This window comes from Saccopteryx bilineata, chromosome 11, assembly GCF_036850765.1.
Source record: "Saccopteryx bilineata isolate mSacBil1 chromosome 11, mSacBil1_pri_phased_curated, whole genome shotgun sequence".
Lineage (NCBI taxonomy): Eukaryota > Metazoa > Chordata > Mammalia > Chiroptera > Emballonuridae > Saccopteryx > Saccopteryx bilineata.
In genome coordinates this window covers 65,022,470-65,094,256 of record NC_089500.1, presented here as the reverse complement: position 1 = coordinate 65,094,256, position 71,787 = coordinate 65,022,470, and the positions used below count along the sequence as shown (strand labels likewise).

The following is a 71,787-nucleotide window of genomic DNA, read 5'->3' as shown; positions in this document are numbered from 1 at the left end:
CTCTGTATTATAAACTGAATATTTGTGTTTCCACCACCCCTCTCAGTTCATATGTAAAAATTTAGTCTCCAGTATGATGGTCTTTGGAGATGGGGCCTTTGGGAGGTGATTAGGTCATGAGGGATGATCTCTCATGAAGGGGATTACTGCTCTTAAAAAAAGAGGCCAGAGAGCTAGCTCTTTCTCTTTCTATGCATCATGTGAGGATGAGTGTGAAAACAGCAGGGTACAAGTCAAGAAATGTGCTGTCTCCCAAACCCAACCATGCTGACACAGTTGGACTCACAGCCTCCAGAACTGTGAAAAATAAACTTCCAGTGTTCATAATTCATCAGGTTTATGGTATTTTGCTAAATCAGCAGGAGTGATTAAGACAGAGATGAGAGAGGACTGAGAGGGCATTCACACTAAAGCAGGGGTCCCCAAACTTTTACACAGGGGGCCAGTTCACTGTCCCTCAGACCGTTGGAGGGCTGGACTATAAAAAAAATTATGAACAAATCTCTATGCACATTGCACATATCTTATTTTAAAGTAAAAAAACAAAACAGGAACGAATACAATATTTAAAATAAAGAACAAGTGAATTTAAATCAACAAACTGACCAATATTTCAATGGGAACTATGCTCCTCTCACTGACCACCAATGAAAGAGGTGCCCCTTCCGGAAGTGCGGCGGAGGCCAGATAAATGGCCTCAGGGGGCCGCATGTGGCCCGCGGGCCATAGTTTGGGGACCCCTGCACTAAAAAAAGGCCCCTACTGCCATCAGTGGGCATGAGAAACCCGTTCAGCCTTCTTCCTCCATGGTTTCTTCATAGGCTTGTGTTCCTGTACCTCAACCCTACACTACCCTCTCCTGTACCCCAGCCCTACACCACTCTCTCCTGTGCCCCAGCCCTACACCACTCTCTCCTGTGCCCCAGCCCTACACCACTCTCTCCTGTGCCCCAGCCCTACACACTCTCTCCTGTACCCCAGCCCTACACACTCTCTCCTGTACCCCAGCCCTACACACTCTCTCCTGTACCCCAGCCCTACACCACTCTCTCCTGCACACTCTCTTCTGTACCCCAGCCCTACACCACTCCCTCCTGTGCCCCAGCCCTACACCACTCCCTCCTGTGCCCCAGCCCTACACCACTCTCTCCTGTACCCCAGCCCTACACCACTCTCTCCTGCACACTCTCTCCTGTACCCCAGCCCTACACCACTCCCTCCTGTGCCCCAGCCCTACACCACTCTCTCCTGTACCCCAGCCCTACACCACTCTCTCCTGTGCCCCAGCCCTACACCACTCTCTCCTGTGCCCCAGCCCTACACCACTCTCTCCTGTACCCCAGCCCTACACCACTCTCTCCTGTGCCCCAGCCCTGCACCACTCTCTCCTGTGCCCCAGCCCTACACCACTCTCTCCTGCACACTCTCTCCTGTGCCCCAGCCCTACACCACTCTCTCCTGCACACTCTCTCCTGTGCCCCAGCCCTACACCACTCTCTCCTGTACCCAGCCCTACACCACTCCCTCCTGTGCACCAGCCCTACACCACTCTCTCCTGTGCCCCAGCCCTACACCACTCTCTCCTGTGCCCCAGCCCTACACCACTCTCTCCTGTGCCCCAGCCCTACACCACTCTCTCCTGTACCCCAGCCCTACACCACTCTCTCCTGCACACTCTCTCCTGTACCCCAGCCCTACACCACTCTCTCCTGCACACTCTCTCCTGTACCCCAGCCCTACACCACTCCCTCCTGTGCCCCAGCCCTACACCACTCTCTCCTGTGCCCCAGCCCTACACCACTCTCTCCTGTGCCCCAGCCCTACACCACTCTCTCCTGTACCCCAGCCCTACACCACTCTCTCCTGCACACTCTCTCCTGTGCCCCAGCCCTACACCACTCTCTCCTGCACACTCTCTCCTGTACCCCAGCCCTACACCACTCTCTCCTGCACACTCTCTCCTGTGCCCCAGCCCTACACCACTCTCTCCTGTACCCCAGCCCTACACCACTCTCTCCTGCACACTCTCTCCTGTACCCCAGCCCTACACCACTCCCTCCTGTGCCCCAGCCCTACACCACTCTCTCCTGCACAGTCTCTCCTGTACCCCAGCCCTACACCACTCTCTCCTGTGCCCCAGCCCTGCACACTCTCTCCTGTGCCCCAGCCCTGCACACTCTCTCCTGTGCCCCAGCCCTGCACACTCTCTCCTGTGCCCCAGCCCTGCACACTCTCTCCTGCCTACACCACTCTCTCCTGTGCCCCAGCCCTACACACTCTCTCCTGTGCCCCAGCCCTACACACTCTCTCCTGTGCCCCAGCCCTACACCACCCTCTCCTGTACCCCAGCCCTACACACTCTCTCCTGTGCCCCAGCCCTGCACACTCTCTCCTGTGCCCCAGCCCTACACCACTCTCTCCTGTGCCCCAGCCCTACACCACTCTCTCCTGTACCCCAGCCCTACACCACCCTCTCCTGTGCCCCAGCCCTACACCACTCTCTCCTGTGCCCCAGCCCTGCACACTCTCTCCTGTGCCCCAGCCCTACACCACTCTCTCCTGTGCCCCAGCCCTACACCACTCTCTCCTGTATCCCAGCCCTGCACACTCTCTCCTGTACCCCAGCCCTACACCACTCTCACTTGTAGCGAGTATATGGCCTGGCTACAGAAACAAAAGTCTAATGAGAAATGGTGGAAGAAGGAGGCTGAGGGGCTGTCTACAGTCTGTCATGGTCACTGATGGCAGTGGGTGAGGCCCTTTCTTCCTCTCGCCTGTTATCTCTTCCTCGTGTGTTAAAGCTATCATATCTTCCCGCCTTGCTTCATGCACAGTGATTTCTCTGCCACCTCTCTAAATTTACTTAAATTCTTTTAGCACCATATCATCTCTCTCCTCAAACCTCAAGCTGCTCTTAACAACATATTTTCCAATGAATACTTTTCCTCCTTAAATGTAATTCTTGTGATTTTCCACTTTTGTTATAAATGAAAAAGAGACAGTCCCCTGATCAGTGCCAAACCCAGAGCCTTGTCTGGTGTCATCGGCCTTGAAGCCCCTGCCAGACTCTCAGCTGAGGGTTTGTCCCACACTCTCCCTCTCACCAGGAACATGTCAGCCCGTGCTTCCCAGAGTACAGGCTTCTCCTACCCGATCCCCACCAGGGCACTCTCAGCCCGTCCCAGCCTCCGTGCGTGGCATCTGCCTGTGGATCAGCCTCCACGGGGCCCTCAGAGAGTCCCTCTAGGAGGCTGACTGGGGGCCAGTGAAGAAGCTGGACATTGGGAGGTGACACAATCTGTCAAACTGGACATGTGGCTGCCAACTTAAAGAAGGGAGAGATATGAGCATGGTGATGGTTGTAGGAAAGCTTCCAGAGATAGTTAAGGAGCTATCCCAGGACCCAGCCGGCCACCGTACATCCTTCTCATCGCCTCATTGCCGAGCAGGGCCATCAGGGGCAGAGCAGCCAGAAGACTCAGCTGCATACAAATATCGATCAACTTACGACCTATGCAACTTACGACCATTCGACTTTACGACCACAATCGCTAGCCACGACTGCTCTGCGTCTGGCAGCGCAAGCATTGCCCAGCTGGGCATATGACAGAGCGGACCAGCTTCCGGCAGCACTACCATCTCCGCCTGCACCATTTCAACTGTTATCCCAGACTCAGTACAGCAATTTGTGTTCTGTGTCCTGAATATTTTTCATCATAGCCCTCCTAAGATGTCTACCAAGAGAAAATTGTCTTTGCAAATATTAAACCAGTTGTACTGGTAATGCAGTGTTTTACTTAAACCTGATGAATGTAAAAATAAGAAACAAAATGGTGTAGAGATGATACAAATGGCATAAAATGAACAAAGAAAATTATGATATATAACAATAATGAAAGAAAATTATGATAAAATATGACTTAAAGATTTTTATAACATCATTTCATAGTACTGTACATACAGCCTACTCAACTTACGACCAAATCGTGTTACAACCGGTCTGTCGGAACCAATCATGGTCATAAGTCGAGCACTAGCTGTATGTTTATTTGTTTGAGGGAAATGGAACCAGCACTTAAAATCAAGAAGGTTCTGCATAAAAGTCAAGATCTTTAGCTTGTCTTTACCAATCAGAAGTTCTGGCAACATGGCAGCTATCCCTGGGGCTGAGAAGGACCTGCCCCTGTAGCTGGGTTCTCTCTCCATCTAGCCAGTGCCCCCACTATGAGTATTTTTCATCCATCAGCTTTACTACTCACTTACTTCCCCATCTGGGGCCACCTGAGCATCAGATGCCCATGGCAACCCCAACAGTGGGCTTGACAAGGTTCCCTCGTTTGCCTCCCACCCTGACAGGCCATGGCTCCCAAGCCTCAGAGGTTCTGTTCCTGCTCTGTGGCTCCACTCTGAGCCCAAGCTGGTCAGCTAAAAGTAGGAGAGCTTGACCAGGCGGTGGCGCAGTGGATAGAGCGTCAGACTGGGATGCAGAGGACCCAGGTTCGAGACCCCGAGGTCACCAGCTTGAGCGCGGGCTCATCTGGTTTGAGCAAAAGCTCACCAGCTTGGACCCAAGGTCGCTGGCTCCAGCAAGGGGCTACTTGGTCTGCTGAAGGCTCGTGGTCAAGGCACATATGAGAAAGCAATCAATGAACAACTAAGGTGTTTCAATGCGCAATGAAAAACTAATGATTGATGCTTCTCATCTCTCTTCGTTCCTGTCTGTCTGTCCCTGTCTATCCCTCTCTCTGACTCACTCTCTGTCTCTGTAAAAAATAAAAAAATAAAAGTGGGAGAAAACCAGCCTAGCAACCCCCATGTTGAGGTCCCCAGCAGGAGGTGAGAAAGAGCCTGGCCACTTCCTGGCTGGCTTTCTGCCTTAAGGCATAACATCACCTCCCACCAGCAGACTTTGAGATGGAAGCCGGGTGCAGGACAAGCTGCCCTGGAGACCACCACCCACGGGAAGCAGGAAGCAGGCAAACCGTGTTAGCTCATGCTGTGGTAACACAACAACACAGCCCTGTGCCACTGTGTGTCATGGCTGTCGTGGCCTCACGCCATCTGGCCTGGCCCCGTCGTTAGGAACTTGCTTTGCATGTTCAGAGTTGCTCCAGAATCTCACCTACTCCGAAGACGAAACCTGCCCCAGAGTCCGGAAGCTTGAGCCCGGGCCAACTGGCCTTGGGGGAGAGAAGATTTGGCATGCTCCCTCCTCCTTGCCCTCTTCCCAAGCCAAGGGTCTTCCTCCAGGAAGCTCCACTGCACACAAGCTGGTACAAGTTAGACCGTGGGAAAGGACTGAAGGCACTTCAGCTGGGCTCCTGGGCTTCATCAGCCCAAGGTTCCCAAGAGTGCCTCCTACCTTGTAAAAGCATGGCCATGCCTTCTGAGCTCTCTGTCCTCTCCCGTCAGCGCACCAGGGGAGGGAGGAAGGATGGGGAAGAACCTGTCCCTGAGCTGGAACAGCACAGCTCCAGCCCTTGTCACACTTGTCCAGGCCATCACATGTCTGGGCCACCACATGTCTGGGCCACCACATGTCCGGGCCATCACATGTCCGGGCCATCACATGTCCGGGCCGTCACATGTCCGGGCTATCACATGTCCAGGCCATCACATGTCCGGGCCACCACATGTCCGGGCCATCACATGTCCGGGCCGTCACATGTCCGGGCCACCACATGTCCAGGCCGTCACATGTCCGGGCCATCACATGTCCAGGACGTCACATGTCCGGGCCGTCACATGTCCGGGCCACCACATGTCCGGGCCATCACATGTCCAGGCCATCACAGGTATTCTTTCTACTCCTCATCTGGAATCACACTGCAGGGTCCTCTCATAGGGCGAGGAGCCCCTCCCTCTGATATTTTTCTTCCCCAGGTGTTGATTTCTCCTGACCTTTACTAACTTCTGGGAAGGTCAGCCAAGTCCAAGGGCAGTAGACAAGGAAGGCATGTACAGGTAAGTGCAGCACCCCACTCCTCCCAGCCCAGGCTGTAACCTGTTCAGAGTGTGTTGTGCCCCCTTTCTGTTTACTAAGGGGTCCGCAATAAGCCAGAAGGCGGCCCAGCCCCCAGTCCCTTGCTTATCAGCTGGTTCGGAGGTGGGGGCTGCAGCTGGTCCAACCAAGTCTCTCTTAGCAGCACTCTGTTAGTAGTTTGGTTGACAGCCCTCCCCTGGTTGGGTCCATGCTCTATCCGTGTGTGGTGGTCCAGCCCTCCCTGAAGAACGGGAGGTGTCTCTCCAGTCAGGCCCCATGGTAATCCCCAGCTCTGCAGCTCTTCCCAGCCCTCTCCTCGGAGTATCTGGTGTCAGAATCAGGCGTGTTACCGAGGCCGGCACCTGCCAGAGCTCCTGTCAGCAGCTGAGTGAGTCTTTGGCACTGCCATGAGCTGATTTCACTGGAGGGTCCCTCCCGCTTTGTACGTGTGCTCTGGGGCCCTCAGCAGGCACACTGTTCACATCTTGTCAAAGCTGATTTCACGCAGTTGGATGCAAACTGCATACGGCCCACAAAGCTGAAGATACTGCTGTCTTGCTCGTTATAGATAGGCTTGCTGACCCCCGGCATCAAGCAGCGTCACTCCCATGCTTGGTGGTGGTGCTGTTAGAATCCCTCAAGGATTCTCATCCTCAGGAAGGCCTGCCCAGGCTTCCTCACAAGGTGGTCTTGGGTTCCCAACAAGGTGGGAACAGAAGCTTCTTAAAGCCCAGGCTCAGAAATCAGATGTCAGTCCCACCACAGCCTGATTCAAGGGATGGGGAAAAAGAATTTCTTTTGACGCGAGGAGCAGTGGCCGCATCCCCAAGAGCCAGGTACCAAGGGTTGGGAAAACTGTCACCATCAGTAAAAATACCACACAGCACCTTCAACTGAAGCTCCCTGCACCCTTAGTTCAGCCCAGGGTGCCTGACAGGGCTCCACCAACCGCGTGGGAGAGTGGAGTTCAATCCAGGTGACCCCCACTTTGGGCCTCAGGCTCGGAACTCCCCCATTCAGCAGCGACCTCCTGCCTCCTTCCTCCTCGGAGCCCCAGGTCCTGTTCTGGGCCTCCTGAGAGCTGAAGTGCCCATTTTCCAAAGTCACTCAAGGGGTATCCAGAGCCATTTATTTCCCATCTGGCTGCATCACAGCCCACCTCAGCGACAAGTAGTGACTTCCGTCCGGGCCAGAGTCAGAGACGAAACCCGAGGACGTGGCCTAGGGACAAGCTGGGCTCCCCACCACTCTCCTTGGTCCCGGTAGCCCACCGTCTGACTCCGAATCATTTCGTGAGAGGAGCTCTGACATTCTTTTGCCCACACTACCCTGGGATGTGTCACTTCTGAATAAAAAGCCATGACTTTATGAGGTGGAGAAAATGTCATCATCTCAGAAAGGGAAATACTCTTATCTGGAAAAAAGGGGTGGCAACACAGACGCTCCCGATGGCAAACTATCAGTTGATTTCAGATTTTAGGTAAGTGGGGAAGACGCTCTAAGTAAGAGAAGGAAAGGTTCTTTAAATTCTAGACGGGGGGTTGGCAAACGAGACTCCAGGGCTGAGCTGGCCAGGGCTTCTTTGTGTGCGGGCTCAGATGGTTTCGTGTTTCTACATGATGTGAAAGAAGAGTTTTAATGGAGACCGTTCATGTGCATGGAGCCCATAAAGTCTAACATGTTTGCTGTCTGGCCCTTTAAAGGGAAAGTCAGACTCCAGCACAATCTAAAAAGTGGTACATGGGGAGCAACGGGTGGTTTGGGTGGGAGGCTGCCTGGATGCTCTCCCCGCCCCAGCATCCTACCTAGAGATTCGAAGTCAGGAACACCTCGTGGTAAGAAGGGACTGAGCCCTGGCCGGTTGGCTCAGTGGTAGAGCATTGCCCGGCATGTGGATGTCCCAGGTTCCATTCCCGGTCAGGGCACACGGGAGAAGCACCCATCTGCTTCTCCATCCCTCCCCCTCTCCTTCCTCTCTGTCTCTCTCTTCCCCTCCCGCAGCCAAGGCTCCATTGGAGCAAAGTTGGCCCGGGCGCTGAGGATGGCTCCATGGCCTCTGCCTCAGGCGCTAGAATGGCTCCGGTTGCAACAAAGCGATGCCCTAGATGGGCAGAGCATCGCCCCCTAGTGGGCATGCCCGGTGGATCCCTGTCGGGTGCACGCGGGAGTCTGTCTGACTGCCTCCCTGCTTCTCACTTCAGAAAAATACAAAAAAAAGAGAAGGGACTGAGCAGGACTAGAGGATCCATCACAGAAGGTGGTGGCCTAAGACATTCACAATGACGCAAGTCAGTTCACCTTGAACTACAGGGATACGGGATATATTTGCTTCCTAGGGCTCTGCCCCAAACTGCGTGGCTTACAACACAGAAAGGCTTTCTCTCACATCCTGAAATCAGAAGTTCAAGAGGGTGGAGGGCTCTTGCCACCTCCTCCAGCCTGCTGTGGCTCCAGGTGTTCCTCCGGGCTTAGCACCCCAGTCTGTGGCCATCTTCCCTGTCTACTTCTCCTCTTCTGTCTCCAAAAGGCCACTTGTCATTGGGTTTAAAGACCACCTGAATAATTCAGGCTGATCTCACCTCAAGATCCTTAATTTAATTACATCTTCCAGGTAAAGTCGCATTCCCAGTTCAGGGGGTTAGGACATGGGCATTGTGTGTGTGTGTGTGTGTGGGGGGACATTATTTAACGTGCTCCACAAGGTTTCCCTGGCGGCACATGTGTGAACAGTCACACACTTCCCACACATCACACAGGCTGTGCTCCGCTGCCCACAGGGTTTTCACGGTGACTCTTCCTTCGGGTTCAGTGAAGCCATGAGCGAAATGCTCTGTGCGTGGGCCCTGGAGCTGGGCTGCATGGCTGGAATCTTGATGCTGTCCCTTACTGTGTGACTGTGGCCATTCGCCTCCAGAGGTGACTCTCAATAAACTATGTTCTTGAGTCTGGGCTGCCCGGTGACTTTCACCCACAGAAGGGTGGGAGTGGCCGAGCCACAGCCTGCAGAGCGCCTGGCGGCTGCCACTCACACTTGGGATGTAGCCAGAGTGTCAGGGGCTAAAGAGAGACAGCAGGATGCCCAGCCAGCCAGCCCTGTCAACACTCAGACTCATGAGAGGTGATTAAAGGATTGTTGTTTCATGCCACCAAGTTTTAGGATGCTTTGTTATGCAACAATAAATGACTGAAATAGTAACCTTGGGCAGTCAGTTAAGCTCCCAGTTTCCTCGTCTATAAACTGGAGACAATCATAGTCATCCTTACCTCATAAGACTGTTGTGAGGACTAAAGGAGTTAGTACAGCACATAGACATCGTGAGTGTCCAACAAGAGTTTAGCAGGAATGCTTGTTTTACCCCTTTCCTGAAGTTAACCCTTGGATAATAAGCAAGCACTATCATGCACGATCCAGGGGTCACCTGCAGCAGCCCTACCTGCTAATGATTCTCTGTGTCTCTCTGCCTGTGGACTTTCAGAGGCCACAGCAGCACATGTCGTCTGGCAGGCGGGGCAGGCAGATGAGCCACAGGATGAAAGCCCACAGAGTGACCCTCACCAACGGAAGAGGAGAGCTAGTGTCTGCAGCCATTTGCAGGATGAGTCTGAGGTCATACCCATGACCTCTCTCCGAAGACCACAGCAGGTTGGAGGCCATTCGCCCTGCAATAGCTAACCCTATCACTTACTACATCCCTACCAATGTTCTTTGGTATCAGCTCCCAAAGAAATGACTTGTACCCAAATCCTTATCTCAAAGGCCCGCTTTTGGGGGAAACCGGGGCTAAAGCATTTGTAAGGGGCATTTCAAATAGGCGAAACAGAAGAAAATCACAAATGTGTAAACTGCCCTGTCCACGAGGCCGTGAGGGAAGAGGAGCAGGCCAGTCGGCAGAGCCCCGGGTGTGTACTGTTGAGTGGTGAGGGCACGCCGGGAGGAGCCTCGTCACGCAGCCCTCTCAGTGTTCCTCAGCAGGTCGTCTAGAAATGCTCTCTGTCTGTTAGTCTCTGTCTCTATGTCTCTAACTCCTCACTTTGGATTTCTCCTCCTGCTGTCACCCAAAAGTATGGGAGATTTCTCTGGGCTCAGAGCTGGGGAAACACTGAGGTCAGGAGACCAGTGGGAGGGATTCAAGGTTTGGGGAACTTGGCAGAGGCACAGAGAGCCAAGGCTTTCTAAGAATGGGGTATGCGGCTATCGAGGGGAACCTGGGGGTCAGTGGGGTGAACAGTTAAAACGGAACAGTCCCCCTATCCAGCTTTCCAGGGGCTGTTTCATGTGCTGACACCCAGCACCTAGGAAGGGGTGGAACACACAGGAGTTCAGACAACCAAACAGATTAAAGGGCTATTTGACAGAGACTGTACTGATCAGGGTTCCTTTTCACAAGCAATAAATTAACTCTTAAGCAGAAACAGAACTTAATGGGAAGATCCAGGGTAGTTCCCTGGATCTATCAGAGAACCAGGCTCAGACCCATGGGCAAGAATCATGCGCAGGGTTTCAACTAAACCACACCATGGGGAGAAACTTACTGGTCTCTGGTGCCACTGCTGCGGAACCCTAGACACTAACACAAACACTGCTGTGAGCTCTTCCCTTGGCATCACGAATCATGTCATTAAAGACACCAGAATAGCCTGCCCAGGCGGTAGCGCAGTGGATAGAGCGTCGGACTGGGATGCAGAGGACCCAGGTTTGAGACCCCGAGGTCGCCAGCTTGAGCACGGTCGCTGGCTTGAGCAAGGGGTTACTCAGTCTGCTGAAGGCCCACGGTCAAGGCACATATGAGAAAGCAATCAACGAACAACTAAGGTGTCGCAACGAAAAACTGATGATTGATGCTTCTCATCTCTCTCCGTTCCTGTCTGTCTGTCCCTGTCTATCCCTGTCTCTGACTATCTCTCTGTCCCTGTAAAAAAAAAAAAAAAAAAAAAAAAAAAAACTAGAATAAATGATAAGCCACCCTCCCTTCTTTTTATTACTTGCTCCATATCCACAGCTCGGGGCAGGAGCATCTGCTTGGCAAACATGGTCTACACAACCATAACATGCCACGGGTCAAGGTGAGCAAGCAGCACCCAAAATCAGATTCCCCAGCCTGGGTGAAGGAGGGTGCTGGGCAGCCAGAGACAGAATGCCCACAGCAGCCCGCCCCCTTTGATAGCCCGACACACTCGGTTGGTCTCCTCAGTGATTCCAGCCAGCTCCAAGCCCAAACTCTTGGTTGATGGCCATTTCTCCTGTGGTTGTTAATGGTTCCACCTCAGCGTATTGAACCTCTGGCTACATTGCCAGGTTTACACCAGAAAGCAACCACACACATCAATGAGGAAAAGCAATAATAGAGATAAGGACCGTCAGTTAAACTGTACAAATATAGTCATGACCTCACCAAGGAAAGAAATGCAAATATGGGCTTATCCTCATACCAACTACTTACCAGGACTCCACAGCTGCTCCCAGGAATCTCTGCCTTTCCTTCCCCAGCCTACTCCCTTTACTTCCCGTCAGTATTGCAAGGATGTCTTAATTGCATACTTCAGGGATCTGAGGCCACTGGGGTCTTCCACTAAATTTTACACATGTGGAAACACTAGGAGATCCTCCAGGTTTTATTCATTCTCCTTCCCACGTTTTCTGTGTGGCAACAAACCCATCAAGTCAAACACCAAAAGCAGCACCATAAGTGCCAAATATAAAGGCAGGTAAAGTTAATGTCACCTCGGGCACCCCGATGCTATGAGATCTAATCAACTTTGATCCGCATCCTTAGTTCTATTGTCTTATAGACATTTAAATCACTTCCAAAGATGTCTACACAATTCCCAGGAAAAAGCATCTTTCTGGTCACCTTGTGCTCTGAGCCGCTGATTCCAGGCTAGCTGGCTCTGTTCTAGACAGCACTGACTCAGACATACGAAGAAACAGCTTCTCTTCCCAAACTCCACCATCTTATTTACCTTTCTCCTCTCGCCCTACCCTCTCCATCCTTCCAACCGGTCTTTCCCCAAGTGCATCTCATTTTCTCATGCTAAGCAACCTCACTGTAACCTCATTCTGATACTCACCTCCTGCTTGCCTTTAACTTACAGGAACTTCAATAAACAATGTGGGAGAAAATATATATTTATTTAGATTGTAAGGGACAACCCCTGCCCTCATTTCATTTCACATTTTGGATGTGCTTTTCCCACGCTTGACCCCCCGGTTCTCACAGCAGGAGTTTGCAGCCTCATTGATGATGATCCTAGTCTTTACATGTGTTTATCATACAAAATTAGTTGCCTCTAAAACGCAGGTGTGGTCCGACTTGACGTGAAGGGAAATGTGTCTATGCTGAGCACGCAGAGAGTGGGGATTTCAGCATCCAACATGTGCTTTATGGATGGTTTAAGAAAACTTTCAAAAGTAATTTTGATTAATTGGTATTTTACCTTCTGAAATGGTTTTAAAATTTAACTGCTTCCTAAGACATGACTCAACTTATTTTTGTATTATTGTTTTTTTAATTAATAAACTTTCCTTTTAGAGTGATTTTAGGTTCACAGCAAATTTGAGCAGAACGTACAGCTACTCCTCCCAACTCCCTGCTCCTCTTGCACACACACCTCCCCTACTATCAACATCTCCCCCCAGAGTAGTACATTGTTACAAATAATGAACCTATATTGACACAGCATTATCAGAGTCCATAGTTTACACTAGAGTTGGCTCTTTGTGTTGTACACTCTGTGGGTTTTGACAAATGTATGACAGGTATCCACCATTAAAGTATCATACACAATAGTTTGTCCCCAAAATTCTCCGTGCTCCATATCTCCCTCTGCCCCCACCCTGGCAACCACTGATCTGGTGACTGTCTCTATAGTTTTTCCTTTTCCAGAATGTCATGTAACTGGGATCATATAGTATGTAGCCTTTTCAGACTGATTTCTTTTACTTAGTAGTATGCATTTAAGGTCCCTCTATGTCAGCGGTTCTCAACCTGTGGGTCGCGACAGGTAAAGCCATCGGAAAATACATAATGCATATCAGGTATTTACATTCCAAAATTTTGTAGCAAAATTACAGTTTTGAAGTAGCCACCAAAATTATTTTTTGGTTTGGGGTCACCGCAACATGAGGAACTGTATTGTGGGGTCACGGCATTAGAAAGGTTGAGAACCACTGCTCTATGTCTTTTTGTACCCAGGTGTGTTTTTTGTTTGTTTGTTTGTTTTAGTGCTGGCTATTCTTCCATTGTCTGGATGAACTAGTTTGTTTATCCATTCACCTACTGAGGACATTTTCGTTGCTTTCAAGTTTTGGCAATTATGAATAAAACTACTATCAACATCAATGTACAGGTTCTTGAGTAAACAGAAGTTTTTAACTCATTTGGGGAAATACCAAAGAATGCTATTTTTAGATCGTATGGTAAGACTATGTTTAGTTTATAAGAAACTACCAACTGTTTTCCAAAGTGACTACACCATTTTTCATCCCACCAGCAGTGTTTCTTTTGAAGACTCTAGGAGAGAACCTCTTACCTTTTCCAGCTTCTAGAGGCTGCTTGCAGTCCTTGGTTTGTGGCCCTTCCTCTATCTTCAAAGCCATCACCATAACATCTTCCACTCTCTCTCTCTCTGGCCTCTGCCTCCATTGTCACACCTCCTTCTGACCCTCTTAGAAAGACCCTTGTGGTGATATTGGGCCCTCCAGATAATCTAGGATTGTCTTTCCTAGTCCAGATTCTTAACTTAAGGACTTCTGGTCAAGATGTCAGAGTAGGTAAATGCTACAATTGTTTCCTCCCATGACCACATCAAAATCACAACTAAATTATAGAGCAGCCATCCTTGAGGACCACGTGAAAACTAGCTGATCAGAACTCCTATAACTAAGGCTACCAAGAAGAAGCCATATGGGAACTAGTAGGAGTGGCAGGGATGCAAAACAAGCTGGACCCAAAACCATGTGTAGCAGTTAAGAATTGTGAGCATAGGCCCTGGCCGGTTGGCTCAGCAGTAGAGCGTCGGCCTGGCGTGCGGGGGACCCGGGTTCGATTCCTGGCCAGGGCACATAGGAGAAGCGCCCATTTGCTTCTCCACTCCCACCCCCTCCTTCCTCTCTGTCTCTCTCTTCCCCTCCCGCAGCCAAGGCTCCATTGGAGCAAAGATGGCCTGGGCGCTGGGGATGGCTCCTTGGCCTCTGCCCCAGGCGCTAGAGTGGCTCTGGTCTCGGCAGAGCGACGCCCCGGAGGGGCAGAGCATCGCCCCCTGGTGGGCAGAGCGTCGCCCCTGGTGGGCGTGCCGGGTGGATCCTGGTCGAGCGCATGTGGGAGTCTGTCTGACTGTCTCTTCCCGTTTCCAGCTTCAGAAAGAAAAAAAAAAAAAAAAAAAAGAATTGTGAGCATATCTCAGCTGCAGAGTCCCTGTTGAGTAGCAAGGATCCTGGCCCCACAGCAGGCTTCCAAGCCTAAAGCACCAATGCCAGAGTCCCTGCAACATCTGACTGTAGAAATCAGTGTGGCTCTATCCAGATGAGATGGAGAGCTGCATTTCTTAAACAGCAGGCATCTTCTTAAAGGACCCAAGCACAGACTCACCTGCTCACAAACACTCACCCCCTAAGCTCCATTGAAGCGGAGACCAGCTTTTTAAAAAAGTGCCAGGGACATACCGTGAGGAACTGAATTGTCTGGCTTCAGAGCTCACTGAAGGCTGACGGGGCAGCTCCCTCCGGGACAGAAGTGCTGGCAGGCACCATAATTCTTTAGATAAGCCATCCTCCCACCCAGCCTGACGGTGTAGGCAGGCACAAAATCAGAGTCTCCATCAACCTGGCTAACATCACTCTCGCCCCACCCTTGTGATTCCCTGATAATCCACCCCACTTAACTCAAGTACCAACCTGCATCTCTTTTTGCTGTTCCTCACAAGCAGCCAGCATTGGCCTGTACTCCAGACTTCCTTAAAATCTCTAAAATTCTCACAAATTCCAAACAAGCATCCACTCGCCTTGGTGTGCCTTGTATCTCTTCCTAAGCAACCCCAAGCCCAGCACTAGTGGCAGCCAGCCTCGGTTTATATAGAATAACCTTTCCCACATGCTTCCAAGCCCACCACAGGCAGCTACCAACTTCAGATCACTCTGTAGCTCCTACTAGGTGGCCCTGGGCCAGACACAAGCAGTGGCTGACATTGGCCTGAACCAGAGCCCCTCCAGAGGCCCAAGAACCAAAACACTCAGTGGATGCTTCAGACCTCATCAGAGCACCGTCCAATCAGCACCACCACAACCCATGCAAAGGGCAGACTCAGCAAGCACTAGAGACCCACTAAAGCAAATTCCACTCTGTGGGGTCGGCTCTCAAACAACAGCTTGTCTGCTATGGTCACGCCAGTTCTCACAGCCAATCGGCCTGAGAGTCAGTCCCACCCACTGACATGCAACATCAATCAAGGCTTATCTACATCAAGAAGATACAGGCAAACCACACAAGAGACAAACTTGGAACACCTGAGTCAGGTGACCAGCGAGACTGTATTACCAGGCCCCAAAGGATACCTACTACATAAAGCCACTCTGCCAAGAATGGGAGATGTAGCAGATCTACCTAATACATAAAAAAAAAAAGAAAAAAGAAACAAAAAACCACACAGGGAGGCAGCCAAAATGAAGAGACAAAGAAACATGTCCCAAATAAAAGAACAGAACAAAACTCCAGAAAAAGAACTAAACAAAGTAGAGACAACAATTCAAAACACTGGTTATAGAGAGGCTCAAGATGCTCAATAAACCTGGGGAGAAAATAGATCAACTCAGTGAGAACTTCCACAAAGAGCTAGACAACATAAAAAGGGACATAAAAACCATAAAAAAGAACCAATAAAAAATAAAGAATATATAACTGAAATGAAGAACACATTAGAGGAATTAACAACAAATGAGATGAAGCAGAGGATCCAATTCGTAATTTAAAAGACAAGGTGGTGAAAAAAAAAACACCCAATAAAGAAAGAAGAATTTTTTAAAAAGACAGTTTAAGAAACCTCTTGGACAATATCAAGCATACAAACATTCAGACCATATGTATACCAGGAGAAGAGTGAGAGCAAGGGATTGAGTAACTATTTGAAGAAATAATGGTAGAAAATTTCCCTAACCTGGTGATGGAAAAAGACACAACATTCCAGGAAAGGCAGAGTCCCAAGCAAGAAGAACCGAAGGAGGCCCACATCCAGGTACATCATAATTAAAATGCCAAAGGTTAAGAACAAGGAGGGAATCTTAAAAGCAACAAGACAAAAGCAGTTAGTTACCTATAAGGAAGCTCCCATAAAACTGTCAGCTGATTTCTCAACAGAAACTTTGTAGGGCAGACGGGGTTGGCATGAAATATGAAAAGTGATGATAAGAACCTACAACCAAGACTTATCTACATAGCAAGGCTATTACTTAAAATTGAAGGACAGATAAAGAGTTTCCCAGACAAGAAAAAGCTAAAGGAATCATCACCACTAAACCATTATTACATAAAATGTTAAAGGGATTTAAGAAGAAAAAGAGAAAAATAAAAAATATGCATAAGATGGCTCTGGTCAGTTGGCTCACTGGCAGAGCATTGGCCCGGCGTGTGGATGTCCTGGGTTTGATTCCCCATCAGTGCACACAGGAGAAGCGACATCTGCTTCTCTACCTCTCTCACTCCCCTTCTCCCTCTCTCTCTCTCTCTCTTTCTCCTTCTCCCTCTCCCACAGCCATGGCTCAGTTGGTTCCAGCAAGTTGGCCTTGGGTGCTGAGAATGGCTGTGTGGCCTCCACCTCAGGTGCTAAAAAAAAGAAAAATGGCTCAGTTGCCGAGCAATGGAGCAATGAGCCTAGATGGGCTGAGGATTGCCCCCTAGTGGGCTTGCCGGGTAGGTCCTGGTTGGGGCACATGCAAGAATCTGTCTTCCTGCCTCCTCTCCTCACTCAAAAAATAAAATAAAATAAAAATATAAGAAAATATTGCAAAGAAAAAACATTCTCACTGACAAAGGCAAACATAATAAAAGCAGTGGACCAAAGAATGCATAAACTAGTACAAAGGTTAAAAGGTAAAAGTAGGAAGATCATGTATAATTACAATAGAAAATTAAGGGAGATACAAACATACAGAGAAGAAGTAAAAAATAATAACAACAACATAAATATGGAGGAGGGGAGTAAAAGTGGTAGTGATTATAGAATGTGTTCAAACTTCAGCAACCATCAACTTAAAGCAGTCTGCTATAAACAGAGCTTGGTATACATGAAGTACATGGCAACGACAAACCAAAAATCTACAAGAGATATACAAGAATCAAAGAGAAAGGAAGCCAAACACAACACTACAGAAAGTCGTCAACATACAGGAGAACAGAGCAAGAGAGAAGAAAGGAACAGAGAACTGCAAAGTAATCAGGAAACGGCTGAAAATGCCAATAACTACATTATCTATCAATGATTACTTTATATGTAAATGAATTAAATGCTCTCCTTAAAAGACAAATGGATAAAGAATATGTGGTATATATAGACAATAGAATATTACTCTGCCATGAAAAAGAATAAAACCTTACCATTTACAGCAACATGGACGAAACTAGAGGGTGTTATCTAAGTGAAATAGATCAGACAAAGAAAGACAAATGCCATTTGATTTCACTTATATGTAGAATCTGAAAAACAAAATAAGTGAACAAACAAAACAGAGCTTGTAGATACCGAGAACAAACTAATGGTTGCCGGGGGAGAGGAGCGTTGGAGTGCTCGGTGAAAAGAGTGCAGGGCTTAAGAAGTACAGATTGATAATTATAAAACAGGCATAGGATAAAACGCAGGAAATGTTGTCAATAAGGTTGTACTAATAATATGATATCAGGTGGGTGCAAAACTTAATGGTGGGTGTACTTTGTAAGTAACATAAACGTCTAAACACTATGCTATACACCTGAAACTAATATAATAATTGAACGTCAACTGCAATTGAAAAAAATTTTTAAGATGCTCAGTCACATAGGCAGAATCCCTTTTGCCATGGGAGGGAACATATTCTCAAGTTCTGGATTAAGGATGTGGAATATTTGAAGGGCCATTATTCTACTTCATAACTTTTAATAATATATTTAAACCCCTCTATCTTATGCCATCAATTGTAGTGCTAGCTCTTGCCGACCCATGCCATTTGCTCGACAAATATTTGTTCTGGGAGCTGGGTTTACGGCACTGAACAAAACAGGCAAAACCCCTGTTCCTAAGGAGCTCATATTCTAGTGGGGAAGAGCAGGTAATAAACCAAATAAATGAGTAAATTATGTTCCCAGAACAATTGTTTTTTGGATGATATTTGGCAAAATTTATCAAAATTTAACATATGCCTGCTCTTCTGCCCAGCAAACACACCATTAACAATCTGTGTGTGAAGATGTGTGTGCCGCTGTTATTTATTTTATTTATTTATTTTTTTTTTTTTTATTTTTTTTTTTTTTGTATTTTTCTGAAGCTGGAAACGGGGAGAGACAGTCAGACAGACTCCCGCATGCGCCCGACCGGGATCCACCCAGCACGCCCACCAGGGGCGATGCTCTGCCCACCAGGGGGCAATGCCCCTCCGGGGCATCGCTCTGCTGCAACCAGAGCCACTGTAGCGCCTGGGGCAGAGGCCAAGGAGCCATCCCCAGCGCCCGGGCCATCTTTGCTCCAATGGAGCCTTGGCTGCGGGAGGGGAAGGGAGAGACAGCGAGGAAGGAGGGGGGAGTGGAGAAGCAAATGGGCGCTTCTCCTATGTGCCCTGGCCGGGAATCAAACCCGGGTCCCCCGCACGCCAGGCCGACGCTCTACCGCTGAGCCAACTGGCCAGGGTGCCGCTGTTACTTTATAGCATGATTTATCACAGCAAACATTTGGGAACAATCTAAAATTATTAATGGAAAACTGGATAAATTGTGGTGTCCAGAAACTAGAATTTATAGATGAATGTGATGCTATTTATTCCAGAACCTGGGTTTAGAGCAAAGCATGTCCTCATACAGCATATGATGAACAAAGAACCAGATCTTTCTGGTACAGGATATGGTGAGCACTGTACCACAGAGAAAGATGGAGACGGGAGGGTGGAAATGCTGGCAGGTGCAAATTTTGTTTGTTTGTTTGCTTGCTTGCTTTTAAACTTTTTATTTTGACATAACTTTAGATTTATAATAATTGCAAAGACAGGACAGAGGGTTCTGAAATGCCCTTCCCCCAGCTTCCTTTACTGTTAACACATTACACGGCCCAGGTGTATTTATGAAGACGAGGAAATGAAGGTAGGTACAAACAATTAACTGGAGTCCTCTCCTGTGTAGTGACATCTGAGTCAGACCTGAAGGAGGCGAGGAAGGAGATATGGGACAACTGAGGAAAGAGCATTCCAGGTGGAGGGAACAGCCAGTGCAAAGCCTTAGTGGGAGGAGCTGCCTGGCATTTTCTCAGAACAGCGGAGTGAGTTGAAACCCGCTGAACCGGAAGTGGTAGGTGCTGAGGTTCTTGGGGCAGGCAGTTCCTGTGGTATTTTATAAGGTCTTCCTTTTCCTATGAGTGAAACAGGGAGTCTCCTTCCCTGGCCCCCACCCCCAGGGTTTTAAGCAGAGGAAGGACCTCAGGCAGATTTTACCTGGATCCTTTTGCTATTCTGCAGGGGTGAAGTCAAAGCAGGAACATCAGCAGGAGCTACTACCATGTCCAGGCAAGAGGTCGCAGGCAGCTTGGACTCCAGTGGGCAGGGAAGAAGGGTCATTGTAGGTATAATTTGCTGAGAAAGCAGAAAACCTCACAGTATGGCCTGCGCTCTCACCAATATTCCCATTTATTTCCATTACACCTCTATAAACTGTGTGGGTGTCCAGGTTATTAACACTTGCATTCTGTCCTACCACCTTAATCAAGCCTTCTATCCTCTGTGTGTAAGAATTAAAATCTTATAAATAATCATTTATAAAATGTCAATGTTATATAACTAAGACTGCCAGCCAAGTAAAGATCTTCTCTGGAAAGCAGTTTATCTCCCAATTCTCCACCAGTAAACTTTTAGATCAGGGGTCCCCAAACTACGGCCCGCGGGCCACATGCGGCCCCCAGAGGCCATTTATCTGGCCCCCGCTGCACTTCCGGAAGAGGCACCTCTTTCATTGGTGGTCAATGAAAGGAGCACATTGACCATCTCATTAGCCAAAAGCAGGCCCATAGTTCCCATTGAAATACTGGTCAGTTTCTTGATTTAAATTTACTTGTTTTTTATTTTAAATATTGTATTTGTTCCCGTTTTGTTTTTTTACTTTAAAATAAGATATATGCAGTGTGCACAGGGATTTGTTCATAGTTTTTTTTTTATAGTCCGGCCCTCCAACGGTCTGAGGGACAGTGAACTAGCCCCCTGTGTAAAAAGTTTGGGGACCCCTGTTTTAGATTCTTCCCACTGTTCACTGTTATGAATAATGCTAAAGAGAACAAGCCTGTACACATATATTTATACACAGATTCTTTAATAGTGGGTTTGCTGGGTCAAAGAGCAGGCACATATTAAATTTTGATAAATTCTTCCCAATTATTCTTTGGAAAATAATTGTGCTGCCATCAACAATGATGACAGCAGCCATTTTCCCACATAGGGAAAATTAATATTTTATATTTTTTCAATTTAGCCAGCGTAAATAGAATCCATTGTTATTTTCATTTTCCTGTATATTTATAAGGTCAAACATCTTCTCATATACTTATTTGCCAATCGCATTTCTTTTTCTGTGAATTACTAGCCTATAGCAGTTGGCCATTTTTCTGTTGGGATTTTTATCTTTTACTCACTAATTTATAGAACAGCTCAATTCATTCCAGATATATATGGTTTATTGTCTCATACATCTTTCTCTATGTCTAATGCTTATCTTCTAATTTTATCCATGTCTGTTCTTAAATAAAGGTTTTAAATGTTGAGGTTAAACATTTCTGTCATTTCCACCATGGCTTCTGTTTTGTTATTCCTTGTACTTTAATAATCAAGTGTGTATGGTTGGCACTTTAATCTGGGGTGAACTTTTTGTGTGTATGGTGTGAGGTACTGTACTTTGTCATAAATAACCAATGGTCCTACTGCCATATGTAAAATGTATCTTATATTAAATATTCATGTATACTTGGGTTCTTTTCTAGAATCTTTACTCTGCTTCATGACTTATTTTGTCTATTCTAATACCACATTTTAAAACTCACTTATCTCTATAGACTGTTTCCTCAATTTGTAAGGCAGGCTTCCCACCACCACTATTTCAGCTGCCACCATTGTGCAAAATTATATTACAATGGAGATTCCAAGATGGTGACAGAGTAGGCAGACGTTCCAACTGCCACCTCCCAGGACCAAATTGGATTACACCTTAATTTAAGAACAATGATCTTGAGCCTGACCGGGTGGTGGTGCAGTGGATAGAGCATCAGACTGGGACACAGAGGACCCAGGTTAGAAATTTTGAGGTCATTGGCTTGAATGCAGGCTTATCTGGCTTGAACACGGGCTCACCAGCTTGAACGTGGGGTCACTGGCGTGAGCATGAGGTCATAGACATGACCCCATGGTCACTGGTTTGAGCCCAAAGGTCACTGACTTGAAGCCTGAGGTTGCTGGCTTGAGCAAGGGGTCACTCGCTCTGCTGTAGCCCCCTAGTCAAGGCACATATGAGAAAGCAATCAATGAACAACAAGGAGATTAAGGAGCCACAACAAAGAATTGATGCTTCTCATCTCTCTCCCTTCCTGTCTGTCCCTACCTGTCCCTCTCTCTGTCTCTCTGTCTCTGTCACAAAAAAAAAAAAATTTAAAGAACAATCATCTTGAAAAACAGAAGAAGCCACCCAAGTCTGGTAGAAAGAGCAGAGATGTGGAAAGGGCTGCCCTGCTCCCAGGAAAAGTGGTGGCTGAGGGTCCGGAGGGACTGTCACTGCGGGGAGGGTCGCCCTGAGAGGTGTGGGTGCTCAGCCCCAGACCTGAAGCCCCAGCCTAGAGCCCCAGAGCCTAGAAGAGGCGTCCAGACAGCATTTGGAGGTGAAAAGAGCCAGGTTTCTGTCTGCAAGAAAGAAACAGAGCTCTCAGAGATGCAGGCTCTGTCTTAAAGGGCCCATGCAGAAAATCTTGTTCACAGCCACTTACCCAGGGCTCCAGTGGAAGGGGAGCTGAGAGGACTAGAGTTGTGTGAGGAGAATGTAAAGTTGGAGGCCCAAGGAGAGACACAGTGGGGTCGGCCACCAGAACCCCTGTACTGAGTCATTCTCCAATACTGCAGTCACCATCTTTCTTGGGTGGAGCAGTCCCCTCTGAGCAGCTTCAGCCTGGGGAAAAGCAACTGCTCTGCCCTGGGGAGTCTCCTGGCCCAGTCATAGAGACTGGGTCATCCCGAGAGGCCAGGAAGCAGGAGGGCGTCAGTGAATTAGTTCTCAGGTGTTGACCCTGAAGCTTTCCCCCACATGCTCCTGAGTCTAAGACTGGTGCTTCCGCATGCATCCCAGGAGACTCAGTAGAAACTGTCTGGAATGCAGGCAGACCACACCTCTGGGCCTCAGAGGCCACACCCCCCAGACTCTTAGGGCCACACCCTGCTAAGATCTGGCAAAAAAGTCCGGACAGATTGACACCTGGGGCTGAGGGGTAGAGCCACACCTACCACCCTTCCTAATTCATGAATTGCCAAAGGCTCCAGACAAAGCATGGCCAACATACAGCCCGCGGGCCACATCTGGCCTGCGTAATGAGTTTATGCGGCCTGCGATTAAATTTTTAATATTCTCCTCTACTTGAAAATCTCAGCCACTCAGAAGCAGAAGCATCTTTGGTTATTGGAAATCAAGATATTTAAGAAGATAGTGATATGTGGAAAAGAATTCCACATGTTAATCTGGGTTAACTTCCAATAATTGGTCAAATGGATTCACGATACTTCTTTATTTTTTTTTAAAAAATTCCATTATAAAGATTTACAACTTTTGTACTCATCTGTACTCAATATGAACTGTTGGACATTTAGCCATGTAAAACCCACATTCTTTTAGGCGGAGTTTGCCAGTGCGCACCCAAGGTCAAACAATTCATTATTTTTGTGGTCAAGTGTGCGGAATCAAGTGGCATTGTAGCACAGACAATAGCTGTAGTTGATAACTGAAAACATGTCCAGGCTGGTGTAAAATAAAATAATTGTTTTATTTGCGATATAACCCCTTCAAGCTCATTCTATTAATTAAATATTATTTCGATTGATTGCAATATAGTTTGGATATTTATATAATATGTAATTATATTTTTATTAAAATATATTTTTATTAAAATAATATTGTATATTAAAATTTTTTCAATTACATTTATTCATAAACAAGTTACATAATAAAATTTTGTTTACTTAAACAAATTGTTTTTGTATTTAACATTTTTTAATTTTAATATTTCATCTGGCCCGTGAAAAAAGTTTTCTTTCTAATCTGTCCCGGGGGCAAATACTGTTGGCCATACCTGTTCTAGACTCTACCAGAGGTTTTTTCAGTGGCTGAGCCCAACAAGCAGCCAGCAGACAAAGGCCACAGGAGGCGGGACTCAGGGGACCATGGCCTTTTAAGTAGACCTTCCCCCAGGCCCAGAGTGGGTAAAAGCCAGCCTAGGTGTGCAGCTTGTTATTTCCATGTGCACCTGGGCCCAGGAGAGGCAGATACAAACTCTGGGTTGCTTGTAGCTCCAAGAAGGTTGCTGAGGGCCAGTCATTGGCAATGTCTCCCACTGGTCTGCACCAGGTTCCTGCTAGGAAGGCCCAGGGATGGCACATCCAGTGGCCAGCTGTGGAGAGCATCTGTTCAGGACCTAACAACTCTTGCTAGAGTGGTGTTCTAAGGGAGGGCTCCTCACACCTGGCCCAGCTGAGGCGAGTTCCGCTTTCAGCGATCAGCACTGGTGCAGCTGCTCATGGACAGGGTGAAGCTTCACAGTCAGCCAGCCTGGGTGCTGGACATCCTGCCCTCCTGAGCTAGATTCCTAAGGGGGAAGGGAGAGAGGCTAGGAGCATGGACATTTAAAGTGTGGATCTCTGTGAGTCTATTGTTGGATCTGGTCAAGCGGTTTAGCCACTTTTGGGGGGGACACAGTCATCCCCAGGAGAGGACTCTCTCAGTCTCCCTCCCTGAGACCAGAATTTCACCAGAGGTAAGAACTTCTACAGAGGGGACTGTTGACCACACTTGATCTGAACCTATGGCTCACCTTCTTGAGGAGAAATAAAATTTGAGTATCCAGCAGTGGCTGAGGAATTAGCTTCTGGAGTAGGGGCCACATTCCCCATACTGAGCTCCTGACCAAGAGCCCCTTTAAGTAGGGGATCCCACTAACATTATATTTCCAACCTCAGCTGCCCTAAACCACCAAGCGAGTAACCTATAGAGGGGTCAGCTGGATGAGGCCAGTCTAAGCCCATAATACAGTCTTTCTATAGAAGACTCTGTGGGAAGACCAGGCAGCAGCAAGAGGAGGAGGAGAAGCTGAAAAGTGAAGACAAATCTTATGGAATTTAGAGCTTTTACAGAGCTGCTGTCATCTCTAAGCAGGAGGAAGTTGATCCTTATACACAGGTTGGCCCCTCCCACACTACCAAGGCACAGATAAAGCAGACACAAACAGTGGAAAGAGCAGTAGCTCCAGACAGGTAGCCCACAGCAGGTTACAAACAATGACTGACGCCAACCTAAGAAGATCTAAAGTCAACACAACTGGGTGGAAGATAGCACCGACCTTAGACTCAGCTAGCTACACAAGCAGCACGCCCAAAGGAGGAGTCAGCAGGCACCAGACATTGTGGAGAATAAATATGTCCAACAGGACAGACATTGCACAGTGTGTAATACCCATGGTCAAGGTTGACCCTTAGAGCCAGCCAGCCTGAAGGAATAACTGTATCCACTAAAGGACCAACTGCATTCAATACTCACATACAACAAGATGAAAAATAGTACGCTCAAGAAGCATTCCTAGAACAAGAAAAACAGTTGGCCTAGAGGTCAGTACCACTGAGCCCATCTTCCTCATAAAGACACCAAAAAAATCTCAAAGTCAGACAGTGCTACCTAATACACAGACAAAATGGGCAGACAGAGCAATGTGACCCAAATGAATTAACAAGAGAAATCCCCAGAAAAGAAACTAAATGAAATGGAAGTAACCAAACTAACAGATGCAAAGTTTAAAATAATTATTTTTAGGATGCTCAAGGACCTTAGAGCAACAATGGATGGACATAATGAACACCTAAATAAAGAGATAGCAAGCATCAAAAAAACATTGAAATCATAAAAAAAAAACAGTCAGAAGTGACAAATACAATATCAGAAATGAAGACTGCACTAGAAGGAATCAACAGCAGGCTGGAGGAAGCAGAGGATCAAATAAGTGATTTAGAAGACAAGATAAACGAAAGCACAGAAGCAGATAAGTAAAAAGAAAAGAGGCTCAAAAAGACTGAGGAAAATTTAAGAGAGCTCTGTGACAACATGAAGAGAAACAACATTTGCATCATAGAGATTGCTGAAGGAGAAGAGAACAAACAAGGGATAGAGAACCTGAATGAAGAAGTAAGAGCTGAAATCATGTCTAAATTGATGAAGGAAAAAGTTACACAAGTTCCAGAAGCACAGAGAGTCCCACTAAAGAGGAATCCAAGGAGGCCTACGCCAAGACACATCATAATTAAAGGGCCAAAGTTGAGAAACTAAGAAAGAAAACTAAAAGCTGGAAGAGAAAAGCAGCTAATTATCTACAGAGGAGCCCCCATAAGGATGACATCCAACTTCTCAACAGAAACACTTGAGGCCAGAAAGGATTGGCAAGAAATATTCAAAGTGATGCAAAACAAGAACCTACAACCAAGACTCCTTTATCCAGCAAGGCTATCATTTAAAATTGAAGGAGAAATAGATAGCTTGCCAGACAAAAACAAACAAACAAACAAACAAAAACAAAACGCTCAAGGAATTCATTACGACCAAACCAGTACTGCAAGAAATGTTAAGGGGCCTGTTTTAAGAAGAGCAAAGGAAAAAAAAGAAATTAAGAAAAACAGGATTGTAGATTTAAAGAATAAATTGAAAATAAATAAGCACATATCAATAATAATCTTAAATGTAAATGGGTTAAGAGCTCCAATCAAAAGACATAGGGTAGCTGCACGGATAAGAAAACAGGACCCATACATATGCTGTCTACAAGAGACCCACCTCAGAACAAAAGATACACACAGACTGAAAGTGAAGGAATGGAAAAAAATATTTTCACGCAAATGGAAATGAAAAAGAAGCTGGGGTAGCAATATTTATATCTGACAAAATAGACTTTAAAACAAAGGCTATAGTAAGGGATAAAGAAGGTCACTACATAATGATAAAGGGAGCAATCCAACAGGAGGATATAACCATTGTAAATATTTATGCATCTAATATAGGAGCACCTAAATATATAAAGCAGATTTTGATGGACATAAAGGGCCAGATCGACAGCAATACTATACTAGTAGGGGATTTTAATACCCCACTGACATCAACGGATAGAGCCTCCAGACAGAAACTTAACAAAGAAACAGTGGTCTTAAATGACACACTAGATCAACTGAATTAAATTGATATCATCAGAACGTTTCATCCCACAGCAGGAGAATATACATGTTTTTCAAGTGCTCATGGTACATTCTCTAGGATAGACATATTAGGACACCAAACTAGTCTCAATAAATTTAAGAAGATTGAAATCTATCAAGCATTTTCTCTGATCACAATGTCATGAAACTAGAAATCAACTACAATACAAAACTCAAAAACATTCAGACACGTGGAGGCTAAACAGCTCGTTATTAAATAACAAATGGTTAACAACGAGCTCAATGAAAAAGGAAAAATATCCTTGAAACAAATGAAAATGAACAAGAACTCAAAATTTATGGGACACAGAAAAGGCAGTCCTGAGAGAGAAGTTCATAGCATTATAGACATACCTTAAGAAGCAAGAAAAAACCCAAATAAACAATTTAACCCTGCATCTAAAAGAACTAGCAAAAGAACAACAAATAAAGCCCAGAGGCAGTAGAAGGCAGGAAATAATAAAGGCCAGAGAAGAAACAAATGACATAGAGGCTAAAAAACGATACAAAAGATCAATGAAATGAAGAGCTGGTTCTTTGAAAAGGTAAACAAGACTGATGAACCTTTAACCAGACTCATCAAGAAATAAAGAGAGGACTCAAATAAATAAAATTAGAAAGGAAAGTGGAGAAGTAACAACTGACACCGCAGAAACACAAAGGATTGTAAGAAAATACTATGAAGATCTATATGCCAAAAAATTGGACAAACTAGGTGAAAAGGATAAATTCCTAGAAACATACACTCTTCCAAAACGCAATCCGAAAGAATCAGAAAACCTAAACAGATCTATTATACAAATTAAATTGAAACAGTTATCAAAAAACTTCGAGCAAACAAAAGTCCTGGACCAGATAGCTTCACAGGGCCTGTAGGATTCCTCCCTGAAGGGACCAAGGAAGCAGATTGACAAGAAGGTGAAGGGGTCCCTGTCACAGCTGCTGTGAGGAGATGACCACTCTCAGCTCAGGGAGAGACCGCACCTTTGGTCCCTCCTCTCACCTCTTCCTCCGAGGGACTGGGTTTCCAGGCCGCTGTGTCCCAGCCCTAACTCCTACTTCAGGCTGAGCCATCTTGTGGTGCTGGGCTCTCTGCCTGCCAGCTGTGCCATCTCTGCCAAACATGCTCCTTGCCCCAGTCCCCATGGGGCCAGTCTGGAGGCCCCGTGCTAGTGGCATTTCAGGGTAAGGAGTCAAGTTGCCTTCTCTCTCATCTGCCCTGGTCCTCCCTGCTGTCTGTATGTGCTGCCCTCCCTTGCCCCATGTCTTTGGGGTCTGTTTGTTTGTCTTCTTGTTTTTTTATATATATATTAAAGCACCTGGCCCACTCCCCACCCTCATCCCACACTGTGATTAATTTATCTGTCGTTATAAATGTGGCTGCTCTGCTTCCAGCCTCTGTTTCCGCGGTATCCCTAATAAAACGTGGAGGCCCCTCCGTAAAAAAAAAAAAGAAGAAAAAGAAAAAATTTGGTAAAAAAATATTTTACCAGATATTCAAAGAAGAACTAACTTCTATCCTTCTCAAGTTATTTTAAAAAAATTCAAGAGGAGGGAAGACTTCCAAGCTCCTTTTACGAGGCAAGCATTATCCTCATTCCAAAACCAGGTAAAGACAATACAAAGAAAGAAAACTATAGGCCAATATCCCTGTTAAACATAGATGCTAAAATTCTCAACAAATTATTAGCAAACCAGATCCAGCAATACATTAAAAGGAGTATACATCAGGGTCAAGTGGGATTTATTCCAGGGAGGCAAGACTGATACAATATTCACAAATCAACCAATGTGATTCATCACACAAACAAAATGAAGGATAAAAATCACATGATTATATCAATAGATGTAGAAAAAGTATTTGATAACATTCAGTACCCATTAATGATCAAAACTCTCAGCGAACTGGGAATACAGGGAACATACCTCAACATGATAAAGCCCATCTATGACAAACCAACAGCCAACATCATACTCAATGGGCAAAAATTAAAAGCAATCCCCTTAAGATAAGGAACAAGGCAAGGGTGCCCCCTTTCACCACTCTTATTCAACATAGTTCTGAAAGTCCTAGCCACAGCAATCAGACAAGAAGAAGAAATAAAAGGCATCCAAATTGGAAAAGAAGAAGTAAAATTATCATTATTTGTTGATGACATGATACTATACATAGAAAAGTCTCAGGGCCCTGGCCGGTTGGCTCAGTGGTAGAGCATCAGCCTGGCATGCAGGAGTCCCAGGTTCAATTCCTGGCCAGGGCACACAGGAGAAGCATCCATCTGCTTCTCCACCCCTCTCCCTCTCCTTCCTCTCTGTCTTTCTCTTCTCCTCCCGCAGCCAAGGCCCCATTGGAGCAAAGTTGGCCCGGGTGCTGAGGATAGCTCTGTGGCCTCTGCCTCAGGCTCTAGAATGGCTCTGCTTACAACAGGAGCAACGTCCCTGATGGGTAGAGCATCGCCCCCTGGTGGGCATGCCAGGTGGATCCTGGTCGGGTGCATGCGGGAGTCTGTCTGACTGCCTCCCCATTTCTGGCTTTGGAAAAATACAAAAAAATAAAAAATAAAAAACTACCAGACCTGATAAATGAATTTGTCAAGGTAGCAGGATATAAAATTAATATTCAGAAATCAGTGGCATTTTTTATACCAACAATAAACTGTCTTAAAGAGAAATTAAGGAAACAATCCCCTTTACTACTACACCAACAAAATAAAGTACCTAGAAATAAATTTAACCCAGGATGTAAAAACTTCTACTCGGAAAATTATAAGACATTGAAAAAAGAAATCAAGGAAGATACAAAATGGAAGCATATACCATGTTGATGGATAGGAAGAATAAATATCATTAAAATATCTATACTACTCAAAGCAATCTATAAATTTAATGCAATTCCTATTAAAATACCAATGGCATACTTCAAAGATATCGAACAAATATTCCAAAAATGTATATGGAACCAAAAAACAACAATAGCCTCAGCAATCTTGAAAATGAAGAATAAAGTGGGAGGTATCACACTTCCTGATATCAAGTTATACTACAAGGGCCACAGTAATCAAAACAGCCTGGTACTGGCATAAGAACAGGCATACAGATCAATGGAACAGAACAGAGAACCCAGAAATAAACACACACTTTTATAAATGGTATGGGAAAATGGGACAGGTACATGCAAAAAAATGAAACTAGAACACCAACTTATGCTATTCACAAAAACAAACCTAAAATGGATAAAAGACTTAAATGTAAGTCGTGAAACCATAAACATCTTGGAAGAAAACAAAGGCAGTAAACTCTCCAATATCTCTTGTGGCAATATTTTTGGCTATTTATTTCCACGGGCGAGTGAAATAAAGGACAAAATAAACAAATGGGACTATATCAAACTAAAAGGCTTTTGCACAGAAAAATAAAAAGACAACTCACACAATGGGAAAACAATTCACTATGTCTGATAAGGGGTTAATAACAAAAATTTATAAAGAACTTCTAAAATTCAACACCAGAAAAGTAAAGAAACCAATTTAAAAATGGGCAAAAGAACTGAATAGACACTTCTCCAAAGAGGACATACAGATGGTGAGTAGGCTTATGAAAAAACATTCAACATCACTAATCATCAGAGAAATGCAAATTAAAACCACAATGAGATACAACCTCACACCTGACAGAATGGCACTCATTAACAAAACAACACACGATAGGTGCTGGCGAGGGTGTGGAGAAAAGGGAACCCTCCTGCACTGCTGGTGGGAATGCAGACTTGCGCAGCCACTGTGGAAAACAGTATGGAGTTTTCTCAAAAAATTAAAGATGGAACTGCCTTTTGACCCAGCTATCCCACTTTTAGGAATATGTCCTAAGAATACCAAATCACTGGTACAAAAGAAGATACACACCCCCATGTTTATGGCAGCACTGTTTACAATAGCCAAGATCTGGAAACAGCCCAAGTGTCCATCAGTGGACAAATGGATTAAAAAGCTGTGGTACATATACACAATGGAATACTATGCGGCCATGAAAAAGAAGGAAATCTTACCTTTTGCGACAACATGGATGGACCTAGAGATCATTATGCTAAGTGAAATAAGCCAGGTAGAGAAAGACAAATATCATATGATCTCACTTATATGTGGAATCTAATGAACAAAGTGAACTGAAGAATGGAACAGAGGCAGAGGTGGGGTCACAGAGACCAGAGAAACAGCTGTCAGAGAGAAAGGGGATGAGGAGATGGGATCAGAGAAGGAGATGGAATTAGAGAAATTATATATACATAACACATAGATACAGATCACAGGACAGCAAATCCCAGAGGGAAAGGGGGAGGGACTTAGGGGGAGGGGGGGAAGGGGGGTGTAATGGGGGACATGGGTGTGGGGGTGAGGGTGTTATATTGAGTGGGACACTTGAAAACATGGTAAAAAAATACATTAAAGTTAATAAATATTTTTAAAAACTAAAATGTCAAAAAGAAATTATATTGCAGTGTTGTACATTTATACATCTAGATAGACATTAGAATCAAGTCAAGTTCTATTAAAAATTATCCTGTTAGGATTTGTTCAGGAATCGTATTGAATTGTAGACTAACATGACAAAAAGTGGAACCTTTACAACGCTGAGACTCCAACGTAGGAAATGGTAGGCAACTCCATTCAGTTCACTTATTTAGTCATTTTTATGTTTGCCATCAAAGTTTTATCATATTCTTATGCATTTTTCACTTTTACTGCCATGGCATTGGTGATTTTTTTTTTTTTTTTTTTTTTTTTGGTATCTTTCTGAAGCTGGAAACGGGGAGAGACAGTCAGACAGACTCCCGCATGCGCCCGACGGGGATCCACCCGGCACGCCCACCAGGGGCGACGCTCTGCCCCTCCGGGGCATCGCTCTGCCAGGACCAGAGCCACTCTAGCGCCTGGGGCAGAGGCCAAGGAGCCATCCTCAGCGCCCGGGCCATCTTTGCTCCAATGGAGCCCCGGCTGCGGAGGGGAAGAGAGAGACAGAGAGGAAGGGGGGGGTGGAGAAGCAAATGGGCGCCTCTCCTATGTGCCCTGGCCGGGAATCGAACCCGGGTCCCCTGCACGCCAGGCCGACGCTCCACCGCTGAGCCAACCGGCCAGGGCCGGCATTGGTGATTTTTCTTGCTGGCCCCAGTGATGGCCCCTCCATTTTCCATGCCCTTCGCCATGTGACTTTATGGTGCTTTCACCTGAGGTGGGGTTACTTACTCTACCCGACACTGGGCGTGGTCTTGTGACCTGCTTTGGCTGATGGGATGCAGTAGACCAGATGCAAATAGAGGTTTAAAATGGGCTTGCACATGGGGGCTTGCTTTCCTGCCCTCAGTATGGTTAGGGGCAATATGGTTAGGGGTTACCATGTGGGATCCAGCTCTGTCATCATAAGGGTATGCCCCAGCTGGCCCAACTTAGAGCAGACCTTCAGCTGAACCACAGACATATGCGTAAGGCCAGCCCAGATCAGCAACCCAAGCTAGTCCCGATGCGCCAGCTACAATACTAAATTATTTTGTTTTAGAACACTGAGCTTTGAGGCAGGTCATTATGCAGCAACTGCTGATTGATGCCATAATACTAAATAGCCCAATTCTACATGCTTATCTTGCAGCTGTTCATTACTGAACAGACATGAATTCTGATAAATTTTCAGTTTATGTTTTCTGACTTTCTGGATAATCACATCACATGCAGTAAAGATCACTGTGTCCCTTCTGTTCCTGTCATTGTCCCTCGTTTTTCTTTTGTTGCATTACATTGGCAACACTTCACACATCCAAAGCTGTGCTTCTGTCTGGGGGTGCGCTGTCCCTGGGCTGCCATCTGTGGATACAGGTACCCTGGTGGGGCCACGTGTCCAGCAGCCAGAGAATACCTCTCTGGACACAGCAAGTTCATCCAGAATCTATCTTGTTGGGGTAGCGGGGAGGTAGGGTGGCACTGGTAGCAGAAGTCTGCTGTGAATGACTGACATAAATGGACTTCAGGAGACAGTGTAACTTACCGACAGCAGGTTGATGGCCACATGGTGGCTGTGGGAGTGGGGAAAGAAAAACAGGCTTATATAACATCACCTCACCCTCAAGTCTACAGACACAAACTCAAGTGTCTCTGACCCCCGACTATGGGTGCCCAGAGTATCCACTTGGCATTTTTAGGGAGGCTCAAATGCCCAGTTGTCCAAGGGTATAACCACACACACACTGAGACAGACCTCTGTCCTCAGGTCTCAGGCTCCTCGAGATGGGGGCATATATTTTGGGGTCCTTTTAATGGAATGGAAGATCCAAATAACTCTTGGCGTTGTGTGCTAAGAGCGATGGTGTAAGAGAATTTGGTGTCACGTAGAATTCCCAGGTGTCTGGTATTAAATGGGACAATCCAATGATTAGTTTCCTGGCTAGGAAATTATGCAAATAAAAATGCAAATAAAACCTGTCGGGCACACATAGCCTTTTAAAGCCACTGTAGTTTCCAAATGGGCTTCTCTTGTTTATCATCTCATACTTAATCATCAGTGACTTGAACATACAGGGCGAGAGAAAAGTAGGCTTACAGTTGTTCATATGGAAAATAATTCAATAATTAATAACAATACAAGAGTAAACTCTGTGTTTTGCCTACTCGCAACCGTAAACCTATTTGTGCCTCACCCTGGATTGGCTTTTAGGGCTCCCTACTGTTGAGTATCTAATGATCTGTGAATAAACACTGAGGAGACGCTGCAACCCTTTTGCAGAGGAAATGGGCTTGCCCGCTAAGAGACCTCTCTGCCAGCAAGATGTCCAGATGCTAGAGAACGTCTGACCTGCTAAAAATATCTGTCGCAAGAGCACTGTGCTTATTTAGCAGAAATGTCTTATTATACTTCTTGGGGTGAAAGGAGTAGGGCTACTAAGGAAATGCTCAAGTAACAATGAGTAGTAATAAAAATACCGCCCATGACAGTTTTGACTATCTGCCAGACACTGTTGTAAGTGCATCTCATATGATCACTCAGTCCACACACTGACCTTATGAGGAAAGTGTCTTTATCATCCTATACCGATGAATAAATCAGGCAGGGAAAGGTTATGGGAACCTCAGGAGTCTGGCTCCCATTTCCTGTTATTTAAAGAGTCAGGAAATTTTAAGTTCCGAGAAGAGAGATGCTTGCAAGGTGACAGAAGAGACAGGTGCAAAATGTAAGTCCCTGGGTGCCTCCCAGAGAGGGTAGCAGTGAGGTGTAGTCTTTACTTAGGTATATATATAATATAGTTCCACCACTTAAATTGTAAATAACAGCATATAACAGTGTTGTGTAATTTCAACTATACGTGTGTGTATAATTATTTAGCTAACATATATTATAATTTGTATGTTATTTATTTTATATTCTGTATTGTATATATGTGTGTGTATATATATATATGTATATATATATATATAGGGGGGGGTTGTATTTTTCTGCAGCTAGAAACGGGGAGAGACAGTCAGACAGACTCCCGCATACGCCCGACCGGGATCCACCCGGCACGCCCACCAGGGGCGATGCTCTGCCCCTCCGGGGCGTCGCTCTGCCACAACCAGAGCCACTCTAGCGCCTGGGGCAGAGGCCAAGGAGCCATCCCCAGCACCCGGGCCATCTTTGCTCCAATGGAGCCTTGGCTGCGGGAGGGGAAGAGAGAGACAGAGAGGAAGGAGGGGGGGTGGAGAAGCAAATGGGCGCCTCTCCTATGTGCCCTGGCCGGGAATCGAACCCGGGTCCCCCACACGCCAGGCCGACGCTCTACCGCTGAGCCAACCGGCCAGGGCCTTTTTGTTTGTTTGTTTGTTTTTTGTTTTTTGGATTTTTCTGAAGCTGGAAACAGGGAGAGACAGACAGACTCCCACATGCGCCCGACCGGGATCCACCCGGCACGCCCACCAGGGGGCGATGCTCTGCCCCTCTGGGGCGTCGCTCTGTTGCGACCAGAGCCACTCTAGCACCTGGGGCAGAGGCCAAGGAGCCATCCCCAGCGCCCGGGCCATCTTTGCTCCAGTGGAGCCTCGGCTGCGGGAGGGGAAGAGAGAGACAGAGAGGAAGGAGAGGGGGAGGGGTGGAGAAGCAGATGGGTGCTTCTCCTGTGTGCCCTGGCCGGGAATCGAACCCCGAACTTCTGCACGCCAGGCCGACGCTCTATCACTGAGTCAAACGGCCAGGGCCAGTATATATGTATATTATGTAATTATAAATTAAATAATAGAACTTAGTAAATATTATAATTATATTATTTTATTTATATTAAGTTCTACCGGAAAGTTCTGTCCGCTTCTATAACAAGTTTTGACACGTAAGCACATGTTTATTTGGCGCATGTGTGCCTCTCTATTTTTATCACTTAATGTATACATACTGACAGCAAATTAACTAAAACAAAGTTGATTCACGTTAGTCTTATGTGTGAAGCGATAGTGTACCCATGGCTACTGATAAAGTTCATTTACGCCACTGTATTGTATACGAATTTCAACAAGGAAGAAATGCTACAGAAGCATGTAGAAATTTATTGAAAGTGTTTGGTGAAGGTACAGTTTCTGATAGGACATGCAGAAGATGGTTAAAAAAATTCGAAACAGGTGATTTCAACCTTTCTAATAAGCCACGTTCTGGCGACCATCTTTGATCAATGATGATGTTGTTAAGACCACGTTGGAGCAAGATCCTTTTCTAACAACATCGGAGATCACAGAAAGGCTTAATTCAGCTCAGCAAACCATTTCGGACCATATTCGGAAGATAAGATTGGTGTGGAAATATATTATTTAATAAAGTTTATTGATGGTAAGAAAAATTTGTATTTTGTTTTATTCCAAAAACGAACAGAACTTTCCGGTAGACCTTATATATTATTTGAATTAAATCAAATAAGGGTTTTCCAAGTGAAACTATCAGGGCTTTGAGGCCTTGCAAACTTTCAATAAAGGTGGCACAAATGGTTCTCACCAGAGTGGCTGGACTCTCAGGACCAGTAGTGAAGGGGCCAAATGCAAGAACTGGATGCTGTGGGAGAAAACAAAGCCTGCTGAGCCAGTGAGTAGCGTTGTTACTACCCGCAAAACGTGTCCACTGATGTGAGACCAGGACACCCAGTGACTCTCAGCCCAAGAGGGAGTGTGAATTTCCAGATGTGTGCCCAGATTTCTAGCAAGGTTTATCAGCTCAGGATGGCTGGGAGTGGGGGAGAGAAGGGGCTCTCACCTCTCACCATGTCACCACCCCCCAAGTCCTCCCTCAAGCTGACACACATGAGATGACCAAAGATCTCCCAAGGTGGGACCCCAAACTCCTCTGCATGGTGCACTCATGGGTCCTGGGTGTCCTCTGGGTGGTGGGGTTGGGGGGCGGCAATCATCCACTTACTTGTCCTGCCACCAGCCCCAGGCCAGTGTGAGTGTCCACATTTTGTCCAGGGCTTCAGTGAAAGAAGGAGGACCCACTGTCAGTTTGTGGTGGGACCAAGCAGGTTGCCTCATTCCTCTTTCCAGCTGAGCCTTCTGGGGACAGCTGTTCAACCAGTTACCAATTTGGCCCATAGAAATGAGACATCAAGCCTAATTTCTTCATATTGTGTAGAAGACAGAGACTTCTCAGGGAAGGGGGACGTAGATAAAATCAGATATGAAAAAATGACACTGATCTAAATTGTTCTTTTAAAAGGCAAAGACTTGGCCTTGGATGGGTGGCTCAGTGGATAGAGCAACAGCCTGGTGCACTGAGGTCATGAGTTCAATTCCCATCAGGGCACATACAAGATGCAATTAATGAATACACAGCTAAATGCAAGAACTAAGTGAAACAATGAGTCGATGCTTTCCTCTCTCTCCCTCTCTCTCTCTCCCTTTCTCTCTTTCTCAAACCAATGGAAAAAAAATTTTTTAATAAAAAATAAAAGGCAAAGACTGTTCCAGGAAAGAGGAGGGTCCTGAGAGAGGTGCTTCAAGCATCGGCATGACTGCTCGTCTGTTCGTACACCTGGGGGTTTGGAACCAGACTAGCGTTACATCATTACTTGTGCTTTGCAAACCTCTTTTCCCTCTCTAAGTATTTGGCACCTCCGTGTAGATTTTAAACCCCGTGTCCACCTAAATGAGTTTTCACTCTTGTAGTCAGTTATTTCTGCTCCAGCTGCCCTGCTCTTCATCCTGCTCACCTCTCATTCGTGTGGCTGGCCTCTCTGTGTAATCATCTGATGAGAGCTGTGGTGATCCCGGTCCTCACCAGCACCAGCACCACTCTTTCCTGAAACTGCTCTCATATTAACTCAGCTCAGAGGTGAGGCCCAATTCACAAAATGAGATGCTGGGAACAGGTGGGGATGGCAATTCCGGTGTCCTCGCATCTTCGGGACTCCCAGAACCACAGCAGATGAGCCAAGATGGGAAAGGACCCATGGTGGTTGAACGTTTATTCAGTCTCGGGGTACAGGCCTCCCTCCATGAGGGCCTCCTTCTTTCAAGGTCCCCAGGTATCCCGTCCTGCCCAGGCCTGACTTCCGGTGTAACTGCCTCTGAACTTCCATGTCTTCATCTCAGATACAGTTCTCTAGTGGGAGGCCCTTCTTTGGTTTTTGCACTGTTCTGCTTTCTGCCTTGTCACTGGTGGCTTCTTGTCCATCGTGTAATGGATCTTCTCTCTTAAATATGCTCACTTACAGCCCTAGCCGGGTATCTCAGTTGGTCCAAGTGTCATCCTAATGTGCCAGGGTTGCGGGTTCAGTCCCCACAGTCAGGGCACATACAAGAATTGACTGATGATTGCATAAATAAGTGGAACAACAGATCGATGTTTCTCTCTCCCTCTAAAATAACAATTAAAATAATCAAATATGCTAATTTGCTTCCTTTTCACACATCCTGGGGAATCAGAGTAGTCATAAGTCACATAGGTACCCTGAGGTTCAGATGCCAATAGGGCTCATGTGGACTCAATTCCAAGTTTCTGCCTCCAAGACTCACCTGAGTACTTCCCCAGTCCTCTACCTACATCATGTGTATATATAGTTACATATTATTTAATTTATACTAGAATGTTACATATTAATGTTACATATGCTACATATTCTTGTTACATATTAGTATGCTATGTTACATATTAGTATATTTCATGCATGTTACATATTAGTACGTTATAGTATATACTATCAATGCTATGAGTATGTATGTTATTTGTTCTGGAGTCTGATCCAGAACCCAGTCTCCAGCTGCTGGTTTTGTTTCCTGCTCTCCATACCTGTCGATCCCATTTTCATCTTTCCTTCCCAGCTGGGTTCTGGGATCCAATGAGTCTGTAACCCATGCGAGCACTCAGAGTCTGCCTTGCCTTCCCCTCCTGCTGTCTCCAAAGCAGACTCTAATTCTTTTATTGCAGTGTCGTTGCCTTGCGATATTCCCTCATCCCTTCCACCTCTCTCTGTATCTCCTCCGTTCTCTTCTGTTTCAGCTGGGGCCCCTTTTGTGCCCTCCCAGGAGCCACAAGGAATTTTTACCTGTTGAACAGATAACAGGAACGTTCCAAAATTGCCTTTCTGGGCCCTGCAGTGAATCACGGAGGTGTGGGCTTTCTCTGCGCCTTCTCGCTGCTGCTCGCTCCCCTTTGCCTCCATCCGCAGCCTTTTAACCGGCCCCGTGACGTCAGTCATCTCTGCCTAACTTCAAATAAAGCAAGGTTTGTCCAGACGTGGTGTTTGTCACAGAGAGAACTGACCTTGTCCCCATGTTTGGTCCTCTTATGTGATGTTTCAAGACCCTCATCACAGCGACAGCTATGCAAGTGAACACGCCCATTCCCAGCAATTTCTCTGTAAACCTGCCGCCTGGGCCTTTAATACTTAGGACCAATGAAACATAGGAAAAGTTACAGTTCCCTAGAAGTCCCGACCCCAGGTCTTTCTGCTTCCGTCCCTTATATCCCCATCACACTTAAAGAGACTGGGACTCCTGAAGAGTAGACACGACACTGGAGACTTTATAAGGGCTTTGTTTTGTTTTATTTTTGTCCCTATGAGTTAGGATTCTGACATTTGCTGCCTTGGCTTGTCAACCAAGGCACTGTAGCTCCTCTGTTCCAACAGGGTTTCCCTTCATGATACCCTGCTGTCCCTGGAAGCCTGAGGCAGTGACACCCATTCTGAGAATACACGGACAGAGACAAGGGTAGGCTGACCCCCCCCCCCCTACATGACCTATGCACGCTGCGGGGAAGGTACTGACTTCCAGGCTCTGAGAAGTGAAGGGAATACCGTGTGCACAGCCTCAGGCCCAGGCCCAGACCACGGCAGTGTGTTTGCAATGAAAACTCAACGTCTACTCCCCCTGCTTTCTACTGTAACACAACTCCCAAACTCTAGCTGTGTCCATAACCTCCAGGTGAAGGCTAGAGTTTCCAGCTTTCCTTGCAGCAGATGAGGCTGGGTGACTAAGTTCAAGCCAATGGGACACGAGGGGACAGGACTCTGCAAATCCCAGCCCCTGACCTCGAAGGGAGGGAGGAAATGCACGGCTCCTCGCCGGCTTTCCCAGGGCTGGCCTCGTACCTGGTGAGCCACTTGTACCAGTATCCTTGGGCATGTGAGAGGGGCCCAGGTCCCCCTCCCTGGAAATGCCATAGCAGCTGGACTGTTACTTTCAGAATGTTTAAATAAAGAAAAATAAACTTCTACCTTCCATAAGCGACAGTGTTGAGTGGCTTCTTTGTTAGAGCAGCCTAACCTGTGCTCTGCCTGTTGTAATGCTCAAAATGGTACCCTCTGTGTGCTTTTGGGATGGTGTACCATGCAGGGCTGGGGACCAGGGGGTTAAAGCTAGATTTCTGCTCTGCAGCCTTCCAGATTCCTCCCCTATTACAAACAATTGTGGGCACATTGGCTCACATCTCCATCTGCTTCTTGGCTGACAGGCCAAGACAAACAGCCTCTTACAGAGACAAAGGTGGCAGCATGGGTGTCTCCCGGAGGTGGGAGAAAGCCAGGAGCCTCATCAGAACGCCTGGTGCTCCCACGGGCCACGCTGCAGTCGCGCTGGCTGTAGCAAAGCCTGCGGGCTGGAGGCAGGCTCACACCCCGGAAAGGGTCCTTGCTGCCACTCAAAGACACACACACTCTCTCCTTTAGCCTTCCCCACCACGCTGTGACCTGAGGACTTTTACCCCCACTCTGCGGGGTGAGGAAGCCCAAACCCAGAAAGGCTTAAGAAACCCACTCAAAGTGGGGGAGTGAGGATCAGGGGCAGTGCCCCGTCCCCTCCATGCCCTGCCCATTCTGCTGTGCTGCCCACCCCAGAAAGGTACATAACAAGGGTGCAAATATATACAGCAGAGCCAGACGGAGGGTAATGACTTAGAGCACCCCGCCACACACGACCAGCCTAGCCCTGGCCTTGGCTGGAGGCTGCAGGCTCAGAGTAAGCAGGATTTGGGCGCAATCCACTGAGACGAGGGGAATGGAAGCCTGGGTCAGTGCCCCACACTGTGGATACATGTCCTCACAGGCTCCTCCGCAAAGCGTCTATACTGACCCCCGGTGTCCCTCCATCGGGGCTGCACTGCTTGTCTATGAATAAAGAAAGGCTAAATTAACCACCTGGAAATCAGCGCCTCACTTCCCCAGAGCACATCCGCCCAAAGTTGTATACCCGGGCAGGGGCAAAGGGTAGAAGTCAGAGGCTGAGTCCTCTCCCGGGGCCCATTCCATTCTCCAAGGGTGTCACTGAGAAATACTTGCCCTGACTTGCATGGAGCTCCTGGGGAGGCACTCACCTCTGGAAGGTCCTCACCTCCCAATTCACACAACAGGAGAACTGCGGCCACCGAGTCTGGCCTTCCCTGCCCACCACGCCTATCTCACAGCCTCTCCTTCCTCTCTGGCCCCCGCCACGCCCAGTTCCCAGCCCACCAGGCCGTGCGGATGGGTCCAAACCCCAACTGCGCAAGTGCCCAGAGAGACAAAGTGTCTGGAGGAGTCTGGAACAACACTGTCTCTCCAGAGCTCTGAGCAGCTGGGAAGGGCGGGGCGGAGGCTGTCGTCCACTCCCCACACCAGCCTGCCTGGTCAGGTCTCCTGCTCCGTTGACTACCGCCCATGCAAGCGGGAATATGCCGCTTCCTCGGAGAATCCTGAGGGGGGGCCTGCCCCCCCAGCACAGCACACACAGTGAGTGCACAATACACCCTTGGTGGACTGCATGGAGGGGAGGAAGTGCCGCACAAGGGTCTCCATCAGCACATTAGAGGCCTGGTAACCCCTGTGGGCCGGGCCGGGCCTGCAGTGGCTTCTCATTGGAACAGGGTTTGGATGTGAGATTGTGCAGAAGAAGCAGCGAGCTCCTGGCCCTCTGGGACACTGGGAGAAGCAGAAACCCACAGCCAGCCCACAGGTGGGGCCATGTGGGAATCCTGCGCCGCTGGGCCAGGGGTTTGACCCAAAAGGTGTCTCTGTATCTCTCCTCAAAGTCCCCTGAGACTCGGTGCCCAGAAGCATCCCCGTTTCCTGGCAGAGCAGAGGAAAACAGTGCATAAATATCGTAACGTTATCGAGTTATTTTTTCTTTTTATTGGCAAAGTAAATATATTTTTATGAAGGACCAAAAAAATATACATAATTGTAACATATGTACACCAGCTTTATAGATTTTTTTAAATTTCAAATTTACACAAATGCTGATGTTATTAAAAGATATTTTATGTAGATGTACCTATGTACAGTTTATTTACATACATTCATAGGATGCGAAATAAACGTGTCCGAACAAGCTAGTTCATTTGATATTAATTTCTAGACAAAGTAAGGAATGCATTTCTAAATCAGGACTGGGGGGCTCTATCCGCTTCTCCTACATGCTGCACAGCCTGTTCCCCTCTCCTCCCGAAAGCTGGCCCCAGAGGCTGGCGTCTGGAGACAGGATGAGGGGTAAGCCACACTGAGTACAGACGCTCTGGGGCTAGCTTGCATTATCTGCCTGCCCGGCACATTTAACTGAAGCACATGCACTGTCTGCCCACCACAGAGGGGCCTTTTCACCCTAATCCTGCGGCCAGCAGGAGGCCAGGTCCTACACCACTAACAGCCCTGCCCATACCTTCTGGTAGTCAGGCTCAGCAAAGCATCTTGGACAAAGCCACTTACACACCACAGTGCAGCCCACGACTTTTGGCCTACTTCCTTCTTCCCAATGTGGCTCCCTGTGGGAACTGGCATTTCAAAATGCACATTTCATCTTCCCCGGCAATAAAGTGCCGACCCTGGCCCAGGCAGGGAGCCCAGTGGGAGAAGGGCCAGGTCCCCAGACACTGCAGCAGAGGCCTGCAGCAGCTGCACAGGAAGGCACGAAGGCTCAAAGGCACAAAGGCCGGCCTCCAGGTCAGGAGCTGGGTCTCCCCAGGAAAGGTAGCAGGCGCGGGGCTCTGGGTTCCTGCCTCCCAGGCCAGCCCCTCTCTTCGCACACCAACCCAGGCTCATGAGTTGGCAACATTGTCACGTTCCTCTGAAGGAGGCAAATAAATTATTGCTACAAAATATCTGGGTGATCCCAGTGATGGGCTGGGCTGGTGGCAGCAGTAATGGTTGTGTGGGTGGGCGGGGTCAGTTGGCAGCGCGCACAGAGCGGCTGCTCCGGGGGAAGCGGTGCACCTTGACGTGTTTAGACAGGTGGTCACTCCGCGCAAACTTCTTCTCACACACCGGGCACTGGTAGGGCTTCACGCCTGAGTGCGAACGCCGGTGCCGGGACAGTTCATCTGAGCGGGAGAACCTACGGGGACACAACAGTCAGCGAGGCCAGCTGACCCAGCCCGCCTGTGCCCCTCCCACGCACGCAAGCGAACACACACTACCACCACCGGCACCCCCCACCCCCCAGCCAGCAGCGGACCCCAGGGCGCTGTCAGCTGCTTCAGCTACCCTACCGCTTCTGACTTCACTAGCAAACATCCACCGTCCCCAGTTCCCTTCCCCTTGTCCTTGTGCCCCTCAAGATGGCACAAATTACCCATAAAAAGCTCTGCCAGCACAGCGGGCCATTCGCATGCATCTGGGCCTGAGAAGGGTGGTGAGTATTGGGACAGGCTTTCAAGCCTGCCAGACCTGACTTATTCACCATCTCCACCTCAATGTCCCCCTCCCAGTAGGCACTGGGACCACCTGCCCAGGCTGAGGTTGTGTCCCACGCTCTCCCTTCACATGAGAACTCGGGGCTTCTGTGCAGGTCTGCACTGGGACACCCAGCTAGAGAAAGTGCGCCTGGGGAGGAGCCTATTCCCTCAGCAGGGGCTTCCGGCTCCTTCCCCTGGCCTCCGTTACAGAACCCCACCCCACTCCTGGGCCCTGCTTTCCTAAACACTGGGCCCCCTAAGGTGTCCCCAAACAAAACTGCATTCCTACACAGTCCTTCTGAGGGTTTCAGTGGCTCCTCTGCCACCTCCTTCTCTTGGCCCCAGCCTGCCCAGAGCAGGTGTTCCCACAGCCCAGAGGCCACAGGGAAGGAGCAGCTGCTAACGGCAGGGGTAAGCACTGAGCTGGACCTCAGGCCCAGACAGCTGTCACTGACCTCAGGGATTGAGGCCTTCCCACCTTACACCCCAGTCCTGGCAGTGAGACCCTCCTCCTCGTACACACACTCTCCTCCTCTGTGCCCCTCCTACACTGACCTGCCCTTAGTCCCTCCTGCCACAGGACATTTGCCATTTCTGTTCCTTCTATCCAGAATGTTCGCCCTCCCTTCTTGTTCTCTCCCCCCCATCCCTCCCAGTCCAGTTTAAATGTCACTTCCTCAGGAAAGCCCTTCAGAGCTTGATCATTCCAGGCTCCCACAACCAATGCACCTCTCTCTCCTCCTTCCTGCCACAGTTGTTGCAATTTTAAATTCACTGTCAACTTTTTGCTGAATGTCAATCTGTGCCACTAAAACATCATCTCCACGAGGACAGATCTGTCCACCTGGTGGGTGGTGGAGGCCCAGTAAGAGCATCACATGAAAGAGCAGACACAGCAGCACCCACAGGAGGTGGAGCGCGGTCACAGGGACAGTCCTCTCGAGTGTCAGTGCACCCGTGCACCCACATGTGTGCACATATCCACACTCACACACATCTGTGTGTGTGCACGCTCACATGTACACGACACCCACTCCCGCCTGTGCACACATGTACGTACTTGCACACATCACACACCAGGATGCCCATGCACCCGCATGAACAAATGCATGCACACATACTCACACACAGGAATGCCAGGCCCAACAGCCCCTTCTCGGACCTGGGGCCACATCAAAACCGGTAGGTTAGGTGGTGCCCCTGGAACAGCTGTCCCCAATTTAGCTTATTGGTACGGGGTGATGGCCAACCTCTGACCTGACCCTGCGGGTGGAGGTCTAGATCCCTTAGCCTGCAAAGGAGCAGGAGGGCCCAGCAGGACGTCCTGGGGAAGGCTGAGGTGGGCAGCAGGAGGGCCTGCAGACAGATGTGGAGGCAGGTATGGAGGCAAGGCAGACAAAGGCCTCAGCCTGGATCAGCTAACCCTGGTGGCCAGGGCCCTGCCCCTAGAGCACAACTAGGTTTCTTCCACCCCACCCCGAGGACTCCTCGTGGTGGGCACAAATCAGTGCTCTCGGCATATTCCAGAATAAAGGAAGACCAACTGGTCCATTTGCCAGGTGAGGAAACTGACCCAGAGTGATGAGGGACTGACCAGAGTCACGGCAAGACAGAGCAACTGAGGACCGAGCAAAGGCCTGGCCATAGCTCCCTGCACATCCTGCCCACCTTGGTGGCTGCAGAGGCCTGGCCATGCACAGAGCCTGGCTGGGCAGCATGTGGCACTGGAGCCCTGTGCCAGGAAAGTAACATCAATGAGCCCTGGCAGTCAGAGCCTGGACCTGTGCTCTGGGCCAGGGCTAGATGCCCCCGGCATGTTGGACACACACAGCTTCTAAGCAGGTGGGCCTGCCCAAGGCAGGGGCCAGCAGAAAGCTACAAGAAATGCCCTGGGCAGTGCCAGAGCCTTCCTGGTCATCAGGCACTGGGGGCCCCTGTGCTCCAGGGAGCCAGGAACAGCCCCGTCAGACTGACAATACCACAGTAAGGGTTCAAAGAGGATGCGAGGTTTCCAGGTCACACAGCAGTGAAGAGCGGCAGGCTCTGCTCGGGTCCCCCCTCGACCGGGAGGCCCGTGGGGTCCTGAGCAAACAGAAGGACCATCCTGGGACTCACCTTTCTCATTTGTCCAATGAAAACCTTAGGACTCTTGTCCACCTTCCAAGAAACTTTTCTCAGAGGTCAAAGGGCCACAGGGCTCCTTTCACCATGGGAGCACCAGGGAAAGCCAGACCTGAGAGGAAGCCGCACCCATCTGCAAGTCCCCTCCCGCGGCTCGCTCCTGTGATCTAAGGGCCCCCGTCCCTGGGAACTGGATCCTCAGAAGATCCTGCCTCATACCCTCACCCACATCGTCCCAAACAGCAGCACCAGGGGGACCTGGGGGCCACACAGAGAGGGCTCAGGTGGCTAAGAGGCAGCCTCTGTAGGCACAAACTGACCAGAACCTGGGCAAGGTGGCAAGCTCTCTGGGGCTCAATTTCCCCACCTGAAGACAGGGAAGTGATTGATCTGCTTCCTTGGATTGTGAAAGTCACCCGGTGTTTATAGCAGTGCTTAGGTAACGGCCATCATCCAATAATTGTGAACTCTTGTTATTAGCAAAAAGCTCAGCACAGGGCCTGGTCTCTGGTAAGGGCTTGGAGTATGTAGGTGGTTACTCCAATTTGTGTTGCTGAGATCCAGGACAAGGAAGCACAGAGGTTCAGGTGACTCTCCTGAGCAGCGGATACACACATCGGCACCACCACCGGTACACACAGCACCTCTGTGTGAAGGCACCCTTTCCATCAGCAAGAAAGCCGTAAGTGTACAGTCAAGTCTCAAGGATCGCAGTGGGAACGGAACCTAGAGTTGTGCCGTGTGCAACCTGCCCAACCATACTCGGGGGCTCTGCTGACAGCAGCGATGGCGTCAGAGAATGCCTCATTGAGTAGGGGCAGCAGTGACATGAGCCAAGAGAGCAGGCCAGCAGCCGGACCACTGGGCTTGAACCCTATCCCTGCCACCTCCTGGCTCTGTGGCCTCAAGCCGGCAACTCCCCTTTCCTGGGCCTCCTGTGTCTGCGAGCAATGACAACAGTACCTGCCACACAGGGCTGCTGAGTGTTATTAATATTCATATTAGCTGTAGCAGGAAGGGATTCTTTCGGACAGAACTGCTTGGCCATTCTGGAACAGGGTGTTCTGCTGCAGGGAACAAAGAAGGCCTGTGTCGGAGAGCGAGGCAAGGAAACTTCTAGGAAGGCAGGCAAGCGGCCACTTCCCAGGCGGGCAGCTCAGAATAGGGAAAGTGGTTTCAGTTGGTCAAGGGTGCCAGACCACGCTCCAAGAGGGGGTGGGCCAGGGACACTGGGTTCAGGACCAAGAGCAGAAGAAAGTGGGGGCTGGTTACCTGTGCAAGTCACAACAGGGAGCTAGCTGTCAGGGAGGGACACTGTTCATCACACAAAGGATACAGGACACAGTGCCAGGACCTGAACCAGCCTGGTAGGAGGAAGAGGAAACTTCACCAAGGCCAGCAGGAAGAAGAGAGGCAGCCTGGGTAGTGGGAAGCTCCCCACACAGAGAGGCAAGCAAGAGTGCAGGAGTGCCACCCCAAAGACCAGCTGAAGGTGAAGGTCGCTACACTCTAGCAGGCCACACCCACTGGAGGCTGGCAGAGGGGCTGGGGAGAGGTCCTCAGTCTGGGGTTGGAAGGGTTGGGGGCAGCCAGCTCAAGGAGGACTCCTGGCTCTGCCACTTACTGGTTGTGTGGCCATGAAGAAGTTGAATACTGTGTGCCTCATTTCCTCCTCTGGGAAATGGGGACAACATACTAACGCACACCTCATGCACTTCCTGGAGCATTGCGTGAGTTACGTACTGCGCTGCCTTCAGAGCAGTGCCTAGGGCACATCGGGAGCTACTGTAACCAGCGCTGCTGTTGTTAGCTCTCGCCCTCACCCATGGCATAGCCTGAAAACCTGATGGTCTGATGGGGAAGAGAGGACACCAACCGTTACTATAACAGGTGCGCAGGGAGCGAAGAGGAGGGGAAGGCCAAGCCAGGGCGGCAGTGTCTGTGTGGGAGGGGCATGCCTGCGGTACTGCTTGCAGGCCGGGTCCACGGAGGTGCGGTCGGGGGGTGCGCCCAGCAAGACACTCACTAGCTCTCTCCCTACAGGCTTCTGGGTCTCCATCTCCCACTCTGTAAAATGCAAACTGGTGCCTGTATGTTCCAAGGCTATTTGAGCACTCAGTGAACTCATGCTTGTGACATGTGCAGAACATAGCAGAGGCCATCATAAGACCAACTATTGCCACCAGTGGGGGGACAGCATTGAAGACAGAGAGCACAGAGAGGGCCTGGACCCAAATGGGGGTCTGCCCCAAAAAGGGGAGGTCGGAGAGCAGATTATGCAGGCCTGTGGACCAGAATGAGAAGACTGGACAGGAGCGTAAGTGTACCAAAGTACACATCAAGGCCAGCGTAACTTCATGAAGTAATAAGTTCCCCATGGCAGAAGGTATGCAAGCAAGTGTACCCTGTGGGAGGGATTCCATCTTTGAGAACTTTAGAATAGTGCCTAGCTCCACAGTGAATGGTCAATCAACATGACACCTCATCATCATTACTTCTGTTCTATCCAGACCAAGATGCCTCAAGGCTGGGACTCACCTCCTGCCTGACTGTGGCAAGGGCTCCCTCCAGCCTGCCCCTTGTTGAAGGCTATGGCCACGTTTAAAGGGTATGCCTGTCATGTGTACATCCTAGGGCATCAGGATCCCTGAAGGCCGACCAGGGACTCGCAGGTCCTCAGAGAAAGAGCCCTCCTGAGAAGCGGTACCCTAGGTTCCCAGTGCCTCTGCCACGTGTGACCCCCATCAACGCCAGCCCCCACTCTGGAGGAACTTGGGAGAAGCTAGAGGTGCACTTTGAAGCCCTGTGAGTGGCTGGAGGCAGGGATGATTCCAGGGTTGACTCCACAGGGACCTCACCATGCCAGGCACCCACCATGCTTTTCCCTATAAGTAAACCCTATTGATGGTGACCATTGCCAAAGGATAATAGTGGCAAAGCTGAATTCCTTTCATAAACCCCACTCTTGTTTGCATACCTGCTACCACGGGGAACTCACTACCTCATAAGGCCACCATGTCAGGGGCTGAGATCTGCCTCCCTAATATGCACTTTGAATTCATTGGTTGATTCTTGTATGTGCCCTGACCGGGAATCAAACCCGCAACTTTGGGATAGCGGGACAATGCTCTAACCACCTGAGCTACTTAGCCAGGGCTTAAGATACAATTTGTGCTGAGGGTCCTGTCTGCTTTCTGAGACAGCCTAGAAGAAGGTAGGTCCCTTCCTCCTGGGGAAGTGGACCAACTGGGTGGCCTTGATCAAGGACCACACTGTTCCCCTCTGTGGCCCCACCCAGCCCTATCCCAACTGGAGGGGCCATCTGCCAACAGCAGCAGCCAGGGCATAGCACCCAGGAAGATGAACCCATCATGAGAGTCAGACCAGTGGTCTGCCAACCCAACTTCCCAACCTCTCTCAGCCTGCTCCCCAACAAGAGGAGAATGCATCCAAGAGGAGTCTCTGTAAGTCTGGGGTACCTCTGAGATGGGGTACTGTCCACATGAAGGCCAGGCAGAACAACTTCCTCCCTCAGACTCTGACAATAGCACTGATGTTGAGCACCCCTGAACCCCTGGCCCAGGTATGACAAAACTGAGGCTTGGGCAGGGAGACTACCCTGAAGGCACACAATAAGCTGGAGGCTAACCAGAGCTGGGGCTTCCAGCCACTGCCACCAGCTGCGCCCACGCAAGGCAACTCAGTAGTTGTCCTTTCTGCAGTTGAGCATCTCCCACTAAAGACTCATGTTTCTGGCCTCCTCCCTGCCTCAAGCTCTGCCCACCCAACACTAGACACATGCCATTGCATCAGGCCTCACAAGCTGCCCTACAAGTGCACCTGTTACCTGTGGGCTCCTTGGTGGACTGCAGCGTGAGGCTCAGACAGGTGTGCGGCGCCCGCACTGGCACCAGCGCAGGGCCATGGGAGCACGGGTCTCCGCAAGCCCTGTGGGTCTGCCGAAGCACTGGCGGCAGGGGCTTCCTGCACTCAGAAAGAGCCTCCATAACTCAAGACACGATTTGGGACAAGTCTCTTCCCTGGTCATCTCTGTGCTCCCATGGGAAGGGGCTGCAAGCATCATGTCCAACATTCCAGTCACAGCCCCTGTCCAGGGCCAGCCAGGACTCCAGGAGTGGCACCTCCCAGCCTGGGACTAACTCTCACAAGCTCTCTGACAAGAGTCTAACCCAGGGGTCCCCAAACTTTTTACATAGGGGGCCAGTTCACTGTCCCTCAGACAGTATAGGAGGGCCGGACTATAAAAAAAACTATGAACAAATCCCTATGCACACTGCACATACCTTATTTTAAAGTAAAAAAACAAAACAGGAATACAATATTTAAAATAAAGAACAAGTAAATTTAAATCAACAAACTGACCAGTATTTCAATGGGAACTATGGGCCTGCTTTTGCTAATGAGATGGTCAATGTCCGGTTCCATATTTGTCACTGCTAGCCATAACAAGTGATATGATGTGCTTCCGGAACGCTGACGCGTGTGTCCCATGTCACCGGAAGTAGTACTGTACGTGAGCAACACCACCACATACAGTACTCCAGGACCACTCTCTCGCTGACCACTAATGAAAGAGGTGCCCCTTCCAGAAGTGCGGCAGGGGCCGGATAAATGGCCTCAGGGGGCTGCATACCACTCGCGGGCCATAGTTTGGGGACCCCTGGTCTAACCAAAACACAAAAGTTGGAAACTGCTTCATATGACCCACACCAATAAGGATACACATGCACAGACAAGGTACACGAACACATATAGTCATGTAGCACACACAGACACACATGAGAAAAGCAAGATGCATCCATATGTGCATACACAGTCACACAGACTCTCGCAAGACCCAGCCCTGCTCTCAGATGAACATGCCACCTCGCTCTTTCACACTCACTCATGTAGCAATAGCCACAGCAGCAAAGCCCAAAGACGTGCCAGTAGTGTGAGCCATCGTCCCAGGCAGGCCAGAGATTCTGGCAGGTGGGCATCCTAAACTGGGGAAAGCCCAGCTGTGGCACCCCAAGCATTCAAGCTCCTGGCTGGCTGCCTGCTTTTCAAAAAAAATGGTGGACATGTCCTCCCAGAGATGGTGAGTGGCACCTAGGGCCCAGGGGAGGGGATCCACAGGTCCCTCACAGCTATGCTGCCTGAGGGCTGGGTGAGCCTGAAAGAGTCCGTCCTTTGAGCCCCTCAGCCCCTCAGCTTTCCCCACAGTGCCACACCAAGCAGAGCCTGGAAGAAGTCTCCCACCTCTGGATCAGCACACCAGCTGGGTCCTTCACTGTGGTTGGCCTCTGCAGCTTCCCCACCACCCTTCTAGGTCCCCTGAGAGAGGAAGGGCCAGGCCCAGCCCACGTGCCCAGGGACGTCTGTAAGCAAAGCTGGTCCCTCTGGTTGGAAAACAGCATTTTAAGGACGTGACTGCTCTGATATGACCCCTTGGGTTCAAATCCTATTTACAAAGCCGTGTGACCTTGGCAAGTCCGCACCTCAGTTTACTCAGCACTGAGAGGGGAGTACGGGTGCTCCTTATCCTTTGGGTGCTGCAAAGCACAGGGAGCAGCGCATGCGTGCTCAGAGCCCCCTCTGGCACACAGCCTAGGCCCCATCCTTCTCAACTGTGCTTGTGAGGACCATGACAGCCCTTCTGCCCTGACTCAGCGCCCCTGTTCTCAGCATGAGCCCCAACAAGCCTTCCTTGGAGACCAGCTGTGTTCTGGTTCAGTGAGCAGGAGGAACAAGGAAACCGATGAGCAGCCATGCTAGCTCTGGCCTGGCCCTGGCCACCCCTCTACCCAGCCTAATCGGTCTTGTCTAATGGCAAAGACTCAGCCCTGGCCACACACCCAGAAGAACAGAGATAAGGGGCAGGACTCACCCCCCAGCCTGCCACCCATCATACCGACCTCCAGCCGCAGCCAGGCCAGGTGCAGGCAAAGGGCTTCTCGCCTGTGTGCCGTCGCAGGTGGGCCTTGAGGTGGCTGCTTTTGGTGTACATCTTGCTGCAGCCGGGGAAAGTACATTTGTGCATTTTGATGAGTTCTGCTGCCGGGTTCTTGGGGAACTTCTGGCCCATGAGGAGGCCGGTGGGGCTGGACCCCAGGGACGCTGACCCGATGGGCTTGGCAGCGATGGGCACAGGGGCGATGCGCACAAACTTAGAGGGCACGTTCAAGTTTGAGGAGGGCACCACCTGGGGCAGGAGTGCAAAGGTCTGCCCCTGGATGTTGACGAGGAGCTGCGCTACCTTGACGCTCTCTGGGGCCTGCCCAGGGGAGGGGGGCTCCGTGCCCGACTCCTGCTTCACCTGCACGGGTTGAATCTGCAACAGCAAGGGGACGGGGACATCGGGGGCAGGCCCCCCGCCTGGGCCCTGAGCGTCACCTGCACTGGCGCCACCTGGCTGGGGAGCACAGCGTTCTCTCCCCCCAGAGCCCGGGTGGAGGGGGTTCCTGTGTGGCCCAGCCGAGAACTGGCCACAGGCCTCCAAGTCCTTGTTGTTGGTCTCCTCCTTGACCCCCAGCTCCATGTTCTCTTCCAGAAACTCTTCGATCTCCTCCAGGGTGGGCTGGAAGGGCCTTGGGACATCATCCGAGTCACCCACAGGAAACTCTGGGAAGTAGAAGTGCTCCCCCTTCACAGGCGCTGGGGCCCTCCGCCAGGCCTCCCAGGCCACAGGACCGCCGCTGGCTCCGAGGCCACTGAAGCCACCACTGCCCAGCATAGCCTGGGACAGCAGGAAGTCCAAGATGTTGTCCTGGCCCTCAGCGCCGGGGCCGCTGCTGTAGCAGGAGCAGGGGGCTTGTGAGTCGGGGCTGGCGCAGGAGCAGAGACTGGAGGCGTCACTGTCGTCTTCTGAGGGAGGTGAGGGCAGCATGTGGTACGCCCGCCCGCCTCCCAGGCTATCTCCCAGATAACCAACTGGGCACTTCAACGATGAGAAGCTCTCGTCCACTGGAAGCAAGTGGTCCACCATGCTGGCCTGGCCGTGCCACTGGTGACTACAGGGAGGGACAACAGAGGGCCGATCAGGAGGACAGCACACTCACTGGCCACTTCAAAGGCCTGTACCCCCACCTGCCCAAAGCCTCCCATTGCCAAATGCCTGGATCCTGCCTCCATCCATACCCAGGATAACACTATCGGCAAAAGTGTTTTCTGAAATTGCACCACCTGTTTGCAAGAGTGCTCTCCAAGGCCATTGCACAACCTGGGGTGCTTTTGCTTTCAAACACGTTTTCCAGAACATTTCTGGGAAAGGACACGCATGTGTCTGTGAATGACTGAGTGTGAGTGCCTGTGAGCAGGAAAGTGGGTCCAGGAGGAGGCTCTCTGCACCTCCGAACAGCCAACGTCAGGAAACCCTGTCCAGCCAGTCAAAGCTGCTGCGATTCTGAGGACATCTGACCTCAGCTTCATTCCTGTTGAGTCAGTGGAGGGAGGAAGAATGACCATTTGTCCTTTGACCCCGTGTTGTTGGGGTTTGGATAGGGTTGCCAGATTAAGCAAATAAAAATACAGGCTGCCCAGTTAAATTTGAATTTCAGGTTTTAAAAAAAGAACTTTCAATTTTTAATGTATGTCCCAATTGGGACATACATTGGATGGGACTTGCTTATATTAAAAAATCACTATATCTTAAATTCAAATTTAATGGGACAGTTTATATTCTAATTAGGTAAGTCTAGTTTGTAGCCATTGCACCAGCCCTGCAGGTCCTCTTCCCCCACCTAAAGCAGGCAGCCCATCCACCCTCCAGCTCTCAGCCCCTCTAAGCTGGGCTGCCTCCTGTGTGGAAGGAGCGAGAACGGACAAGCCTAAAGAAACAGACATTTTACTGAGGCTACCACCAGGAGGACAAGGCCCTGCCCACTGAGAGAACTCAAGGGAGCAGAGGTGGACCCAGAGTGCTGGGACAGATCTTACCTCATGTGACTTCACAACCGCCTAATGGGCCCGTAGAGAGGACCCCCTGGGCCTGCACCCATGGAGCACTCAGCCTCAGTAAGAGCCAGCTAGCTCCTGTCTCCTGACTAGACCATGCCCTCCACAATGGCAGGCTGGGCTGTAGGATGTCCACTGTGTCCCCCGTTTCCCGTGTAGCAGCTGGTGCCCAGGAGGAGCTCAGAGAATGTCAACAGAGAGGAGAGGGGAAAGCTGACCCCTCTGAAGGCCACGCTAGGTCTGGTGTCCAAGGAAAGTCAACAGTGTCAGGCCGTGACAGGGCCACCTCTGTGGACTTTTGTCCCCACCCAGTGACCACGGCAGGGTGTGTATTAAGGTTGGGAATATTTTGCACCTGAAGCCAGAGATTCTCTGCCGCCTGGCATCGCCTCTGCACCCACCGCCATGCTCTGTCTCCAGGGTCACAGATGGCACTGGCCTCAGCACTGCCCACCAGTCAAGAGGCCTAGCCCCAGGCAGAGAGCTCCCAGGGCCAATCAGCAGTAGCAGTGACCTTGGGCAAGTCCTGGCTCTTCCCAAATCTCAGTTTCCTCATCTGCTCCATGCCTTCGACGGCCCCGAACCTTTCCTGTCAGTTCCCCACTCAGCTGGGAAGCCTCACACAGCTCCAGGACACAGAGCAAGGCGCATGCCCGGACCTTTCCTGTCAGTTCCCCACTCAGCTGGGAAGCCTCACACAGCTCCAGGACACAGAGCAAGGCGCATGCCCTTGGCAAGTCTGAGTGTTCCTGGGCAGTTCTGCCTGGATGTTCGGCTTTTGGTTGAAATATTCATCTAAGGACTTAAAACTCGGCATTTTGAAATACGCACTATTCACCAGATCAGGTGCTAAGAAGGAATAAAAGTGCCAGAAAACATAAAGGGCGATGAGGCTGGGCAGAACCCACACTTAGCCCTCGACTTTCTTCACCACATTCACCCACCTCTGAGCAGGGGCTTTCTGCTCCACCTCTGCAACGTATCAGCTGGGCAGTTGATCTTGGGCAGGTGGCACAACCTCTCTATGTCTGTCTTGGTCTATTGGGTGGGGATGCTGCCAACAATCCCGAGCTCCCAGGTTGTTTTAAGAGTCCAATGAACTAACATATGCTGAGCATTTACTATAAGGTTGTCATGCACACAGAGATGGTCAGTACCAACCATTAGGATTGAGAACATACGGTCTTTCTGCCTTTCTGTTGTGATGTTAAGGAGTCTGGGGGACTCCAGCCTTCCTAGAACCTGAAAATAGGCCATGACTGGCAGGAAGGGGAAGATCAGATCATGTTCCTGCCCACTTAAAACTCTCCCCTGAAATGTGATCACCAACTAAATATTCCATAATATCAAGTAGTTACTCTTAATATCTTTAAGTGTGATGATAGTATTGTGGTTGGTATATTCTTTTTAGAGGAGGTTCTTCTTTTCCAGATATAAACTGTGACATTCACAGATGAAATGATATAAAAAGAGTGAGAAAATAAGTAGAATAGGATAGGGTGGGCGGAAACCTCCAACAGTGTCCCAAGGAAATGTGACCCAGCCTCCTCTCAGCACCCGGCACCCAACACCTCGGCCCTGCTCATCGCTCCCATATCTCACCTCCACCTGCTCCATTCCCCACTAGCTGTGTACTAAGCTCACCAGCTTCATGGGCCTGGGGCCACCACCCTGGTTGCCTCCTCTGTGAATCCCTCTTTTCCTAGCACTCCAAGAGGGAGGAAGTACCTTACTTATTTCTATCTCATCTCAGAAGTCTCTCCTGCTGGGGGCCTCCCCTGACCATTCTCTGTTAAATCATCCCACATCATATTCTTCCTAGAAGTTGCCATGGGGAAACTATCTTAGCCATGTGGTTGTGTACTTTATTTTCTGTCTACCTCCCCACTAGAATATAAGCTGTTCTGACCAGTCCACCTTATATCTCAGTCTAAAACAGGACCTGGAAAACTTTGCTGATTGAGTGAAAGGTGCTACTGTGTGGAGCCAGGGAAGGAGTAGGGGTTACAGCACTCATGAAGAACCACCCACCCGAGTCAAGGAGCAGGGTCTTAATGCAGGGCTGGACGCTGGGGCTCTGAGAGCCTCCTAAGGGGCTGCTGGGGCTCTGAGAGCCTCCTAAGGGGCTCTGGAACTGCCCAGGGCGATGGCGTTTCAGAAAGGGCACACCAGGGCAGAGCCAGCTACGGCTTGGGCTCCCGCCTCTAAAACACAGCAGCACGTGGCAAGGCCAGGGGCGCAGGCTGCGTGCAGGGGGAGGGGGAGGGGACGCACTGTTCCCGGCACCGTCCAGGCTGGCGACCGGACTCCTCCCCCCCCCCCAACACCCCGCCCGCCAGGCCTGCTGTTTATCCTCCCGGGGACACAGCGGCTGCAGGAACAACATGTAATTGATAACAAGCCCAGTGCTGGCCAAGGGCTTGCCATTGGGTCAGCCTGCAAATCACGGGGGTGGCAAGTAGGGAGGGTGGCCTTCAAAATAAAAGTCCCGCTAACCGCGCGGCGGACAAGCCCAAAAGTCACCGAGCCCCTGGTGTCCTCGAACCTGTAAGGTGGCCGGGGAGCCTCACAAGCCACCTAATCCTTAGAAGAGGGATTTGATTTGAGGGGTTCTGGCATTTCGTAATTTTGTCACCACCATCCCCCGGGATTGGGCTAGAAAACAGCTCCCCTTTGCTCAGGACATGGGACTGGGAGTCGGAAAGAGGTTGCACAGGGCACACCACCACAGTGGGGAGGACAGAGGGAACCGGAGGGCCAGCAAGGGTTGGAGGGGCCTCTTTTATGCCCCCGCCACCGCTGCCCCTAAGCCACCTCTCGGTTAGTGTTCATTACAACGGGCCAGGAGACTGAGCGAGGGGTCGTACTAAGAGACGTGTGAACGGTGCGAGTGTACGCGACGGGGCGTGAGTTTATGTCTTGTGATTGTGCGTGTGCGGGCGTGGTGAGCGGCGGGCGGTGTGGCAGTGCGGGAGTGTGTCCGCGACGTACTTGTGCGTGGAGCCAGCGTGGGTGCCGACGCGCGCGCGTGCGCGCGTGAACGTGCATGGGAAAGGAAGGGGTTGTTTGGGGAGCCCGTTCAGACCCCTCGGTAGGGCCCCGGAGCGCTGCCCGCAGGGCACCATGCCCTCGGCCCGCGCCCCTCCCCAGCAGGCCACGGGGGCTGACCGACAGTAACCCCTCCGCAACGGGCCCCTCCGTCCCCCGCCTCTCCAACCCCGCAGGCCAGTACGTCCGCCAGCCCGGTCCTCTGGCCAGGCCCCGCCGGCGCCCGCCATATGGAAGGACAGGCCTGCAAGGCGTGCGCGGACACGCGGGACCAGACGCCCAGGCGGCGGCCCGGACGCGCGCCAGGAAGCGCCAGTGGGCAACTGGCGGTCACTCTCCTACCGGCTTGTCCAACCCTCGCGGCCCGCGCGGGGGTCAGCCTGCACCGACATTTCCTCGGACGCTCTCGTGGAGCCCGGGACAAGGACGCGGGCGCCCGACACACGCCCAGGAGCCGGCCAGGGCCCGTCCCTCCCCGCCGTCACCGCGTCCCGGCCAGCCCCCTGGGCGCCTGGGGCAGTGTTCCCGCGGCCGGCCGGCCTCGCCGCCTCTCCCACCTGAACTTGGCTCACGCCCGGCCGGTGGCCAGGCCCCCGCGGTCCTGAGGCCCGGAGGGTTGGGCTGAAGGCAGCGGTCTGGATCCTGGTCCGGCGGCGGCCGCCGCGAGCCGAGCCGCGGGTCCGGTTCTCGCTCGCTCGCCCGCTGGCCCGCGAGTTCGCTGCGGCGGAGCACTCGCCCGCGGCGGCTCGCTGGGCGCTCACTCCTCGCGGCTCACGTGACGCCGCGGGCGCAGCGAAGGCTCGCAGGAGGCTCGGCCTCGGGCGCGCGCCCCATTGGTCCGCTCCGCGCGTCACGCGCCTCGCCCAGGCCCGCCCCCAGCCCGTCCCGCCCCCGGCAGCAGGGGCGCAGCGCCGCCCGCACGCTCCTTGTCCCGGAGTTATCGACCTCGTGCGCTTCCCAGCGAGCTGCCCGGCCCCTGGCACCTGGCCCCAGCCACAGCCTAGCTGCTCATTCCTAGCCGTGGACTCGCAGAGTTCGTGGGGGTCAACTTCTAAAGCGCGGTCCCCAGGTGAGAAGGTGAGACAGTCCTTGGGACCTGAGAAAACCGAGAATAGTCTAGAAATGCTTTACGCGCGGGGTGAGCCCAGGGAGGGGGGGGGCGAGCGTGCAGTCCTGGCCGGGCCTGCCTTGCACCCCCACTGCCACCTGCTGCCCCATTCGGGCCGCTCTGTCTCCCGGTTGAGAGCCAGATAAAGCAGCGCACTGGCCGTGGGGAACGTATTGTTGGAGAAATACGGTAGGGTCTTTCCGCTGAGAAAAACGGGAACTTACGCTCTCGTTGAGCTGCTACCAGGGGAGTCTAAGAAGTTTGAGGAGGCCTGCAGATCCCTGCCTCGAATCAATGACACCCAACTGTGGGCACTTTCCTCAAGACTGAGCAGTGCTTCACAGTCTTCCAGTCTTCTGCAGTTCGCAGCAATCCCGGGACGCGTTCGCGTTCCATTCGGATAGGAAGAGGGAGGCTCATTAGTGACTTGCCCAAAAGAAATACATGAACTGAGGGTGCCAGGCACCCTGCTACGCCCTTTAACCCACACTGCTGTTGCATCCTCAGCCAGGCATTGTACAGATGAAGAATCAGACTCTATGGCCACAAGATCCACCCCGGGTCATATAACTGATAAGAAGAGAAAAGAGGGTCAGGCAGGGAGGGCATCATCCAGACGGCCCCGGGAAACATGGGCAGAAAGCTCACACTCTTCCCCCTCCTGACCTGGGAGGTGGAGAGCCTTTCCCCTGCTGGAGCTGAAACTCCGGACCTCACAGCTAAGACGCTGGAATGCTGTGGGTCTTTCGTTCCTAAGTCCATGAGGGCCTTGGCCCTCTGGATCCTGGGGCCCTTCCTCTGCACCCAGTCAGTGCCAGGTATGCAGCTCCTGCTGGCCTCAGGCTGGGCCCTGGTTTGAAGGAGACTCCTGTTAAGAATGAGGATGGTGCCCTGGCCAGTTGGCTTAGCGGTAGAGCGTCGGCCTGGCGTGCGGGGGACCCGGGTTTGATTCCCGGCCAGGGCACATAGGAGAAGCGCCCATTTGCTTCTCCACCCCCACCCCCTCCTTCCTCTCTGTCTCTCTCTTCCCCTCCTGCAGCCAAGGCTCCATTGGAGCAAAGATGGCCCGGGCGCTGGGGATGGTTCCTTGGCCTCTGCCCCAGGCGCTAGAGTGGCTCTGGTCGCTGCAGAGTGACACCCCAGAGGGGCAGAGCATCGCCCCCTGGTGGGCAGAGCATCACCCCTGGTGGGCGTGCCGGGTGGATCCCCGTTGGGCACATGTGGGAGTCTGTCTGACTGTCTCTCCCCGTTTTCAGCTTCAGAAAAGTACAAAATAATAATAATAAATTATCTCACTTATATGTTTAATCTAAAAATCAACCTACAAACTCATAGAAAGATTAGATTTGTGGCTACCAGAAGAGGGGGATAGGTGGACGGAGATTAGAGGAAATTGGTCAAAAGGTGCAAACTTCCAATTATAAGGTACATAAATACTAACGATGTAACAATGTACAATAAGATGGCTATCTGACACTGCTGTATGGTATATGAGAACATTGTTAAATCCTAAGAGGTTTTATCACAAGGAAAAAAATTGTTCCTTTTTTTCCTTTTTATTGTGTCTATATCAAATGATGAATGCTAACTAACCTTATTGGGGTAATCATTTCATAATGTGTAAGTCAAATCATTATACACCTTATACTTATACAGTGATGTATGTCACTTATATCTCAATAAAACTGGGGGGAGGGGGCACTGAAGAATGACCAGGATGCTCTTTTTTCAGTCTGAATCAGATCATGTCCCTTCTCAACTCTGAACATTTCGGTGGCTCCCGGCTCACCACAGCCTGCAGTGTCCTACAGGATCTGGCCCCCTTTGCATCTCTGGCTCTACCCTCTACTCCTCTCCCCCTTGGCTTACATCACTGCAGTCACACTGGCTACCTTGTAGTTCCTCAAACGTACCAAGCACAATTCCACCTCAGGGTCTTTGCACCTCTTCCTCCTGCCTGTGTAATATTTTCCCCACAAATTACGTGGCTTTACCTCCTTCAGGGTTTTATGAAATGTTAAATTAATTGTTAGAGTGTACAATAGAGACCTTAACCTGAACAGAAATCAAGGGGGGCTGTGGGAAGAGCTATCACACCTATGTCATTGGGAGAGCCCTACATCAGAGCTCTGTGGTTATAACAGCTCCTCTCCTAAACTCCCTCTCTCCCTCTGTAAAGTACTTCCTCCAACTTTGTATAATACACGTGGCTCATCATGTCTGCATGTACCAGATTGCTATCCTTTCTCTTCCCTGAATAAATTCTTTTGGTACCAGAGCACCTAGTCAGATTTTGCTTCATGGTCAACCTTTTGGGGGCTCACAGGGACCCCAGAGAAGGAACTTTAAGGGCTACAGGGCGGGTAAGCGACCAGGAGCCGCTGCCCCATAGAGCCACCTGGGCTCACGGCTCTCTGGCTTAGTGGCTTAGGCTCGGTCTGCTGGAACCCAGCTTCTGATTTTGTGATCAGAAGCTCTCTAGGCTTTATTCAAGAACTTAGAGGGGTTTTATTGTTGTTATCAAAGAGCCTTGCTTGTTTGTTTGTTCATTTGTGAGCTTGGTTGACACTTCAGCCTGACTCTGTAGAAGCACAAGGCTGCTTCCTGGAAATACAGTAGCTTTCTGACAGATTTTCTCTGGAACCAGGTTGTTTCCACAAAAACTGAGGCTAGCCTCTGGTTGGAGTCTGTCTGGAACTAGACTGCTCCAATGGAAGCTGTGTCTCATCAGTCTTTGACTTGTATCTCTTGAAATCAGGCTGTTTTACTACATGGGCTTTTTAACTTTGGCCTTCCCTCACTGTGATCAGGGTGCTGAGAGCAGTGGTGTATGGCCAGTAGCCGCAGCCACCATCACAGCTGCCTGGCCCGTGCAGGTTCACATTAGATTCGATCAGACAGTAATGAAACAACGGAGCCAAGAACTGGTGGGCCATTAGCTTTAATCCTAGCTTGCACCTGGCAGGCAAGAAATACACACAGTGGGAAAACACTTCCCTTTCCATTCAGGGCTCCCAAAGCCACTGCCTTATCCGAGTTTCCTAGAATCAAAGGTTTCTAGCTCACCAGCCTTATTCACCTCTGTTCCCCATCTCCTTCTCTCTGCACAAACTCTGCACAAACTGGCTTCTCCTTCAGCACTCAGCCATTTTGGCTGCTTCTTCCCCCCTCCATGTGGCCTTTCTGTGTTCTCCTCTCTAATGCTAAATAATCTCAGGAACCAAGAGCAAGCTCCCAGTCTGCCCCACTTTATAGTACAGAAATCAAACCCTTTAATCCAATATACAAACAAGAAAGTCTCCGATACAAAGTCACTTATCTGAGGCATAATGAGATTCCTCATGAGAGTGCACCACCCCACATCAAAAAGGGTGGCAAAGGCTTAGTCTTAAAACTAAGCCTTAGGCTATAAAGATCCTGCCTGCTTACAGCCTGTCCCCCCACATCCAATGCAAACTATCGATATAAGCGAGCAAACATATACATCATATTTGCAAACTTATTTGACCAACAAGTGGTTTGCAACCTTTTCACACTTGGGGACTGGGGAAAATAAAATTCTTTCAGGAACCGCTAAGACAGAAATCACCCTGAGCATAAGTGAATTCAACAAAGATCATTGAGTCTATATATAATCTTCATACAACATCAGGGTGGCTAACTGCTCCGTGGACCAGCAGATGAAAAATACTGTTACAGAGTAAGACTGGCCTATATTTAACCTGCAGGTTGCTCAAGCTATTTGGATTGTTTGGGGCCCTTGCTCTAGAGAAAAGTCTCCAAAAAAGGGGATCTCAGTTATTTAAATATTTTAAGACTCTCTTCTTCAGAGATTCCTGTTGAAATCATGTTTAAAAGCCATGGTCACTCTTCATGTGCATATGAATAACTAAATAAGCAGATCTGAACAAAAGTAATTCAGAATATCAATGGCCACCTTGGGGAACCTTTGACATTCACAAACTTACTTTTCTTAAAACCTAACTGGACAATTTATCACTAAAACTAGCAAAGATGAATGGAATGCCTATTTCAAATGTTATTTTGAGGCTTCCAAATGGTACCAAGTATCTGAAGTTGTCTCTTTGCAAAATAAACTTAAAATTAACTGGGGCTACCGAACTTTTACAGAGAGAAAAGATGGTTTTTAATAAGGTGACCCACTTTTTTACAATGAAAAGGAGGACAAAAATAAATGGAAGAAAATGTCATAAAAAACATTTTATTCATTGTAACAATAATACTCTATAATATGATAAATGCGTAATAAAAACATTTATAATATTTTATATTGTAATTATGCTTACATGCCTATTAACTTTTAATAATAATTGTAAGAAAAAAGTACTCATTTAGATACAAATATGTCACATCACACGCAATGGATCGACTCTGCATCAACCGAATACGGACATTTACAGATGAGTCTTCCAATATCAGAAAGGAGGACATGTAGGAGGACACTTTTCAAGGGAGGGAGGATGGAACTTACAACAGAAGGACTGTCCTCCCTAAAGGAGGACAATTGGTCACCTTATTTTTAAAGCCTCATGATCTTCACCTCCATGGCCGTCTTGCCCTTCCCCTCAACCCCTTTGTTTCAAGCTTCACTTCCAAATCTCTCTGGTTCTCCACTCTCTGGCTTCCTTCCCTCACTTCCGGAGCCAACTTCCTCCGAATTTTCACTCACTTCCTCTTGTCCCATTAAAGTTAAGCCTCTGAGAATCCTAACATACCTTAAGTTTCATTTGTCCCCTGGACTAAAACTGGATTGAAAGCACAGTTAAAGAATTCTCTAAGGTATAAGGGAAGGTCCTCACAGATTTGCTGAGGAGTTTTGATATAGTTATTCAGACCTATCAGCCTGGGTCTTCTGATTTGTAGCAGCTAATTCATATGCTAGTTATGAAGGCAAGCCTCACTCAGGCCCTATGAAAGACTTTGAATGGGAATTGCCCAATGAGAACACCCCAGGGGGGATTTAGAAAAAGAAACCTCAGATTTTTGGAAAGAAGCTACAGGACTCCCTCCAGAAGCTCATTGAGCAATTACAGTAGCTTTTTAAAAGTCCGTTGATTGGAGCAAAATAGTCAGACGTGTCTGTTCCTGATTTCAGGTTGTTTGTAAGGAAAATTCTGGTCTTCCTTCAGATATTGATTACACTGGGGTAACCTTTAATAACCCTTTGTTTTTTTAGGGGCTGAACCGATACCTTTCCCTTTTAGTCAAAAGGACCAGGATGGAATAGGAAAGCATACCCACCCAAGATTTGGTTAATTTGACCAATCAGCTTGCTCATACCCTATCAGTGGTCTCCAACCCCCGGGCCGTGGACCGGTACCGGTCCACAGAGAAAGAATAAATAACTCACGTTATTTCCGTTTTATTTATATTTAAGTCTGAACGATGTTTTATTTTTTAAAAATGAGATTCCCTCTGTTACATCCGTCTAAGACTCACTCTTGATGCTTGTCTCCGTCACGTGATACATTTATCCCTCCCACCCTAAAGGCTGGTCCGTGAAAATATATTTTGACATTAAACCGGTCCGTGGCCCAAAAAAGGTTGGGGACCACTGCCCTATATGATCCATCTAAAACTAAGGTTGTCAGGATGTTTAATTTTTAGCCCTGGCGTATGAAGGCCCCTATATGAAAAAAGTCTCCTGGCTTCTGCTTCATTGTAAAAGTGAGGACATTGGGAAAGGGATGTGGCAAACTTCAGCACTTCGGGCACCCAGTCCTCTCACCAGCCTTCCCAAGGTCTCCTATCCCCAGGGATGGGGTTCTGTGCAACAACAGGGCTTTTCCCAACTCTCCCTCTTAATCAGTTTCAAAAAACTTTCCCTCAAATGGGTAATGAGTCTGTCTCTGTCCTTATGACACCAGCTCCTGACTTGGAGTACTAAAATAGTTCAAATAGTAAGGATTTCAAATAAATGTTAACAGGTTTCTGTCTCTGAACCTACAGCCTTTTTGCTGAGGCCCTTGGAAAGGTACCCCCGCTCCTTCCTCCATTCCTCCACTCTGTTCCTCTGTTAGGCTGACATGCCCTAGACAAGTGCTATCCCTGAATTTCTTTCTCCCAAAAGAAGGAGATAATACTAGAATTTGACAGTAGCTGTAAAAATAGCCACTCAAGGAAATTAAATACTGTATTTCCCCATATATTAGATGCACCTTTTTTCCAAAAAATTTGGAGTCTAGCCTGACCAGGCAGTGGCGCAGTGGATAGAGCATCGGACTGGGATGCAGAGGACCCAGGTTCGAGACCCCCGAGGTCCCCAGCTTGAGTGCGGACTCATCTGGTTTGAGCAAAGTTCACCAGCTTGGACCCAAGATCGCTGGCTCAAGCAAGGGGTTACTCGGTCTGCTGAAGGCCTATGGTCAAGGCACATATGAGAAAGCAATCAATGAACAACTAAGGTGTCACAACAAAAAACTAATGATTGATGCTTCTCATCTCTCTTCGTTCCTGTCTGTCCCTATCTATCCCTCTCTCTGACTCTCTCTCTCTGTAAAAAAAATTAAAAAAAAAATTGGGGGTCTAAAAACTGGGTGTGTCTTATACAGTGGTTGTAGATATTTTACTTGCATTTCCCACTTTTTCATGCTTGTTTTTGCGCTCATTGTTGAAGACAGTGATTCGTCATCAGACACAGATGAGAACAAGCTAATGGATGGGAGTTTTGACAGTGATGAGGAGCTGTATGAATTTTATGATGAATAAAACTTGAGTTCAATAGCTTTATGTGATACATTTTTTTTTCAAATTTCAGGCCCCAAAATTAAGGTGCATCTTATCCATGGGGAAACATTTTCAATCTCTTTTATTGTTTCATACCTGATGACTCTCTAGCTAAATCTGATAGCGCTGATCAATTGTTCTTACTGGATCAACTGTTACCCTCTTTATGGACAAAATCTTCAATTGATATTGGCAGAATCCACAGTGCACCCCCACCTACCATCAAGATTCACATATATTCTTCAAAACCCCTTCCCAGAATTGATTAGTATCTCTCTTCAAGGTTTAAAACGCATAAGAGATGAATTCAGCCCCTGTAACACACTTATTTTATCTGTGTGAGAAAACCAAAGGAAAGAGGTGGGGGGTTTGCTTTGGAGCACTAAACCGCATTGTCATCCCTCCAAACCCTGTTGCTCCTAACCCTCAGCCACTACTGACAGCCATTCCAACTGGGAGTAGGTTCTTTACTGTAACTGCTTTATGCAGTACGTTCTTTAACGTTCCGGTTGACAAAGCTAGCCAGTAAGTACCTTTTAGCCTTCTCTTGGGAAGGAGAACAACTCACCTGGATAGTAATGGCCTCCGAATTCTACTGAGAGCCCTCCTTACTCCCCACAAATTCTGAAGACTGATTTGGATGGGGTCATTTTCCCTAAACGTTCTACTTTGTTGCAATATGTGGACAACTTGCTGCTTTGCTCTTCCTCCAAGGTCCTCTCGCAAGAAGACAGCCTCTGCTTGTGAGAACTTTCAGCTTTCAAGAGGCATAAGGTCTCTAAAGAAAAATTGCAGTTTGTCCAAACTCAGGTTTAATATCTGGGACATCCGATACTGAAACAGAGTGCAGCTGATTCCAGAAAAGCTTCGTGGTGCCCTAAGTTTCCTGAGGCCTAACGAAGTGTCAGCTCCGCGGCTTTCTTGGGCTAGGTGCCTATTGCCAGATTGACTCCCAAATCTCTCTTATGAAAACCTTCTATAATATAGAATCTATATGTTTTACTTAAGAATGAAGTCCTGACTCAATTACATGAGAAGAACAGGACAGCATGACTTTTAAAGCCTTAAAGGAGAGTTTAATAAATCTATCTGTTTGGGGGCATCTCAAATATCAGATTCTCTCTCTCTTTTTTCCCCCAACCCCCTTTCTCTCTCTCTCTTTCTCTCTCTCTCTCTCTCTTTGTCTCTCTCTTTTGCTCTTTGTATATGAGAAGTAATGGAATGCCCTTGAATTACTCACCCAAAAACATGAGGATCATGTTAGGCCCTAGGATATTACACTCAGTAGCTGGACCCTATGGTGTGTGGACATGCCCATGACAAGGTCATTACTGCCACTGGTCTTTCGGTTGAGGCCACAGAGGAAATTGTTCTAAGATTTATTTGTGCCCCATGCAGTAGAATCCCTCCTAAATTCTCCTCACACCAGGATCTTCCATTAGTTGCCTGGCTTCCTATAAAGTCCTTTCGTAGTGGGAAGTAAAGGGCACCAAATATACAGAGATGGGAGGTGGTTTGACTTTGGATAATGGACACACAACATTACATGCCATGGAAACGTATACCTGAAACCTGTGTGTTCCTATGGACCAATGTCACCCCATTAAATTTAATTTCTTATTAAAAAGAAAAAGAGAGAGAGAGAGAAGGAGGAGACAGACAGGAAAGGAAAGAGATGAGAAGCATCAATTCTTCATTGTGGCACCTTAGTTGCTCGTTGACTGCTTTCTCATATTTGTCTTGACTGGAGGGCTCCAGCAGAGTGAGTGACCCCTTGCTCGAGCGAGTGACCTTGGGCTCAAGCCAGCGACCCTGGGGTCATGTCTGTGATCCCATGCTCAAGCAACCTGGGGGTTTCAAACCTGGGTCCTTAGCATCCCGGGCTGATGCTCTGTTCACTGTGCCACCACCTGCTCAGGCAAATTTAATTTCTAAATAAATAAATAAAGTCCTTTTATTAACTGTTCCCCACATCACTCTTTCATGTTGTAATAACCTTAACCCAGTTACTCTTCTGCCCTGTAACAGTGACAAAGCCACTCATGCCTGCTTGATACTGATGGGTCACCTCCTTTTTAATGATCTGCAAGAGACTCCTCTAGATACAGCTGATTTCTCATGGTTTGCAGATGATTCACGTTGAAAAAGTGAAATGAAGAGTACTGTGCTGGGTATACTGCTGCAACCCCTTTTGAAGTCTTCAAGGCAGCATCTTTACCTTTGGCTACTTCATCCCAGCAGGCTGAATCCTATACCCTCAGTCAGGCAAAGCTGCCATTATTTATAATGATACACATGCCTTTCAGCAGCTCATGATGTTGGAATGTTATGCAGATAACATGGCTTCCTCACTGCCAGTGGAAATAAAATTTAAAATGGCCCATACATTCAGGAGGTATTGCATGCTACACCTTTATCTGCTGCTTTTGCTGTTAATAAGACGCCAGGGCATCCTAAACTTGACTCGCTGAAAAGTACAGAAAATCTCCCTGCTGACATTCTGCAAGCAATGCTGCCCTTGCAGGCGTCCCCAAACTACGGCCCCGTGGGCTGCATGTGGCCCCCTGAGGCCATTTATCCGGCCCCCACCGCACTCCCGGAAGGGGCACCTCTTTCATTGGTGGTCAGTGAGAGGAGCACTGTATGTGGCGGCCCTCCAAAGGTCTGAGGGACAGTGAACTGGCCCCCTGTGTAAAAAGTTTGGGGACCTCTGCAAGGGACCAGCAGCAGACAAACCTCTGTCATGGTCCGTGGGGATATTTTACAAGCTGATAACTTAGAAAAACTGGTCAGAGAAGCCCAACAACTGGCTTCAGAAAAAAGACAAGCAAAATTAGAAATCCAACAATTGTTGGTCTGATAAAAAGAGAAAGCCAAATAACAACCCAGTCCTACCTGAGACTCTAAAGTACCCACACCTAACTACTGTGCAAGCATTGAACCAGGGGCCCCCAAACTTTTTACACAGGGGGCCAGTTCACTGTCCCTCAGACCGTTGGAGGGCCGGACTATAAAAAAAACTATGAACAAATCCCTATGAGCACTGCACATATCTTATTTGAAAGTAAAAAAAAAACAAAAACGGAAGTAGTACTGTACGTGAGCAATGCCGCGCTTTGCGGCGACACCACATACAGTGCTCCTCTCACTGGCCACCAATGAAAGAGGTGCCCATTCTGAAAGTGTGGCGGGGGCCGGATAAATGGCCTCAGGGGGCCACATGTGGCCTGCGGGCCGGGCCGTAGTTTGGGGATCCCTGCATTGGCCCACTGACAAAACAATAGCATTTATGAATCACTATTGTTGGAGAAATACTAATAAGGCCATGAAAAGTGTCTATCTCACTTGTCCCACTTATGCAAAGTACAATCCAGGGAACCTTATTTGCATGGCACTCAGACATTATTAATTGCCTAATGGACCACTCAAGGTTTGATAAATAGATTTCATACGACTTACACCATCTCATGGAAATAAACATGTTTTAGTCCTGATCCGAATGTTCTCTCACTGGACAGAAGCTATGCCTTGTAGACAGGCTACCGCCTCTTCTGTGGCTAAAGTTCCTGTTAGAAAAGATTATCCCTTCCAGAGGAGCCTTTCCCGAACTCCAAAGCAATGGCGGAGCCCATCTTACTGGTCAGCTTTAACCAGTCTGTGTTGTTTGCCAGTCTTACATTTCCACTGCGCTTATGAGCCTCAATTCTCAGGGGTAGTTAAACATACTAACTGCATTATTAAGACTCAGCAAATTTATAGACCCTCCAAATACTGTGGCCAAAAGTATTGTCATTATTCTTTTTAAATCTCAAAGCTGTCTCTTTTTGAATGGAAGAGACACCAAAAAATAATAATCATTTCCTCCAGTCTTGCTGGAAGGGCCCCTAGCAGATACAGTTGACTAATCCCTGTGCTGCTGCCTCTCCGGGAGGAGACTGTTGGATACATCTGTCACATTTAAAGAAGGCTCCAAAACCTCATTGGCATTAAACACAGACCTGTACCCTAAAATTAAAGCTGTCAACACTGAAGCAGATGGTCTCTGAAGGAGACAGTTTTCCCAAAACAACTGGAGCAGGCCTGTACAAATCTTTCCCTTACTGTTGCTTCTTACTTTATTTTTCTCTCTTTTTTGTGGAAGGAAAATATCATTGTCTACATTTCCCAGTCTAAGGTGACAGGAGAAACTTTTCTAGTTATTGGATCTAACATCAAGAACTTTGATCTGTCTAAGACAATAATGACCTTTATTTCACTACCTACAGGTTTGAGCTCCTGGTTTAGAATCACCATTTCGACTGTTTATCGTGTTGTTTTAAGTTTTCTGTGGTATCTGCTTGCTATGAGCTCTGCGCCTGTTGCTCATTACCCCTGGATGAGAGCTGTTTGCCATTCACGCACCTTCCCTCCGACTTGAGACGGGACACCGAGAAGAGGTCCTTCTGGACACACAGGGCGAAAGGCTGCTGAAATCAGAAGACCTGACTGTTGATCAGTGACGCTTGCTGAGAAAGATCCTGATCCAAAGGGGGGGAATTATAACAGAGAGTTCAACTTGGCCGGAAATCCGGAGGGGCTGTGGGAAAAGCTGTCTTATCTATGTCATAAGGAGGGCGCTGTGGGGAGAACTCACAGCAGAGCCCTATGGTTATAGCAGCCCCTCTCCGAAACTCCCCTCTGAAGTGCTGCGTGGATGAGATTGCAGTTCTGTCTTTTTCCTGAATAAATCTTGTTGGTGACAAACTCCTGATTCAATTTTGTTTCACAGTGGACGTCACCTTCTCAGGGAACCCTGCTTTCACCACCCAATTGAAATTAACACTCTCACTGAGATTTCAGATTCCCGTACTGTTTCACTTTCCTTGTTGGTGCTGATTCCATGCTGATAGAGTATTTACTTTACATTTTACTTTATTTGCTATTTGTCTCATCCAATAGAATGTAAGTAAGCTCCACCAAAACAGCCATTTCCGTCCACTTGTTCCCTTCTGCCTCCAGCCCCAAGCACACAGTAAGTGCTTAATTGTTCAATTAATGAATTCATGACAGACTTAAAACAAACAGGATCCACTTGACAGAAATAAATAGAGCTGAGGAACCTACCCCAGACAGGTAAAGGAGTGGTTCAAAGAGAAATTAGAAGAGTAATTTTCCCAAAACAAGACGCAGAAAATCCCCAAACTAGTTTCCAGGGACTGCCTTTGCACAGGGTGCCTCCTTTATCTGATTGACTCTCTGCCTCCCTCCAGCATCCACATTCAGATGCCACATACTGAGCTTCCTTGGGTACACAGTCTAATACCAGCCCATCTCCCACCTCGAGACTAGACAGATCAGGTCTCTCACGCACAGTGCCTGAAATATACACCGCTCACAAAAAGTAGGAGATATTTCCAAATTAATATGAAGCGATAAAAAAGAAGCATTTGATTTCTTTTTATTAAACAAGAACATCAGAAAAGCAAACAAAGGACAAGTCAAAGAAAGTTGTTCGATTATGTAAATGAGATGCAAAACCAACTTTTATTTCATTGGTGAAAATGCACTGTACAAAAGGCGGAAAGTACTGGAGTATCTGCATGTTCCCTGATCCCCTAATTTTTGTGAGACGTTGTAGTAGGAACTCCATAACATTGTGTTGAGTAAGTAAATCAGTAAATGGGTTAATGGGCACACTGGTAGCCTAAGTCAATGAAAGTCCACCTGAGCGTCTAGACACAGCATTTACCCAGGCCATAGCTAGAGAGAAACTCTCCAGCACTGTCGGGAGAATTCACTACTGCAATTCCTTGCCAAGAAGACGAGAGAAAAAAGCCAGGTGGTGCTCTTCAAAACAGAGATGGCAGAGAAAAGGAAACTGTTCAACATTAAAAACTTCTAACAGCCTGACCAGGCGGTCACGCAGTGGATAGAGCATCTGACTGGGATGCAGAGGACCCAGGTTCGAGACCCCGAGGTCACCAGCTTGAGTGTGGGCTCATCTGGTTTGAGCAGAAAGCCCACCAGCTTGAACCCAAGGTCACTGGCTCCAGCAAGAGGTTACTCGGTCTGCTGAAGGCCCGCAATCAAGGCACACATGAGAAAGCAATCAATGAACAACTAAGGTGTCGCAACGCACAACAAAAAACTAATGATTGATGCTTCTCATCTCTCTCCATTCCTGTCTGTCTGTCCCTGTCTATCCCTCTCTCTGTAAAAAAAACACAAAAACCCTCTAACATACTTTCCATCCAAATTAATTCTTTCCCTACTTCTATATCATCATGCTTAGAAAAGAGCCTTAAATGTCCGACAAGATGCTAAAGAATTTTATCACCACCAAAGTAGTATTGTAGAACTGACAAAGGGACTTCTTAAGAAGAGGGAGGAAGAGGAGGAGGAGGAGGCAAAAAAAAAATAACAAGGAAAAGGAGAGAAGACATCAGAATATGAATAATAAAGTAGCAATAAGTCCATTTACCAACAATTACTGTAAATGTAAATTTACTAAATGCCCCATCAAAAGACAAGGTGACTGAATGGATCAGAAAACAAGACCCATGTACATGCTGCCTACAAGAAACCCGCTTCAGATCAAAAGACATGCACAGATGAAAGTAAAAGGATGGAAGAAGATATTTTATACACATGGAAAACAAAAAAATCTGGGGCAACAAAACTTATATCAGACAAAATAGACTTTAAAATGAAGCTTGTAACAAGAGACAAAGAAGGACCCAGCTTCCACTTCTGAGTATTGATCTGAAGAAACCCCAAAATACTATTTCAAAAAAAAATCTGTGATTATTGCAGCATTATTTACAATAGCCAAGATATGTAAGCAACCTAAGTACCCATCAATAGATAATTGAATAAAAAATATGTGGTACATAAGTACCTAATGGAATATTATTCAGCTATAAAAAAAGAATAAAATCTTGCCATTTATGACAACACAGATGGACCTAGAGGGTATTGTGCTAAGTGAAATAAGTCAGACAGAGAAACACAAATACCACATGATTTTATTTAAATGTGGAATCTAAAACAACAACAACAAAAAAATGAACAAACAAAAGAGAAGCAAACTCATAGTTACAGAAAACGTTTTGCTGGTTTCCAGATGGGCGAGGGGTGGTAGAGTGGGTGAAAGGGGTGAGGGATTAAGAGGTGCAAACTGGCAGTTACAAACAGTCACAGAGATAGAAAGCACAGCACGGGAGTATAATCAATATTGTAATAACTATATGTGGTGCCAGGTGGGGACCAGACTTATCAGGGAGATCACTTCCTAAGTTATATAAATGTCACTATGTGGTACACATGAAAGTAATATAATATTGAATGTCAACTGTAACTGAAAAGTAAAAAATTATTTAAAAAAAAAAAAAAAAGGAAAAGGCCTCAAAAGGATTATAAACTATGTCGTTGAAATATTTTATGACCTCTCGTATAAGACCACTTGGGCTTGTTTTTTTGTGCAGGGGGGCTGTTGATCTTTTCTCTGCTCTTAGATTTCCTGCATTTTACCACGAGGCTTCTAACTTTGGACTCTTGTCTATTTCTTCTTCCTGCTTTATGCTTGGTGCCCTTTTAATCCGGCAACTCAAGTCTTTCTTCAGTTCAGGAAAATTTTCTTCTATCATTTCTTCTCCTTTGCCCCTAGATATCTTCATGGATCGCTCACTCACTTAAGCAGGCCCCTGCTCAAATGCCACCCTAACCATAGTTGACTTTCTGGACCACCCCATCTAAAACAGCACTTCCATTGCTCTCTGTTCCCTGGCCTTGGTTAATTTTATTTTGTGGTCTTGATTTTATATTCTTTCTTTTGTTTTTTGTTTGTTTGTTTTGGGGGGGGGGTTGTTTGTTTGTTGTTGGGTTTTTTTGTATTTTTTCTGAAGCTGGAAACGGGGAGAGACAGTCAGACAGACTCCCGCATGCGCCTGACCGGGATCCACCCAGCACACCCACCAGGGGGCGATGCTCGGCCCCTCCGGGGCGTAGCTCTGTTGCGAC

At 48.5% G+C, this 71,787-nt stretch overlaps 1 protein-coding gene and 1 long non-coding RNA gene across 3 annotated transcripts; one reads left to right on the top strand and one right to left on the bottom strand.

Moving 5' to 3' along the window:
- Positions 1 to 41,229: 41,229 nt before the first annotated feature.
- KLF15 (KLF transcription factor 15) lies at positions 41,230 to 56,703 on the bottom strand. 2 transcript variants are annotated; one of them, XM_066246174.1, is made up of 3 exons: positions 56,492 to 56,703; positions 50,849 to 51,943; positions 41,230 to 42,469 (listed from the first exon to the last, which is right to left on the bottom strand). In XM_066246174.1, exons 2-3 carry the CDS (start codon positions 51,916 to 51,918, stop codon positions 42,301 to 42,303), a joined length of 1,239 nt encoding a protein of 412 aa, XP_066102271.1. In that variant the 5' UTR covers positions 51,919 to 51,943; positions 56,492 to 56,703; the 3' UTR covers positions 41,230 to 42,300. The 2 variants fall into 2 exon arrangements, with proteins under 2 accessions (XP_066102271.1, XP_066102270.1); XM_066246173.1 differs by lacking the exon at positions 56,492 to 56,703 and adding an exon at positions 52,869 to 53,133.
- A 146-nt stretch (positions 56,704 to 56,849) lies between these two features.
- LOC136315013 (uncharacterized) lies at positions 56,850 to 68,532 on the top strand. Its single transcript, XR_010727451.1, has 2 exons — positions 56,850 to 57,011; positions 68,055 to 68,532. It is a non-coding gene; the product is annotated as an uncharacterized lncRNA (long non-coding RNA).
- Positions 68,533 to 71,787: the final 3,255 nt, after the last annotated feature.

What these genes read in the sequence shown, in the direction of transcription:
- KLF15 (XM_066246173.1), bottom strand. An exon ending in TGGCCTGGCTGCGGCTGGAG is followed by an intron (nt 42,470 to 50,848) that starts GTCGGTATGATG and finishes GTGTCCCCGTAG; the next exon opens with GTTCTCCCGCTCAGATGAAC.